The 72,089-nt window shown below is 44.8% G+C and overlaps 1 protein-coding gene across 2 annotated transcripts; it reads right to left on the bottom strand.

Annotated features, from left to right (window-relative positions):
• Positions 1-1,734: 1,734 nt before the first annotated feature.
• Positions 1,735-59,636, bottom strand: LOC120986007 (uncharacterized protein HI_0077-like). 2 transcript variants are annotated; one of them, XM_040414277.1, is made up of 12 exons: positions 59,517-59,636; positions 28,101-28,186; positions 27,887-28,005; positions 21,886-21,988; positions 20,967-21,067; positions 20,682-20,831; positions 7,265-7,432; positions 7,114-7,183; positions 6,667-6,745; positions 6,321-6,474; positions 4,731-4,835; positions 1,735-2,092 (listed from the first exon to the last, which is right to left on the bottom strand). In XM_040414277.1, the coding sequence occupies exons 2-12, from the start codon at positions 28,123-28,125 to the stop codon at positions 2,063-2,065; spliced, it is 1,104 nt and encodes a 367-aa protein (XP_040270211.1). In that variant the 5' UTR covers positions 28,126-28,186; positions 59,517-59,636; the 3' UTR covers positions 1,735-2,062. The 2 variants fall into 2 exon arrangements, with proteins under 2 accessions (XP_040270211.1, XP_040270210.1); XM_040414276.1 differs by having other exon boundaries at positions 59,434-59,627.
• Positions 59,637-72,089: the final 12,453 nt, after the last annotated feature.

Consider the following 72,089-nt stretch of genomic DNA (forward strand, 5'->3'; position numbering starts at 1 on the left):
CTGGCCGGACTGCTGCTTTTATAGCGAGTACTGGTATAGAAGAAAGCAGAGCCATTAAAAGATTTTACATATAAAGTCTACTGTGTGCCCTGTGGTGTAATGGGGGTCACTATTCGCACAGGGACAATATACTGTGACATATGATACTGTGACCAGCATAAGATCATCTTATGCTGGTCACAGTATCATATGTGTCACAGTATATTGTCCCTGTGTGAATAGTGACCCCCATTACATAAGATGTTATATATGATGCTACATCCCCCTCATAACAGTGCGTCATCCACAGATCCCCCCATAACAGTGTCATCCACAGGTCCCCCCATAACAGTGCGTAATCTACAGGTCCCTCCATAACAGTGCGTCATCCACAGACCACCATTAGTTCAAAACCCACCAAAAGCACACCTTTTGGTTCAATTTTTTATTATTTTTTTCCTCCTCAAAAATCTAGGTGCGTCTTATCATCAGGTGCGTCTTATAAAGCGAAAAATACGGTATATACACTCACCTAAAGAATTATTAGGAACAGCATACTAATACGCTGTTGGACCCCCTTTTGCCTTCAGAACTGCCTTAATTCTACGTGGCATTGATTCAACAAGGTGCTGATAGCATTCTTTAGAAATATTGGCCCATATTGATAGGATAGCATCTTGCAGTTGATGGAGATTTGAGGGATGCACATCCAGGGCACGAAGCTCCCGTTCCACCACATCCCAAAGATGCTCTATTGGGTTGAGATCTGGTGACTGTGGGGGCCATTTTAGTACAGTGAACTCATTGTCATGTTCAAGAAACCAATTTGAAATGATTCGAGCTTTGTGACATGGTGCATTATCCTGCTGGAAGTAGCCATCAGAGGATGGATACATGTTCTCATTCTGTTTACGCCAAATTCGGACTCTACCGTTTGAATGTCTCAACAGAAATCGAGATTCATCAGACCAGGCAACATTTTTCCAGTCTTCAACAGTCCAATTTTGGTGAGCTCGTACAAATTGTAGCCTCTTTTTCCTATTTGTAGTGGAGATGAGTGGTACCCGGTGGGGTCTTCTGCTGTTGTAGCCCATCCGCCTCAAGGTTGTGCGTGTTGTGGCTTCACAAATGCTTTGCTGCATACCTCGGTTGTAACGAGTTGTTATTTCAGTCAACGTTGCTCTTCTATCAGCTTGAATCAGTCGGCCCATTCTCCTCTGACCTCTAGCATCCACAAGGCATTTTTGCCCACAGGACTGCCGCATACTGGATGTTTTTCCCTTTTCACACCATTCTTTGTAAACCCTAGAAATGGTCGTGCGTGAAAATCCCAGTAACTGAGCAGATTGTGAAATACTCAGACCGGCACCAACAACCATGCCACGCTCAAAATTGCTTAAAAATCGCCTTTCTTTCCCATTCTGACATTCAGTTTGGAGTTCAGGAGATTGTCTTGACTAGGACCACACCCCTAAATGCATTGAAGCAACTGCCATGTGATTGGTTGACTAGATAATTGCATTAATGAGAAATAGAACAGGTGTTCCTAATAATTCTTTAGGTGAGTGTATATATTATACACACACATTTATGGAAAAAATAAATAATTACTTATACAATAGATCATTTTTTGATGACACATTTGCTTAAATAATCCAGCCTATACCATTATAGTAGGATTCCTTGTACTTTAACAATTCACATTTACAGAACCGTAAAAAGCTGCTTTATTTTATTTTTGTTGTAATAAGTTTCTTTTAAAAGAATTCAACGGCATCCCTCATATTTTATGCTGCTCCAGTGATATTCGATTTTAGCACCGCGTTAAACAGTAGTTTAACACAACCCTATATGAAGCATCATTGGGAGCCATATAATAGAACACAAACTGACTATTTTGGCATAAAACATAATATAAGAGAAGAAAGTAAATTTTAATTCTCCGCTACACATTGCCCAGCAATGAGTCCTCGTGTATGGAAATGGAGTGCCAGCCGCTGTGATGGAGCAGCAGGAGGAGACTGTGTGCTTTAAAATAAGCACAGATATCCAGGATTAGGTATGGCGGCTATGAGGAATTCTTTCAGGATGGTTTTACCAAGGGGAGATACCACTGTAAGAAAATAAATACCAGTTAATAGGTGTATGCAGAGTATCTAACCACAAATAATAAAAGCCGCCACCATCACTGTTGCTGTTGCTAAACCTACTGTTTCCTTACAGAGTAAGGACTTTTTCACACGAGCGGACTCCGTGCGGGTAATCCGCTGCGTGAAAGAGAGCCAAGTCCCATTCTGGACAGCAGAGACACGGAGCATTAACATGATTGATAATTCTCCATGCCTCCCTGTGACCTTTTTGCTACAAAATCACGGTGACAACTTTATCTCACTGGGATTTTGTAGTAAAAAGGTCACAGAGAGGCACGGAGCATTATCAATCATGTTAATGCTCCGTGTCTCTGCTGTCCAGAATGGGGCTTGGCTCTCTTTCACACAGCGGATTATCCGCACGTGTGAAAGAGCCCTAAGGGTCCTTTTACATGAGGAATGGATCAGAGACAAACATTTGCACAAATGCCCCATGTAAAAATGCTGCTGATGACCTTGTTTGTGGGCAGGGCACCAGCCTGTGTAAACAGGGATGTGCTGCTGAAAGCATTGAGTCTGTATGGGGATGAACAATCACAGAAGTAATCATTCATCAACAAATGGGATGATTTCTGCATACCATATGCACTATTTGGACAAAGACGTGGAAACGATCCCTCCCCCACCAGTAACAGCCGCAAACAGCAACTCTGGTGGAGATACCATGACTGGGTATTAGCATATGGTCTCCACTGAAGAGCAAATGTGGAGGCACCAGAAGAAAACTATTGTAAGAGTGGCTATTAGGGACTACTTTTTTCCAAATACCTTACATTAGTTATAATGGTTCGTTTTGTCTGGGGAGCAATCATTAGGAGAAATAAAATGTCCGCCATCCTATTAGTGCACACAAAACCTGTCCTAATCACACAGGAGGACAAGTTACTTCACAACATTGAGGTAAAGAGCTGCCTCATCCTCCCCTCTGCTCGTCAGGGATAATGATCCTGAATACAGTTTAACATGGTCATCAGCTGAATCTCTAGGAATGGGGTTCATGAGCAGATGTGGCTAATAAGCAGCAGCACTTATATGCAGTCTCCATTACCACAGCCCCACATCACCAGTCTGTCCTGTCCATCCTCTCTGCAGTTCATGTCTCCTTATGAACTCCATTCCTACAGAGATTCAGATGATCTGTATTCAGGATCATAATCCCTCACAAGTAGAGCAGAGAGGAGGATGAGGCAGCTCTTTAGCTGAGTGTTGTGAAGTAACTTGTCCCCCTCTGTGATTAGTACAGGTTTTGTGTGCACTAATAGGATGGCAGATATTTTATTTTCCCTGATGATCGCTCCCTAAATAAAACTAGCCATTAGAATGAATGAAAGCTTTTGGGGAATATATATAAAATGAAGTCATATTTAAGTATTTTCAGTAATTTTATTTTATGACTTCCTGGAGAACCCCTTTAACACCAGACACACATGAGCGAGTTCAATGTGAGGAACTCGCAGCGTGTGTCACTGATAACACCTCCCCCGTGTACAGCTATCAGTGACTGATAGCTATCTATGTATATACACTTAGGGCTATACACGTATGTGTTCCGTTCCGTGCATTGGGCACCGCAATTTGCGGTCCCCAATGCACGGAGATGTTCGTGCAGGCTCCAGGACGGATCCAGACCAATACAACTTGAACGGGTCCGCATCCTTCCGTTCCGCAAAAAGATAGAGCAAGTTCTAGCTTTTTGCAGAATGAAAGTACGGAAAGGAACCCCATGGAAGCACTCCGTAGTGCTTCTGTAGCATTCTATTCCGTGCTTCCGTTTCGCATCTCTGGATTTGTGGAGTGAATGGGTCCGCATCCGTGATGCATATGCGGTCCGCAATACGGCAACGGAACACATACGTTCGTGTGAACAAGCCGTTCAGTTTCCGTATTGTGGACCGCATAGGCGGATCCGCAATACATGGACACCGTTCAGTGTACATTCCGCATCACGGACGCGGACCCATTCACTTCATGGGGTTCCGTTCCGTACTTTCATTCTGCAAAAAGATAGAGCAAGTTCTATCTTTTTGCGGAATGGAAGGATGCGGACCCATTCAAATTGAATGGGTCTGGATCCGTCCCGGAGCCTGCACGAACGTTCTCCGTGCATTGGGGACCGCAAATTGCGGTGCCCAATGCACAGAACAAGCCCTTACACAGAATGCTATCCATCACTGATGACACCTCCCTGTGTACAGCTATCAGTGACTGACAGCTATCTATGTCTACATATACAGAGAATATGAATATTGAATATGTTGATATATATATATATATATATATATATACACACACACACATACACTGTATATACATATACACAAAAAACACGGATCCTGGTTGTATCCATGTCACCATTTCTTTCAAACTCCTGCAAAATGTTTTATCCAAGAACAGGACATGTTCTATCTTTTTTCGCAGGGCCACGGTATGGACATGCGGTTGCGGACAGCAAATGGTGGCCCCTATTGAAATAAATGGGTCCACATCCAATCCGCAAAAAATGCAGAACTGATGTGGACCGAAAATATGGTTCTGTGCATGAGGCCTAAAATTTAGGAGTACAAGGCAGACAGAAAGCTACATCAGGAAAGTTCACATTACCTCTTCAGACATCCCTGCCGATTGCCTGCCCTCCGTATTAAATGGAGGTTTTAGGTATCCTCTGAAATACAGTGGTACTAGCTCGTGGAAGGTTGTTAAGCAGTCCTAATGGAAGAAAGATAATCAATGCATTCAAATATTCTCTACACAGTCATTACAAAATGCACATTTTTAATGTTTCTTAGTAATGCCTTAGAGCAAATTGACTCATTTTCCTTTAACTGTGTACTTTTGGTAAGTAATAGCTCATGCACGTGGCAGCGCCACAAGAATAGGCCTCATACTGTGGCACACATTCAATGGGGTAGATTTAATAATCAAAATGCAGCAGAATTTCAGCTCAAATCGAGTCAGAATTTTGCTCACATAGCATGTGCCACATTTACTTATTGGACAATATTTTGGACACTTCCTTTATCACGTCTGACAAAGAGCATGGCTTCACAGAAATGAGTCATGGCAGAAGGCACACAAACATTTTGGCACAAAATTCTGGTGCAAAGTAAGGCAATAGATGGTATAAATTGATAGTTGATACGTGTGCCAGATTTAGTGTGGGTTTACATCTGTGTTCTGGATTCCGTTATGGCTTTCCGTTATAACGGAAAATAACGGAATCCATGAGACGGACGTCAAAAACCAGGACAGATCCGTTCTGCTGCCCATAAACTTGTATTAGGACGGAAGTCAAAACGGAAGCCTTTATAAGGCATTCTGTTTTGATCCGTCCTAATAGAAGTCTATGGGCAGCAGAACGGATCCATCCTGGTTTCCGTTATGCAGATCGGACAGAAAAGTCCTGTAGACAGGACTTTGTTTTCGGTCTTGCATAACGGGAACCAGACGGATCCGTTATGATTCCCATAGACTTCTATTAGGACAGATCAAAACGGAATGCCTCTTAAAGGCTTCCGTTTTGACGTGCGTCTCATGGATTCCGTTATTTTCCGTTATAACGGAAAGCCATAACGGAATCCAGAACGCAGATGTGAACCCACCCTTACTCTCCAGTATCAGCCACCTTGATTTTTAGAGTGTCTATTGTACATTTACACAGCTGGATGCTAGAAAGGATTAGTAAATCTGCCCCAATGTTTTCTCTTAGAAGCAATACTTCTAGGAAACAATACTTCCGCATACCATGACGTGATGAAGCATTCATACATTTGTAAACACCATCCACATCGAATTTCTGTAAATTGTTGCAGATTTTTAGTGCGGAAGGGATCCAACTGCTGAGACCCACAGTGATCTTAGTGCTGTCCCCCTTCCCATCAGGGCGGTGGTCTTGAACATGTAGTAACTCTCCCATACAGTAAAAAGTGAAAAATACTGATCCGTTTAGAATGCTCAATTGGTTGTTCTTGAATTTACCCTTGGTCTTGCAGCCTACCTCTGGGGATTGTGAGGGTTCCTGCAGTTGGACCCCTACCAATTAGCCATTAAAAAAAGTTTTAAAGCGCTAAGCACATATTGTCAACCATTGGCGGTATACAAAAGGACCCCACAAGCAACCAAATATCCAGGCATTTCATCTCCAGCAGGCACACCATAGGAGAACAGGCCATCCATTAGATCTGAGCCTCTTACCCGCTGCTCCTTGTCACATATGTACGTGAACCACTTCAGGCCTGCCGCCACATGGGTGATCTCGTCTGTATAAATGACTTCTAAAACCTGAGCTGAACTGTCATCTCCCTGTGCCAAAAATCTTTGCAGCGTCTGGGGGTGGACATCTAGACCTCTTTCAAAGATAAAGAACTACAGGGTTAATATAGGTTAGTGTACAGCACACTCAGTGACATCTCATGTGGCCTGTGCATCCCACAGACTGCACTAGTAAATGGAGGCAAAGCTAACAATCGTGGTGGAGCACCTGCTATAGGCGATTCCCGCTCTCTGGTGTTAGGATGGCTTCACATTTGCAGCTTATTACCTGGCTTCATGGACCATATGTACAATAGCCAACCGTCCAAGTAAGTCATGTGCTGTATCTGAAGCAGACTGCCACAAGCCTGCAAAGATATCCATGGTCATAGGAGTCTGTGCACAAAATACTGATAAGGCTCCATTCACACGTCCGCAAATGGGTCCGCATCCGTTCCGCAATTTTGCGGAACAGGTGCGGACCCATTCATTCTCTATGGGGACGGAATGGATGCGGACAGCACACAGTGTGCTGTCCGCATCCGCATTTGCGGAGCGCGGCCCCGATTTTCCGGTCCGCAGCTCCGCAAAAGATAGAACATGTCCTATTCTTGTCCGCAGCTTGCGGACAAGAATAGGCATTTCTATAGTGGTGCCGGGCGGGTGTGTTGAGGATCCGCAACACACCACGGACGTGTGAATGGAGCCTTACTGATCCACTGCTGCATGTTCTCACCATTGTGCACAGGTAGCTCTCCAAAATGACTGCCCAGGTCCGCAAGCCGCTTCTCCAGCAAGCAGTAATGCTAAGGAAGACAAGTCATCGTAAGATATTTGCATCACATGACAAAAGATTTCCAGCATTATGTATTACAAGAGTTACAAACCTTTGCTTCATCACCAGCAACTTTCACAAAATCTGAGAAGAATTCTTTTGGAAGCCTCTCACCGGTCTGCAGTTCAAAGGTAGCAAAGCGGGTAATGATGTCCCAGGACAAGTCTATTGCCCATTGCTCGATGTTTGCCAGGGAATGCAGCAATGCTACTCTACTGGCCTAGGAGCCAAACATACAGAACGATTGTTAGAAAAATGCCAGATTAGACTAAATTATGTGACTACTCTTCATTCTTTAGGGATCTTAAAACTCCCCCACATGCTGTCTTAGATAGGGAAGGGATTTGTCCTGATAATACAGAAAATTCCTTTAATATGGCACCCCATAATGCATCCTTCAGAGCGATTATCTGGCACAAACTGTCCTGATGCTGAATTAATCCGTTAGGGCTCGTTCACACGAACGTGTGCTGCCCGTTTCCGTATTGTGGATCCGCAATACACGGGCACCGTTCCGTGGCCATTCCGCATAACGGATGTGAACCCGTTCATTTCAATGGGTCCGCAAATCCGGAGATGCGGAACAGAAGAACGGAACACTATGGAGTGCTTTCTGGGGTTCCATTCCGTGCTTCCGCACTGCAAAAAGATAGAACTTGCTCTATCTTTTTGCGGAACAGAGGGAACGGAGAGATCGCGGACCCATTCAAATCCCCATGCACCTGCCCCACGGACAGTGCCCGTGCTTTCCGGACCGCAATTTGCGGTCCACAGCACGGGCACGGGCTTCACACGGTCGTGTGAATGAGCCCTTAACCGCCTAACGCAGGATCGCGTTCCGGAGGCGGCTCACTCAGGCAGAGTCACGCATCTACGCGTCATCTCGCGAGATTTCCTGTGAACGCGCGCACACAGGCGCGCGCGTTCACAGGAACTGCAGGTAAGCGAGTGGATCTACAGCCTGCCAGCGGCGATCGTTCGCTGGCAGGCTGTAGATGCGATTTTTTTTAACCCCTAACAGGTATATTAGACACTGTTTTGATAACAGCGTCTAATATACCTGCTACCTGGTCCTCTGGTGGTCCCTTTTGCTTGGATCGACCACCAGAGGACACAGTCAGCTCTGTAATAAGTAGCACCAAGCACCACACTACACTACACCCCCCCCTGTCACTTATTAACCCCTGATCACCCCATATAGACTCCCTGATCATCCCCCTGTCATTGATCACCCCCCTGTAAGGCTCCATTCAGACGTCCGTATGTGTTTTACGGATCCACGGATCGGATCCGCAAAACACATACGGACGTCTGAATGGAGCCTTACAGGGGGGTGATCAATGACAGGGGGGTGATCACCCCATATAGACTCCCTGATCACCCCCCTGTCATTGATCACCCCCCTGTAAGGCTCCACTCAGACGTCCGTATGTGTTTTACCGATCCACGGATCGGATCCGCAAAACACATACAGACGTCTGAATGGAGCCTTACAGGGGGGGTGATCACCCCATATAGACTCCCTGATCACCCCCCTGTGATTGATCACCCCCCTGTAAGGCTCCATTCAGACCAGGAATGGCCACGGAACGATGCCCGTGTATTTGCGGATCCGATCCATGGATCCATGGATCCGCAAAACACATACGGACCTCTGAATGGAGCCTTACAGGGGGGTGATCAATGACAGGGGGGTGATCAATGACAGTGGCGTGATCAGGGAGTCCATATGGGGTGATCACCCCCCCCGTCATTAATCACCCCCTTGTAAGGCTCCATTCAGAAGTCCGTATGCGTTTTGCGGATCCGCAAAACACGGACACCGCGGATCCGCAAAACACATACGGACGTCTGAATGGAGCCTTACAGGGGGGTGATCAATGACAGGGTGGTGATCACCCCATATAGACTCCCTGATCACCCCCCTGTCATTGATCACCCTCCTGTAAGGCTCCATTCAGACATTTTTTTGTCACAAGTTAGCGGAAATTGATTTTTTTTTTTTTCTTACAAAGTTTTATATTCCACTAACTTGTGACAAAAAATAAAATCTCACATGAACTCACCATACCCCTCACAGAATCCAAATGCGTAAATTTTTTTAGACATTTATATTCCAGACTTCTTCTCACGCTTTAGGGCCCCTAAAATGCCAGGGCAGTATAAATACCCCACATGTGACCCCATTTCGGAAAGAAGACACCCCAAGGTATTCGCTGAGGGGCATATTGAGTCCATGAAAGATTGAACTTTTTGTCCCAAGTTAGCGGAAAGGGAGACTTCGTGAGAAAAAAAAATAAAAATCAATTTCAGCTAACTTGTGCCAAAAAAATTAAATCTTTTATGAACTCGCCATGCCCCTCATTGAATACCTTGGGGTGTCTTCTTTCCAAAATGGGGTCACATGTGGGGTATTTATACTGCCCTAGCATTTTAGGGGCCCTAAAGCGCGAGAAGAAGTCTGGGATCCAAATGTCTAAAAATGCCCTCCTAAAAGGAATTTGGGCCCCTTTGTGCATCTAGGCTGCAAAAAAAGTGTCACACATGTGGTATCGCCGTACTCAGGAGAAGTTGGGCAATGTGTTTTGCGGTGTCATTTTACATATACCCATGCTGGGTGAGATAAATATCTCGGTCAAATGCCAACTTTGTATAAAAAAAATGGGAAAAGTTGTCTTTTAGAGAGATATTTCTCTCACCCAGCATGGGTATATGTAAAAAGACACCCCAAAACACATTGCCCTACTTCTCCTGAGTATGGTGATACCACATGTGTGACACTTTTTTGCAGCCTAGGTGGGCAAAGGGGCCAATGCCAGGGCAGTATAACTACCCCACAAGTGACCCCATTTTGGAAAGAAGACACCCCAAGGTATTTCGTAATGGGCATAGTGAGTTCATGGAAGTTTTTATTTTTTGTCACAAGTTAGTGGAATATGAGACTTTGTAAGAAAAAAAAAAAATCATAATTTTCCGCTAACTTGTGACAAAAAATAAAAAGTTCTATGAACTCACTATGCCCATCAGCGAATACCTTAGGGTGTCTACTTTCCGAAATGGGGTCATTTGTGGGGTGTTTTTACTGTCTGGGCTTTGTAGAACCTCAGGAAACATGACAGGTGCTCAGAAAGTCAGAGCTGCTTCAAAAAGCGGAAATTCACATTTTTGTACCATAGTTTGTAAACGCTATAACTTTTACCCAAACCATTTTTTTTTTACCCAAACATTTTTTTTTTATCGAAGACATGTAGAACAATAAATTTAGAGAAAAATTTATATAGAAATGTCGTTTAAAAAAAAAAATAATTACATCTGAAAGTGAAAAATTTCATTTTTTTGCAAAAATTTCGGTAAATTTCGATTAATAACAAAAAAAAGTAAAAATGTCAGCAGCAATGAAATACCACCAAATGAAAGCTCTATTAGTGAGAAGAAAAGGAGGTAAAATTCATTTGGGTGGTAAGTTGCATGACCGAGCAATAAACCGTGAAAGAAGTGTAGTGCAGAATTGTAAAAAGTGGTCTGGTCATTAAGGGTGTTTAAGCTAGGGGGGCTGAGGTGGTTAAAGGGGTGTTCCAGAGTGTATCCTTAAGGCCTCATGCACACGACCGTTGTGTGCATCCGCGTCCGTTCCGTCATTTTTCACAGTTTAGCGAAGGTCCCATTCATTTCTATGGAGCTGTGAAAAAAAACTGATAGTCCTCCTTTTTTTCTCCTCGTCCGTGATCCGTCAAAAAAAAGGAGATTTTTTGTGAAACTCACCTGTAAAATCTTTTTCTCGTCTTTTCCATTGGGGGACACAGACCATGGGTATAGCTTAAGCCACCACTAGGAGGAGACACTATGCAAATAAGAAAAAACAGCTCCTCCTCCACTGGCTATACCCGCATGCTCCAACAGGAGGACCTCAGTGCGTGCAAAAGCAGTAGGAGAAGGAGACAAAAACCAAATATTAATAAAGAAAACAGAACCGAGGAATACCGCCATCAGGCCGTAAACCATAAGGTCCCAATAGAATAGAAACAACCCCTCCTGTAACAGACAAGAATGGGTGGGAGCTGTGTCCCCCAATGGAAAAGACGAGAAAAAGATTTTACAGGTGAGTTTCACAATAAATCTCCTTTTCTCGCCCATTCCATTGGGGGACACAGACCATGGGACGCCCTAGAGCAGTCCATGGGGTGGGAAGACCAACACCTCTAGAGGGAAACGTCTAATGGTTAAACAGGAACCACAGCCTGCAATACCTTGCGCCCTATGGCAGCATCAGCCGACGCCAGAGAGTGCGGCTGGTAGAACTTGGTAAAGGTATGTAAGGACGACCAGGTGGCCGCCTTACAAAGTTGTGATGTAGAGGCTCGATTGCGCCTAGCCCAGGAGGCCCCCACTGTCCTGGTGGAGTGCGCGGTAACCCCCGCTAGGGGAAACCCTACCCCGGGACCGATAGGCCATGGTAATAGTCGACCGAATCCACCGAGCCACAGTGACCTTGGAGGCCGCCAGACCCTCACGAGGCCCCTCGGGAACCACAAAAAGGGAGTCCAGGCGGCGAAATGGGGCAGTAACCGACAGGTACACCGGCAAAGCAGGGACAACATCCATAGAATGGAGAGCACGCTCCTTGGGGTTCGCTGGAGCGGGGCAAAAAAAAGAAGGGACTGGGGGCAGTACCACCCTATCCTTATGGAAGACCAAAAAGGGTCCCAGCTCCGATACCCTCCAGAAGGAGGTGATGACCACCTTCCAGGTGAGAAGACTCAGGGAAATGTCCCTCAGGGGCTCAAAGGAGCCGCCTGTAGAGAAGACGGGACCAGGTTCAGATCCCAGGGGGGGAGGATAGAGGGACAAAGGGAAGGATCGAATGCACCACCACCAGTAGGAAGGTCCTCACCGGACCGAGCAGAGACAGAGACCACTGAAAGAAAATGGCCAGAGCAGAGACCTGACCCTTCAGAGAGCTCAGGGACATTCCCATCTCAAGACCTGACTGGAGAGAAGAGAGGATCACCTGAACGGAGAAAGGAAGTGAAAAAACACCTAACTTCTGGCATAAAGGCAAGAAAGGCCTTCCAGGTACGATAGTATATCCGGGAGGAAGCTGGTCTCCTGGCTCTTATCATGGACTTCAAGACAGAGTCTGAGAAGCTCCTCTACTTCAAGATGGAGGTCACAACAGCCACGCCGTTAAACGAAGCGGCTGTAAAATCCGGTGGAAGAGCGGTCCTTGAGACAGCCGGTCCTCCCTGAGAGGAAGAGGCCAGGGAATGTCTGCCAGCATCCGAGTGCCTTCCGAGAACCAGGCGCGGCGAGGCCAATCGGGGGCGATGATTATGGTCGGGATCCCTTCCGCCGTGACCCTGCGAAGAACCTTTGGGAGTGAGGCAGTGGTGGGAAGACATAGAGGAGCGCAAAGTCTCACCACGGGGACACCAGAGCGTCCACCCCGTATGCCTCAGGATCCCGAGCTCGGGCCAGGAACGTGGGAACCTCGTTGTTGAGCCTGGACGCCATCAGGTCCACGTCCAGGCGCCCCCAACGGCGACAGACGTCCTCGAATACGTCCTGATGCAGAGACCACTCTCCCGGATCCACCTTGTTGCGGCTGAGAAAGTCTGCCGTACAGTTTTCGACCCCTGGGATGTACACTGCAGACCATATTAGAACATGAGCTTCTGCTCACTGGAGGATTCTTTTCACCTCTTGCATCACCTGTCCGGCTGCGGGTTCCGCCCTGAAGATTGATGTAGGCCACAGCTGTGGCATTGTCCGACTGGACCCTTATCAGGAGACCCGCTAGGAAGGGGGTCCAATGAGACAGAGAGAGAAAAATTACTCTGAGCTCCAGTATGTTGATCGGAAGGCGGGCTTCCACTTCTGACCCACGCTCTGAACCGTCCGAGCCCAGAAAAAGCCACCCCAACCCCGGAGACTAGCATCGGAGATTGGGAGGAAGGATCTCCCTGAAGCCAGATTCTGAGGGGACAGCCACCACGGGAGTCCCATGCGAACCCGAGGCGGTAGGCGGATCTGAGAGTCCAGACCCCTCGATGTCCTGTCTTAGAAGGACAGGATCGCCTGTCGCAGAGGCCGAGTGTGAAACTGGGCAAAGGGAACAGCCTCGAAGGAAGCCACCATAAGCCCCAGAACCTGCATGCACTCCCTGATGGAGATACACGGAGAATGCAGAAGGCGAGACACCGACTCCCGTATCCGAGAGAACTTGTAATCCGGAAGGAATACCCGGGCTGCAGTGGTGTCCAGAATCATCCCCAGGAAGGTCACCCTCTGGGCAGGTTGGAGAGAGGACTTCGGGAAGCTGATCAGCCAGCCGAACTGCTGCAGGCCTTTATCAGTATGTCGTCCAGGTAGGGCACCAGAGATAATGACGGCCGCCAATAACGAAGCGCAGGAATCTGTGGTGAGATTCTGCGATAGGAACATGCAGATAGGCGTCCCGGGTGTCCACTGACGCGAGGAACTACCCTGGAAGAAGAGAAGCAATAACGGAGCGGAGGGATTCCATCCGGAACCTCTGCATCCGACGGGACTTGTTAAAGAGCTTCAGGCCTAGGACCAGACGTACAGATCCCTCCTTCTTTGGCACCACAAAGAGATTTGAGTAGAACCCTGTACCCTGTTCCTCCAGAGGAACTGGGGGAACTACTCCCCGGACCAGAAGCGAAGAGACCACTTGTAAAAGGGCCGAGGCTCGGGCCGGACACCCGGAACCCGAGAAGGGAAGAAACGTTCCGGAGGTCTGGAAGCGAATTCTCTCTTGCAACCAGAAGTTACAATTTTCAGGGTCCAAGCGTCTCGAACGTGAGCTCTCCAGACCTGCTGAAAGGAGAGCAGATGGCCCCCCCACCGCAGGTGGTGGGGGCGCCCCTTCAGGCGGAGAACTGCTTGGGAGCCGCGGGGCAGGCAGAACTCCCCTGAGTCCCGAGAGCCACCGGAGGAGGGGGCTGTCTCGAACGGACTGGTTTCTAGAGCCAAAGGGGCGAGCTCTGAAGGCGCGCTTGGATCTAGATTGGGGCAGGTGTGGGCTCTTGCCCCCCGTAGCGTCAGAGATAACTTCTTCCGGCGTAGCACCGAAGGGCCTGGAGCCCGCAAAGGAGAGGTTAGTGAGGGAGCGCTTGGAGGAAGCGTCGGCGTCCCAGACCTTCAACCAGACCTCCCTGCGCTGCGTGACCGAGAGGGCCGAAATCCGCGCAAAGAGAGTGCTAAAGTCCAATGAGGCCTCACAGAGAAATATTGTCGCTTGGGACATCTGGAGGGCAAAGCTCAGGGTGTCCGCAGAGGTATCCTGCTCTGCGAGATCCTGATGATGGCGCTGCAACCACACCGAAAGCGCCCTGGCTACCCAGGCCGAGGCGAACGCGGGCCGCAGACCAGTGCCTGCCAGAGTGAAGATGGCTTTGGAAAGAGAGTCCAAACGCCTATCAACGGAGTCCTGTACTGAGAACCCGTCCAGGACTGGTATTGCCGAATTCTTAGCCAATCTGGCCACCGGCGGGTCGACCATAGGAGGAGAAGACCACTGCTGCGCATTATCTGCCGGGAAAGGATACAGAGTATCCACGTGCCTTGTGGCAGAAAGAACGGTGATTAGGGCGCTCCCAAGCCTTAGAAAGGACCTTGGCGACTCCCATGAATGGGGAATGTCACTGCCTCTGGTGCGTCACCCCTTCTGGAGTGGAAAAGGGGGAATTCCTGGCTACTAGAAGAAGGAGGTTCCCCCTGTATGTCAAAGGTGTCACGGACCGCCGTGACCAAGTCTGCCCCCATGGTGGAGAGCTTAGGCGAGGGTTCCGGTTCCGTGTCAGTCCCCGCGAAGGGGAGAGGCTGAACACGCCTCCAGGCGAGGGGGAGAAGCAGAGTCATCCGAGGAGGGATGCTGCTGCGCACGCTGCCTCATAACGGTCGAGCTTCCTCTGTGGGGGGGCCCCGAGAGGTGGAGCGGTGCTAACCACAGGCATCACAGGCGGTGGATCCGAGGCCGCCATGCGTTCCATAAAAGGTCATGGCCGCGCGCGAGACTTGGAACAAGTCCGCGGCCGCCCTAGCTATGGCAGAGGCCCAGGAGGGCTCCGCGGGCTCCGAAGGGGCGGAGGAGGGACTGGGCTGGTTTGATGGAGGGGGGGAGGAGGAGGAGGATGATCCTGTCCTGAGGCAGGACAAGAGTCACAGGAGCCTGTAAACGATAGTGGCAAGCAGCATACCTTACAAGATCCCAGTGGGACCTGAGGTGTCGCTTTAGATTTTTGGGGCGCCCCCGGCCTGGCATGACGGCGGCAATCCCGGAGTCAGGGTCTCCTACAGTTTTGCGGAACACTATCTGTCCTACTGTGACCTGTGAGGAGCTGGAGTAGCAGCCAAGCGTGTAGAAGCGCTGAGGCAAAGTGGAAGAGCCTCAGTCGCGTCACAGACCGCGCCAAAAATTCGTGGTAAAAAAAATTGCGTGCGCGCGGGAAACATTAAGAAAGGCAGACCCCGGCTCCGAAAATGGCGCCCGCCGTCAGGATGCAGGGGGGAAATATTTTAGAGGCTGAAAGGAAGCCTGGACATGGGGCAACAGCATTACAACAGAGCTACCAGCTTGCCTTGTATAACGAGTCCGCCGAACAAAACGGGAAAAGGGCACAGCAGCATGGCGCTGTGAATAGCCACTGCCCCAAGAAGGAATCCCTCCTCCCTCTCAGCCAGCAGGCCCTCTCAGATCCACAGGTAAGCCCTGAAGAACCGTGTCACAGTGTGAGCACGGGGGGAGGGGGAGCTGCAGGAGAGCCGATGTTACTTATCTGAGTCCTGCAGTCTTCACCCTCTGTTCCGGGCCAGCATGGGGCACCTCTTCAGTCATCTGGCACAAGGGGTGGCAGTGCACTGGATAGAGGGCAGGACTAGGTGACCCCGGATCTGGTAGGCCACCGGAGCTGCAGGTCGAGCCCGGTTCCACTTATCTTCTGGGGGGGAAAGGTACCCGGGGACAGCCATTCGACCCAGACGCTCGCTCCGCTGAGGTACCAGGGACGCACCATGCGACCCTGCGTCCTCTGTTTAGAAAAAAAATAAATACAGGGACAACCCTGCATGAGCAGGAGTGTCACCTCCTTATCCGACACTAAGCTAAAACTGAGGTCCTCCTGTTGGAGCATGGGGGTATAGCCAGTGGAGGAGGAGCTGTTTTTTCTTATTTGCATAGTGTCTCCTCCTAGTGGTGGCGCTATACCCATGGTCTGTGTCCCCCAATAGAATGGGCGAGAAATATAACCTGTCCTATGCTTGTCAGTGGAAAACAGAGGACGGACCCATTCAAGTCAATGGGTCCATCAAAAAAAACGGATGCACAACTGGTATGTCATCCATGTCCGTTTTTTTCTACAAGACCATGGTGCAATAAAATTACACTTTTCATTAACCTTCCTTTTTTTCTTCCCCTGTCAGACAAAAAAAAAAGGAAGACACAAGGAAACACAACTGAAGCAAAATCGGACACGGACCACTGAAGCCAAATCACTGACAGTGAAAAAACACTGTTGTGTGCATGAGGCCTAAGCCTCATTCACACATCAGTGTTTTGGTCAGTGATTTCCATCAGTGATTCTGAGCCAAAACCAGGATTGGAGCCTCCACAGACATAAGGTATAGGAGAAAGATCTACTCCTGTTCTGTGTTTAGAGCCGGGCCTGGTTTTGGCTCGAAATTACTGATGGAAATCACTGACCGAATACTGATGTGTAAATGAGGCATTAGGATAGGATATCAATATCTAATCGGGGTGGATCCGACACCCGGCACCCCTGCTGATCAGCTGTTTCAGAGTAGCTCTGGAATTAAAAAAAAAACAAAAATTCACAACTCCATCTACTTCGTAGTAGATACGTTGGCAGCGCAACTCCCTTTACTGCAATGGAGGATCCAGCACCATTGACTTACATGACTTACAGATGTGAAAGTAGCCTAAAATGGCGTATCCAAGGGGACAGGTTTTCTTTAAAGGGTTTCCGCTAGTGTCTGCTCTAACAAACCATCCTAAAATAATAGAGGAATGGTCAAAAATCTGGCAACTAAAATTTAATGTTGATAAGTGTAAGATAATGCACCTGGGGCGTAAAAACCCAAGAGCAGAATATAAAATCTGTGATACAGTCCTAACCTCAATATCTGAGGAAAGGGATTTAGGGGTCATTATTTCAGAAGACTTAGAGGTAGGCAGACAATGTCCGAGCAGCAGGAAATGCTAGCAATGCTTGGGTTTATAGGGAGAGGCATTACCAGTAGAAAGAGGGAGGTGCTCATGCCGCTCTACAGAGCACTAGTGAGACCACATTTGGAGTATTGTGCTCAGTACTGGAGACCATATCTCCAGAAGGATATTGATACTTGGAGAGAGTTCAGAGAAGAGCTACTAAACTGGTACATGGATTGCAGGATAAAACTTACCAGGAAAGACTAAAGGACCTTAACATGTATAGCTTGGAAGAAAGACGAGACAGAGGGGATATGATAGAAACTTTTAAATACATAAAGGGAATTAACAAGGTAAGGGCTCTTTCACACCTGCGTTGTTGTGTTCCGGCATAGAGTTCCGTCGTCGGGGCTCTATGCCGGAAGAATCCTGATCAGGATTATCCTAATGCATTCTGAATGGAGAGAAATCCGTTCAGGATGCATCAGGATGTCTTCAGTTCCGGAACGGAACGTTTTTTGGCCGGAGAAAATACCGCAGCATGCTGCGCTTTTTGCTCCGGCCAAAAATCCGGAACACTTGCCGCAAGGCCGGATCCGGAATTAATGCCCATTGAAAGGCATTGATCCGGATCCGGCCTTAAGCTAAACGTCGTTTCGGCGCATTGCCGCATCCGACATTTAGCTTTTTCAGAGTGGTTACCATGGCTGCCGGGACGCTAAAGTCCTGGCAGCCATGGTAAAGTGTAGTGGGGAGCGGGGAGCAGTGTACTTACCGTCCGTGCGGCTCCCCGGGCGCTCCAGAGTGACATCAGGGCGCCCCAAGCTCATGGATCATGTGATCACATGGATCACGTCATCCATGCGCATGGGGCGCTCTGACGTCATTCTGGAGCGCCCGGGGAGCCGCACGGACTGTAAGTATACCGCTCCCCCGATCCCCACTACTACTATGGCAACCAGGACTTTAATAGCGTCCTGGGTGCCATAGTAACACTGAACGCATTTGGAAGACGGTTCCGTCTTCAAATGCTTTCAGTACACTTGCGTTTTTCCGGATCCGGAGTGTAATTCCGGCAAGTGGAGTACACGCCGGATCCGGACAACGCAAGTGTGAAAGAGGCCTAAAAGAGGAGAGAATATTTAAAAGAAGAAAAACGGCTACAAGAGGACATAGTTTTAAATTAGAGGGGCAAAGGTTTAAAAGTAATATCAGGAAGTATTACTTTACTGAGAGAGTAGTGGATGCATGGAATAGCCTTCCTGCAGAAGTGGTAGCTGCAAATACAGTGAAGGAGTTTAAGCATGCATGGGATAGGCATAAGGCCATCCTTCATATAAGATAGGGCCAGGGGCTATTAATAGGATTCAGATATATTGGGCAGACTAGATAGGCCAAATGGTTCTTATCTGCCGACACATTCTATGTTTCTATATGTGTAATTTTTTTGGTAAATAAATTCCATTAATCCATTCACAATGCCATGCTCTTCCAGAGGTTTTTGTAAGATCATTGGGCAGTTTCTCTGCCTACAAGATATTATCACAGATGCTTGGTTTACTTTTGCAGTTCTCAAAACTGAATTTGACTCAGCAGAGATCACATGCCTCTTCTTCACAGCAAAAATGTTATAACATGAACAGAGTTGAGAAAAATACCTTAATCCTAACTTCTACAAACCTATGAATGCAGAATCAACCTAATCAAACTAATATGAAAAGTTGTTATTCTAAAACCAGCAAGAATTAGTCTTTATGTAGAAAACTATGATTTAAATCAAATCCACCCTGGTACACAGTATTCCAACACATTACTTCCCGTCAGTATTGCACTGACAGGCAACCTATTAGCCCATGCCTCTAGCAGGGCCTAGGAAGGTTGATATGGATAGCAAACATGGAAGCGGAAGCTAATGGGCTAACATAAACCCTCTTTGGAAAACACCTTAGACTCCAGGGTCACTATTGACTGCAGCATCTGAGATGTGAAACAGTGATATCAGTGGTTCCTCTGATCTCCACCATTACAGCGAGGCTACACTGTGTATTACAGCCATTGCACAGCTCCTGATCACACGAGCACACATTTTTCCTGTGAGAATTGTAATGTCCCATTATGTTAGGGAGATATACTGTAGCTGCAACAGACAAAACTTTAGTGTAAAATCCCAAAAAGGTAATTTTCTTTATCTAAGACACTGATCCAGAAGATTTGTCTGAACCACGAGGTGGAATGCGTCTTATGAAAACAAATTCCGTGTTACCATGGGGACTAAAATACTTACCGTTCCACAGAAATTTTATAAGTGCTACATGAATCTCAGACAGTTCTTTGGATATTGTGGAAATGGAAATTAAAATGTCTAAAAAAAAATTTAAATGGATGTAATCTGCTTATCAAAAACCACTGACTACGAGAATGTATCTGGGCCTAGGCCCCACAAAATAAAAAAATAAATAAATACAGAGTATATAATTTTTACTAACTGCTTAAATCCATATTTCACCTATAGAAGGCACCATTACAGAACTTATTGCTACTGTGAACAATATAAAAAAATTAAAAAACAATATGGCTTTTTTGAACAAAAGATTCACTTCACCTTCTTCTCTTTTTAATTATCTATTTCTGTGAGCCATCTCTCATTTATTAAAAATTCACTGCTGGGATACGCAATACACATAGTTGCATTTATAACCAGTGTTCACATACTTGCAATGATTAGAATCCTCAAGTATATGGAATTCTACTCTGTGTACCATCTGAATAAAGCACAGCGCAATGCTGTCAGACCCTCACAGATATTAAACATTACCCACGGGATAAGTGAGAAATATCTGACTGTTAAGGGCCCCACCACTGGGACCGCCACCATCACTAGAACAGGCATTACATGCCCCCCATTAATCCGCACTCAGGAGGAGGTTGAATGACATGGTGGTCCAGTCCATAAGAAATCTATGGAAATGATGGAGCCAAATACAGCTCTTTCTGTCAGTCCCATAGACATTGCATGGAATGACATGGCTCAGGTTCGGCTGAAGCTCATTTCAACCCCTCACACTTACTGCAGAGGTGCAGTGAATAGGAAGAAGTGGCTTGGAACCCCTGTTCAAGTGATCAGTGGTGGTTCCAGTGGTGGGACCTTCAGTGATCAGACATTTATCACCTATCTGTTGTGAGAAAAACCCTTTAATACACTCCCTGTAAAACAAGGCATTGCTTATATAGCCAGGTTCTCAGAGGTGAATCAAAAAAAGCTCAAGAAATCAACATGTCTCACCAGTGTGCCTCCCTTGCCTCTCTTGATTCGGCCTGGCTGTACTATGGTGAGGTTCTCTTTGCGGCTCGGCTGGACAGGGGGTTCCGCGTGTCCAATTTCTGCAATTCTCCCTGAGTTCCACAACTCTTGTACTTGATGAGTCAGTTTAGCCTGGGGAGAACACCACACTTATGTACTGCCTCTACACAAAATAAAATATAAAAGTAATAGTAACAATCGCATTCTGCCACGCAGACTAGTGGACTCTTATGATAGACAGCACATTTTTCACATTTGTAGCCGCACCTTCTCTTCTGGATCTGGAGTGCAAAGGATTTTGTTGGCCCAGAAGGTCAAGGAACATTCATCACCTATGGCTTGTGTGCTTCCAGTAGCCTCAGTGTTACCTATAAAACATATTACCTGTATGTTAGTGCTGATACTACAACCTAGGTTTGAGGGACTTCTACTGCTGACTACTGAGCATGGTTCAAAGGGAAATCCACTCAAAATGCTTTTGTGATATCTCAGATACATTTGTTACGGTTACATAAGATTCATATGTGTTATTGGACTACCACTGATTTACAGAATGTAAGTACCTAATCCCTCTTTGGCCCCATTTAGAGATTTCTGTTACATGAAATCTGATGCAACATGATAAGTTAAGGCTCCATTCACACGTCCGCAAATGGGTCCGCATCCGTTCCACAAATTTGAGGAACGGGTGCGGACCCATTCATTCTCTATGGGGACGGAATGGATGCGGACAGCACACAGTGCATTGTCCGCATCCACATTTGCGGAGCGCGGCCCTGATCTTTGGGTCCGCAGCTCCGCAAAAGATAGAACATGTCCTATTCTTGTCCGCAGCTGCGGACAAGAATAGGAATTTCTATAGGGGTGCCAGGCGGGTGTGTTGCGGATCCGGACCACGGACGTGTGAATGGAGCCTAAGAATGATGCTGGCAGTACCAGTTTAAAGGGGTCATGGAGGCACAAAGGCACACTCTCCCACCAAATCTGACATGCATACTAAGGGGTGGGGGGCAGTTGTTAAGGCAAGCATTCGACACCCAGCAATTATTGTGCACATGACCTAGAATACTAACAGATCCACCCGGTGCACCATACTCATCCACCCATTGTGTGGTGCTGGCTTTGCCTGCACAACTCTTTTAGTTGCCATTACAGACAATATACAAGGTCATCAAAATGCTCATACCTGGCTGTTTAGGCTGAGTTTTCTTCCAAGGGTTTAGAGATAATGCATTCTGCGTCTGGATATAAACTTTCCCTTCACAAACTTTCACTTCATACACTTGGTTCTAAAATCAGAAAATTTAAAATAATAAGTAAAAGTAGGAAGCCGGCTGGCCTAACCACCATCACTGATCCACTATCGCTCCACAAATCTAGCAAATGTGATGTGAAGATTTAAAGGGGTTCTTTGGACTACAGATATTGATGACCTATCCTGTGGTGGGGAACCGACACCAGGCACCGATCAGCTGTTTTGGGCAGTCATGGTGCCGGAAACTAACAGTGTACAGAGGGGAAGCAGAGGGCTCCATGGACTGTGTACCAGCGTACTGAAACTCAGCTCCCATTCACTTGAATGGGGGCTGAACTGCAGTACCCGGACATGGCCACTACATGGTGTATGGAGCGGTCTACTTTCACCTGTATATTTTCTAGCACCATGAGACATCTGATCGGTAGGGGTGATAAGTGTCAGACGCCCAACTGATCTGATAAGTGACCAATATCTGTAGCTTGGAGAATCCATAAATCCATGTTTTTGTTTTTATTGCTAAATTCATACAAGTTCTATGTATTATAACTGTGATGCTGTCTTTTCTTATATTATGGGGTTCACTATCAAAGACACAATAAATTTTTTTATTTGAAAAATCCGCCTTACCCTTGGATTTCTGCCACAGATTTGCATTTGTAGACGTTGCAGATCTGCATGCGGATTTAGCCCTATTCAAAGAGGTTAATCCACATGCGGTCACTAGAAACCATGGCAAGAATAGACATGTCACCTTTTTTTCAGCTACACAAATTTCAAATTCACCAGTGGTAAGGTCCTTGTCATATGAACTTAAACAATGGGAAGCTTATATTAAAGAGGTTATCCAAAACCTATAATGCCCCCCCCCCCCCCCCCCCATATCCCCGGGACCCTCACAGAGGTTGTACTCGCTTCCTGGCACCTGCATTGCTTCTGATCCCGGCACAACCGCCGCTGCATCCCCCCGTTGCGCGGACAAAAACATCCAACGTTTGGGGGGAGCAGCCAATAGCAGGCAGCAACGAGCCTCCCTAGCGTCACTCACGAGGCTGACCAGGAACCCCCCCTCCCGCTCCGAATGTTTTCATCCGCGCGACAAGGAGATACAGCGGTGGCCGTGCCGGCATCAGAAGTGACTCGGGTGCCGGGGAGCGAGGCAAGTGCAATCTGTGTGAGGTGCCCAGGCATATGGGGGGCATTATAGGCCTTGGATAACCCCTTTAAAAAGTTTAATGAATGTATGCTCACCTGTTTTATCCTTTTCTTCTTCCTGCGCTCCAGTCCTCACCACTGCTATTTGTCTTTATGGCTGCAGTGGTAAGGTTTTGTGCACACAGGTCACTGCTGCAGCCAATAACTAACCACAGCAAAGATGTCCTGTGCACGGCTGAGGTCACCGCTGCAGCCAAGAAGATGACGTTGGCAGCAGGAGGACCGAAGCACAGCGCTCAAAGAAACAGATTTTAGGCCTGAGTTTTTATATAACTCCGATTACCCCTTTAACTGTGGAAAGCAGTGCTCCAGACAAAAAAAAAAAAATGACCAGGAGCCATTGGCTCCTAAACTAAAAAAATTAGGAGCCAAATTCCATTTTTTAGTCGCCAAATTTAAAATGCATATAATTAAAAAAAAAGGACTTTGAGAAGATGAGACGCAGGTCACAGTAGTGAGCCAGCACTACATATAGGAGAAAACAGCACCACATATCTCTCACATCCAGGGACATCTTCTGGGGGACAAGGTGACTAAAAATGGCGAATTGCGTGGTTTAGAGGTTTTTTTTTCTGTTACGGCCTTCACCGAGCGGAAATATTTTTTTATATTTTAATAGCTCACACTTTTTGGGACGTGGCGATATGTAATATGTTTATTCTTTATTGTTTTTTACATTTTTTATGTAAAACTGGGAAGGGGGCCATTTAAACTTTTAGAATTTTGGTGTTTTTTTAAACTTTTTATTTAATAACCATTTCTTCCCTTAGGGACTAAAACCTGGATCTTTTCATCCCTTGTGATATTCACCCTGATAGAGCTCTATGAGGGTGAATAGGATCTCACACATCTCCCTGCTGCCCTGTGCTCTGTGCACACAGCAGCAGGGAGCTGAACATGGCAGCCAGGGCTTCAGTAGTGTCCTGGCTGCCATGGTAACGATCTAAGACCCAGCAGTGTAATCTGCCACCACTGGAGGGAATGGGACCCTGTGGCCACCATATAACAATGGGGGGGCGACTTGTGGCCAGTGATAATGGGGGGGGGGGCTTTGGGGGGGGCGCACTGCACCACCAATGAATGTAATTAAAGAGGACCTTTCATGGGTCCAAAGAATATGAACTTAGTAGCAGGCTGCATAGAGCGGCGCCCAGGGATCTAAGTGCACTTACTATTATTCCTGGGCGCCGCTCCGTTCTCCTGCTGTGGCCCCCGGTATTTTCAACATTCAGAGCAAGGAGGAGGAGACGCCAGTGTCTCTCCTTCTCCATGACAGCAGCGCTGTCCAATCAGAGCTCAGAGCGAGGGAGTTTTTTTTTCTCCCTGGCTCTGAGCTCTGATTGGACAGCGCTGCTGTCATGGAGAAGGAGAGACACTGGCGTCTCCTCCTCCTTGCTCTGAATGTTGAAAATACCGGGGGCCACAGCAGGAGAACAGAGCGGCGCCCAGGAATAATAGTAAGTGCACTTAGATCCCTGGGCGCCGCTCTATGCAGCCTGCTACTAAGTTCATATTCTTTGGACCCATGAAAGGTCCTCTTTAACGCCTTTATACAATTGTCTGCAGCGGTATCACAGACCCGGCACCCGGCCTCAATAACAGGGCATGCGATCTGTGGCACCTGGGGGGTTAATTTCCGCGTATCGCATGCCCTGTTATTGAGGCCGGGTGCCGGGTCTGCGATACCGCTGCCGACACTTATGTTTTACATTCATTGGTGGCGCAGTGGCGACAGCACCTCCCCTGCTTTCTCCCCATTGGTGGTAGTGGCGGCCGCGTCACAGTGGAGAGGGAGGGACTCCTTCCTTCTCCACTGTGCTACTGAAGACAAGAGAACTTAGGCTGCGCAGGAGCGCGGCGGTACAGTCGCAAATGGCGACAAGACTAAAAAGTCTTGTCGCCACCTGCAAATTTTAAGTCGCATTGGTGACCATTTTGGTCGCCATCTGGAGCCCTGGAAAGCAAGCCATAATCCTCATCAACAATCCACTGTTGGAATATGACCTAAAGGACTGGATATACAGTTGCAAGAAAATGTATGTGAACCCTTTGGAATGATCTGGATTTCTGCACAAATTGGTCATAAAATGTGATCTGATCTTCATCTAAGTCACAACAATAGACAATCACAGTCTGCCTAAACTAATAACACACAAAGAATTAAATGCTACCATGTTTTTATTGAACACACTATGTGGAAAAAGTATGTGAACCCCTAGACTAATGACATCTCCTAGAGCTAATGAGAGTAAGGTGTCAGCCAACTGGAGTCCAATCACTGAGATGAGATTGGAGGTGTTGGTTACAGCTGTCCTGCCCTATAAAAAACACACACCAGTTCTGGGTTTGCTTTTCACAAGAAGCATTGCCTGATGTGAATGATGCCTCGCACAAAAGAGCTTGCAGAAGACCTACGATTAAGAATTGTTGACTTGCATAAAGATGGGAAGGGTTATAAAAGTATCTCCAAAAGCCTTGCTGTTCATCAGTCCACGGTAAGACAAATTGTCTATAAATGGAGAAAGTTCAGCACTGCTGCTACTCTCCCTAGGAGTGGCCGTCCTGTAAAGATGACTGCAAGAGCACAGCGCAGACTGCTCAATGAGGTGAAGAAGAATCCTAGAGTGTCAGCTAAAGACTTACAAAAGTCTCTGGCATATGCTAACATCCCTGTTAGCGAATCTACGATACGTAAAACACTAAACGAGAATGGATTTCATGGGAGGATACCACAGAGGAAGCCACTGCTGTCCAAAAAAACATTGCTGAACGTTTACAGTTTGCACAAGAGCACCTGGATGTTCCACAGCAGTACTGGCAAAATATTCTGTGGACAGATGAAACCAAAGTTGAGTTGTTTGGAAGAAACACACAACACTATGTGTGGAGAAAAAGAGGCACAGCACACCAACATCAAAACCTCCTCCCAACTGTGAAGTATGGTGGTGGGGGCATCATGGTTTGGGGCTGCTTTGCTGCGTCAGGGCGTAGACTGATTGCTATCATCGAAGTAAAAATGAATTCCCAAGTTTATTAATACTTTTGCAGGAGAACTTAAGGCCATCTGTCCACCAGCTGAAGCTCAACAGAAGATGGGTGTTGCAACAGAACAACGACCCAAAGCATAGAAGTGAATCAACAACAGAATGGCTTAAACAGAAGAAAATACACCTTCTGGAGTGGCCCAGTCAGAGTCTTGACCTCAACCCGATTGAGATGCTGTGGCATGACCTCAAGAAAGCGATTCACACCAGACATCCCAAGAATATAGGAAACGTTTGGTTGAAGTTATTGCTGCCAAAGAAGGTTCAACCAGTTATTAAATCCAAAGGTTCACATACTTTTTCCACCTGCACTGTGAATGTTTCCATGGTGTGTTCAATAAAAACATGGTAACATTTCATTCTTTGTGTGTTATTAGTTTAAGCAGACTGTGATTGTCTATTGTTGTGACTTAGATGAAGATCAGATCACATTTTATGACCAATTTGTGCAGAAATCCAGATCATTCCAAAGGGTTCACATACTTTTTCTTGCAACTGTAGTTACAATTATCGGAGTTGTGTCGGGTAAGGAGCAGTGCACTTCTGTGATCATCACGTGATGATGGAAGGTTTCTATCCACTGGAAATTAATGATAGAAAATGGCTATAAAAATGTCTCTTTAGACCCAAGTTGTAGTGAACATTTTGACCCCACAGGTGTTTTGAAAAAAAAAAATTTATTCACAGCAGATGAAAGTGAAAATTTGAATTTTTACACAGATATGCCATTTCAGTGCCCAATATGTTGTGCCCAGAGTGTGCCATTGTGAAAAGTAATCCTTCTTATTATTATGCCGTCCTTCCTGGTTTTATAAAACCCTACATGTGGCCCTAATCTTTTGCTTGGCCATACCATAGGGCTCAGGAATGAAAGATTTGCACATTTGAGGCCCAATATGGTGATTTACGCATCTTGTGCTGACAACTGTAGAGGCCCTGGGCTGAAATAGTAAATGGAACCACTGATAAGTGACCCCATTTCAGAAACTACACCCCCAAGGTGTGAGCATTTTGACTGCACAAGTGTTTGGCAGAAATGAATGAGCAGAGACTGTGCAAAATGAAAACTGCAAGTTTTTCACAGATTTCAGTGCCCAATATGCACACACCACACCATTTAAATTGTTAGGCGGTTTTTACTGGGTACGGAAATGCCATAAATGTGGATATAAACTGCCGTTTGGGTACATTGCAGGGAAGGGAAAGACCGCCTTTTGCGCAGACTTTGATGGATTGGTTTAAGGGCACCATGGTGCTTTTGCACAGCCTCTGGGGACCAGTACAGCCATCTTCTGAGAAACATACCTTTATTTTTCGGTCGATGGAGCTGTGTGAGGGCTTAATCATTGTTCCAAGTGAGACAACTCCTTTAACAAGGGTGACTCTGTACAGGGACTAATTTTTGGGTTATCATCCTTCTCATTCAGTTTTTGTCAAAATCCCCATTGGTTTCACCCTCCAGGGATCTCCTTTTGTCAGTTCTCATAGAAGGGGTTATTCTGCTGGGACTGGCAGATACAGCAGGGGCAGGGCTGTCATAGAAATTAATGGGTCCGCATCTGAAACACTAAAATCGGCGGAACGGTCGTGTGCATGAGGCCTAAGTCATTGATATTTTACTCCCTGAAAACCTCTTTAAAAGGTTCTATTTGTTCAATAGAAAATCATTGGACCTGTAATCCAGAGGTAGAGGAACCGTCATCCAAGCAGAATTCAAAGTAATGCCATGGACAGGTTAATGCCAGTCGCCCATCACAGAGCTCCTCTATGTCTCCTTGCTCCAATGGACCACCTAATGGAGGAGGACAAATACCATTCCATTACATAATAGATGACACCAATTACAGCTCCATGACAGCTGTTAAAAAACTAAATCTCATAGGGTACCTTCATGGGGACATGCTGAATCCATGGCATAAAATTTACCATTTGTATGAATAAGGACCAAGTGCTCTCCATCCTCTGAATATAACCTTTAAAAAAATAAAAATAAAAAAAGCAAATGTTATTTAAAGTATATATATATATATATATATATATATATATATATATATATATATATATATAAAAATCCACGGCACTCCTCTGTAAAACGTGAAAAAAAGTGTCTTATTCACATGTCACACAGCGACGTTTCGGTTCTCTCACAGAACCTTTCTCAAGCCAAGTGAATTACAAAGTGCAAAAATGTATACATCACATAATTAATTAATCACCACTTGAAGCATGTTTAAAGTACATGCCCCTCTGTCATTTCCAATCCCAGTGTTGTCTTGCAGCCTGTTCAGACTATGTCAGCCAGATCTCCATTACAACTTGTGGTATATCAGTGTCCATGATTGCATATAATCGCTACATACTTGTGCATCATTACGTGTACAATATTTCATGTGCTAACAAAGTGCTATTCATATTAGAAATTAAAAACGCTTGGCCACAACATATATAAAGACTCACAAGGGCATATCGCAGGCTGAACACTCCACAGAGGGCTGTAGAACGGGCACATACGTGGCGCGCACCAGCCAGACGAGCCAAAACCTGTGCGTCTTGCTAGTCGCAATGCGCATGCGCCGCCGTCCCATGTGTCCGCTTACAGCCAGCGCCATCTTAAATAAAGGCAAACTGATAGGCAAATGAACAAGAATGCACAATTAAAGGAGAACATCAGACTACATTTCCACAAATAGACTGAGTAGATCGGATACTGGTCATTACCTCCACTGCCATGGTGCACGTCACAGCATCCCCTAGGTTGGTGGGATCACAGCGCGCACACCACAGTGGACGGATCCAATTATACATTTAACCCCTCGCAGGCATCAGTTGCTATGCGAACTATGCAGTCAAATACGCCCCAATAATAATACAATATGTTCAGCCGTTGTATGTCCATGTAGTTCATCTTCTGTGACGGTTATCTTCACAACTACAAAACAGTAATCATGACGGATAAATATTCAATCATTACGGTTATTTACCTAATAGTAATAAAAATATCAGTATATAAAATATAGTTAATTCACTTGTCATAATAGCTGGAATATGTAAAAGGCAGGGTAATGGAATGGAACGCCCTAAGGCCTCTTTCACACGGGCGTCATGTTTTTGGCCCGGATAAGATGCGGGTGCGACGTGGGAAAATGTGCGATTTTTCCGCGCGAGTGCAAAACATTTTAATGCGTTTTGCACGCGCGTGAGAAAAATCGGCATGTTTGGTACCCAAACCCGAACTTCTTCACAGAAGTTCGGGTTTGGGTTAGATGTTGTGTAGATTGTATTATTTTCCCTTATAACATGGTTATAAGGGAAAATAATAGCATTCTTAAAATTAGGGATGGAGGGGTTAAAAAAATAAATAAAATAATAATTTAACTCACTCCACTTGTTCGCGCAGCCCGGCTTCTCTTCTTTCTTCAGGACCTGGGTAAAGAACCTTTGATGACATCACTGCACTCATCATATGGTCCATCACATGGTCCATCACAATGGTGATGGATCATGTGACAGGCCATGTGATGAGCGCAGTGACATCAACACAGGTCCTTTTCCTACTGCACAGCAAAGATGAAGAGACAGAAGAGATGCCGGCTGCACGAACAAGTGGATTAAGGCGAGTTAATGTTTTTTGTTTTTTTTTAACCCCTCCAGCCCTATTGTACTATGCATTCTGTATTCAGAATGCTATTATTTTCCCTTATAACCATGTTATAAGGGAAAATAATAATGATCGGGTCGCCATCCTGATCGTCTCCTAGCAACCGTGCGTGAAAATCGCACCGCATCCGCACTTGCTTGCGGATGCTTGCGATTTTCACGCAGACCCATTCACTTCTATGGGGCCTGCGTTGCGTGAAAACCGCAGAATATAGAGCATGCTGCAATTTTCACGCAACGCACAAGTGATGCGTGAAAATAACCGCTCATATGCACAGCCCCATAGAAATGAATGGGTCCGGATTCAGTGCGGGTGCAATGCATTCATCTCACGCATTGCACCCACGCGGAAAACTCGCCCGTGTGAAAGGGGCCTAAGTCATCATCCCCCCCCGGTCACTCTAAAGTCAACATTTAGACCTTTTGGTTTTAATGAGTCCAGGCGAAAAATCCACCTCAACTCCTTTTTCTTTACTAGAGATAATCTGTCTCCGCCTCTTTTTGATATGGTCCAAAATCATGAACCTCAATTCACCTTCCTTATGGTTTTTTCGGCAAAGTGTTTTGACACTGGTAAATCCCTTCTCTTGTTTCTAATGGTCTGTCTATGGTTATTCAATCTGGTTTTCATATCACAAGTGGTCTCTCCTACATACAACATTTTACAAGGACACCATAATACATAAATCACCCAGGATGAATCACATGTAAGATAATGTTTAATATCGAACCTCTCATTTGTTATAGGGTATATGAAGACAGAGCCCTTATTCATTAACTTACAATTTACACATCCTAGACATGTAAAACAACCTGTGCGTCTGGGTCTAAGAAATGTCCGTCTCATGCACCGCAGAACTCACTACCCTGTCCCAAGTGCTGCAAGATCTCTTATACGCCATCATTGGGGGATCTCTAAAAGCAGCTATTCATTAGCTGAAAGTACTAGCTTCAAGTACTACATTAAGTACTAGTAAAGAGATATTGCAGGAGATAGTCAGGAGGTAGGCTGGAAGGTGGAAACAATACAAAAAAAAAAAGGTAAGATTTGTTTGATTTAAAGTTACAAATTTATTTTTTTTATTTTTTTCTCCTCTTTAAAATGGCAGACTTGGTTCAGTGCAGGAATTGTTGTGCATTTATTTCATGTTCCACTCTTTGGAGATTCGGATGCTGTCAGATCTGTAGACAGTTCTCCTTACTGCAGCAGGAAATTGCATTTTTGAAAGCTGAAATATTTAAATTATCTGTTAAACAAACTCAAGCTAGGACTGCTGCAATGCCACTGCCACAGAGGACCCCCAGAAATGGCAGATGGGTTAATGTAGGTTCTGAAAGTCTTAGAGTGGTGGATAGAAGACATGTCCCACAGTCGGTGGTTCTCCATAATTCATTTGCAGCACTCTCAGAATGTAAGGACAACATGGATATGGACTCAAGCACAGAGGGTGAGAAACCATCGACTCCTATGTCTAATGTATGCAACAAAAAAGATAAAGTGAAGTCTCAAAGGATGCAGCTGTTGCTGGGTGATTCAATCATAAGAAGTGTGGAGCTTAAAGAAAATGGTTTTGTGAGATGTCTCCCTGGGGCTACTGCTAGAAGAGATAGAAGACGTATTATTAATATTGTTAAGCAAGCAAAGCAGGAAGGGGACGTGGATGTTCTTGTCCATCTAGGGACAAATGACCTGGCTTGCAATGAAGTGTCAGAGGTGAAAAAATCTTTTATCACACTTGGTAATGACGTACAGGATTTTGCATCCACCATTTCATTTTCTGAAGTTCTGCCTGTGCATAATGTTCAGAATGATAGGCAGAGGCGCATAAAGGAGTTCAACATATGGCTTGGTAAATGGTGTCAAGAGCAAGGATTTGGCTTTGTTTCTCATGATAGCTCTACTTGGAATAGAAAGGAACTGTACAAAAAAGATGGTTTGCATCTTTCTCTCAAAGGAACAAATGTACTTAGTGAACAACTCCAAGAATTTGCGAAAGAGTATTTAAACTAGGAAGGGGGGGCAAAAGAGTGAAAATAAAAGAGTCCAATTGCCCCCCGAAACAATGCCAGAACAGGCCAGAAGCACTGAGGTTAAGAAATGATAAGCTCAGAGTCCTGTCTACAAATGCTCGCAGTTTAGGTAAAAAAAATCAATGAACTTGGGTCAATAATGGCATCTGAGAATGTAGATTTAGTGGCTGTTACGGAGACATGGTTTAATGAAAGAAATGATTGGGACATAACCATACCAGGGTACTCTTTATACAGAAGAGACAGAGAAGGCAAGAAAGGAGGAGGAGTGGCCCTGTATGTGAAAGATAGCATTAAATCTAACCTAATACAAGTTGGTGAGGCCAACATAGAGTCAGTTTGGGTTACGTTGCAGTTTGCTAACCATGCAGTAACTCGTGTAGGTGTGATATATAGACCACCTGGTCAAGTTAAAGAACTAGATGATCTACTAGTTGAAGAAATAGCTAAAATGACAATGAAAGGAGAAGTTATCATTATGGGAGATTTCAATCTTCCAGATATAAACTGGAAAACCAAAATAGCAAGTTCTACCAGGAGTACAGATATTCTAAATTCCCTACTGGGGTTATCTCTACAACAAGTGGTTGAGGAGCCAACCCGGAGGGAGGCCATTTTGGATTTGGTATTCACAAACGGGGATTCGGTATATGATGTCATTGTAGGCGAAACCTTGGGATCTAGTGATCACCAGTCAGTGTGGTTTAATATAAGAACTGTGAAAGAGTCCCACCACACAAAAACAAAAGTTTTAGATTTTAGAAAAACAGACTTTTCAAAAATGAAATTAGTCATAAATGAGTCCTTATCAGACTGGAACGGATTACATGGAGTCCAGGAGAAATGGGACTACTTAAAAGGTGCATTATTGAAGGCAACAGAAAATTGCATTAGACTCGTCAGTAAAAGCAAAAAAAGGAGGAGACCAATGTGGTACTCAGCAGAAGTGGCCCAAATCATTAAAAATAAAAAGCTAGCATTTTGTAATTATAAAAAAACCCAGAGCAATGAAGATAAGGAAATCTACAAGATTAGGCAGAGAGAGGCCAAGCAAGTTATAAGAACTTCTAAAGCGCAGGCAGAAGAAAAACTAGCTCAGTCTATGAAAAAAGGGGATAAGACATTCTTCAGATATATAAATGAAAAAAGGAAATTAAAACAAGGAATAACTAAATTAAAAACAAAGGACGGAAGGTATGTAGAAGAGAATAAAGGGCTAGCCGACTGCCTTAATGAATACTTCTGTTCAGTTTTTACAAAAGAAAAAGGAGAAGGACCTCCACTAGAAAGAATGACTATTAAATCGTTTGATGCATGTATCTTTACAGAGGAAGATGTTCTAAGTTTGCTGTCTAAGGTGAAGACAGATAAGTCACAGGGGCCTGATGAGATACACCCAAAATTATTAAAAGAGCTTAGTGGTGAGCTGGCAAAACCGTTAACAGATTTATTTAACCAATCATTAGTAACAGGAGTCGTCCCGGAAGATTGGAAATTGGCAAATGTCGTGCCCATTCACAAGAAAGGTAGTAGGGAGGAATCGAGCAACTATAGACCAGTGAGTCTGACATCAATAGTAGGCAAATTAATGGAAACCCTATTAAAGGATAGGATTGTGGAACATCTAAAATCCCATGGATTGCAAGATGAAAAACAACATGGGTTTACTTCAGGGAGATCATGTCAAACAAATCTTATAGATTTTTTTGACTGGGTGAATAAAATAATAGACGGTGGAGGTGCAGTAGACATCGCATATCTAGATTTTAGTAAGGCTTTTGACACTGTCCCACATAGAAGACTTATCAATAAACTGCAGTCATTGAGCATGGACTCCCATATTGTTGAGTGGATTAGGCAGTGGCTGAGTGACAGACAACAGAGGGTTGTAGTCAATGGAGAACATTCAAAACAAGGTAATGTTACCAGTGGGGTTCCACAGGGATCTGTACTGGGACCGATTTTGTTTAATATCTTCATAAGTGATATTGCAAAAGGCCTCGCTGGTAAGGTTTGTCTTTTTGCTGATGACACAAAGATATGTAACAGGGTTGATGTTCCTGGAGGGAAACGCCAAATGGAAAAGGATTTAGGAAAACTAGAAGAATGGTCAGAACTCTGGAAACTGAAATTTAATGTGGATAAGTGCAAGATAATGCACCTGGGGCGTAAAAACCCAAGGGCAGAATATAGAATATTTGACACAGTCCTGACCTCAGTATCTGAGGAAAGGGATTTAGGAGTAATTATTTCAGAAGACTTAAAGGTGGGAAGACAATGTAATAGAGCAGCACGAAATGCCAGCAGAATGCTTGGATGTATAGGGAGAGGTATAAGCAGTAGAAAGAGTGAAGTGCTTATGCCGCTGTACAGAACACTGGTGAGACCTCACTTGGAGTATTGTGCGCAGTACTGGAGGCCATATCTCCAGAAGGATATAGATACTCTAGAGAGAGTTCAGAGAAGAGCTACTAAACTAGTACATGGATTGCAGGATAAAACTTACCAGGAAAGGTTAAAGGACCTTAATATGTATAGCTTAGAAGAAAGAAGAGACAGAGGGGATATGATAGAAACTTTTAAATACATAAAGGGAATCAACTCGGTAAAGGAAGAGAGCATATTTAAAAGAAGAAAAACTACCACAAGAGGACACAGTTTTAAATTAGAGGGGCAAAGGTTTAAAAGTAATATAAGGAAGTATTACTTTACTGAGAGAGTAGTGGATGCATGGAATAGCCTTCCTGCAGAAGTGGTAGCTGCAAATACAGTGAAGGGGTTTAAGCATGCATGGGATAGGCATAAGGCCATCCTTCATATAAGATAGGGCCGGGGGCTATCCATAGTATTCAGTATATTGGGCAGACTAGATGGGCCAAATGGTTCTTATCTGCCGACACATTCTATGTTTCTATGAAGGATAGCTATGCTTCAAGATACCCCAGTGCTTCCTTACTATGCGTTCAATAGAGGGACTTAACTCATTGTATGTGGATACCAATGGCAGCCTATCCTTTTTATGTTTTATATTTGGTTTTAAAAGTTCCTCCCTCAGTATTTCTTTGGCCCTCAGTGAAGGTCTATGCACTAGGTTCCTGGGATAACCTCTAGCCGTAAATTAATTTTCCATATTCTGTAATGCTCGATCTGCATGTTCTTCTACATCCACTATTCTCCTCACCCTTAATATTTGGCTGTATGGTAAAGAGTTCACCATTTTCCTAGGGTGACCACTAGGGATCGACCGATTATCGGTTTGGCCGATATTATCGGCCGATATTGAGGATTTTGAACGTTATCGGTATCGGCATCTATTTTGCCGATATACCGATAACGTATGGGGAACACAGAACGCGCTGCTCTCAGCGCGTTCTGTGTTCCCTCCGCAGCACAGGGGAGAAGGAAGCAGTGTCTCCTCCCCCCTGTGATGCTGCTGCTGCCGCCAATAGCAGGAGAGGAGACAAGAGGAGGGGAGGGGCTGTGGCCGCTGCGCCACCAATGAAGATAAGCCTTTCATTCATTCCTTTACAGGAGGCGGGAGCTGGCTGCAGAATCACATAGCCGGCTCCCGACCTCTATGAACGGCAGCTGCGGTCCGCGGTAGTTAACTCCTCAGGTGCCGCGGATCGCAGCCACCGCTCATAGAGGTCGGGAGCCGGCTATGTGATTCTGCAGCCAGCTCCCGCCTCCTGTATATGAATGAATGAAAGACTCCTCTTCATTGGTGGCGCAGTGCGCCCCCCCCGAGCCCCCCAGTATTAATCATTGGTGGCGCAGTGCGCCCCCCACCCCAATGCCGGCCAATAGTAAAAACATTGGTGGCGCAGTGCGCCCCTCCCCCCCACCCAGTATTACTCATTGGTGGCAGTGGCCACAGGATCCCCTCTCCCCTGCTCCTCCGATCGGAGCCCCAGCAGTGTAAGCCTGGGGCTCCGATCGGTTACCATGGCAGCCAGGACGCTATTGAAGCCCTGGCTGCCATGATAAGCTCCATGCTGCTGTGTGCACAAAGCACAGAGCAGCAGGGACAGTGTGAGCTCCTATTCACTCTGATAGAGATCTATCAGGGGGAATAGGACAAGGGTTCTAGTCCCTAAGGGGGCTAAAAGTTAGTAAAAAAAAAAAAAAATACAAAAATATTAAGTATAAATGAAAAAGATTTATAAAAAAAAAAAATACACATTAACAATAAACCAAAATACACATTAACAATAAACATATTAATTTTCAGCAGATTTGTGTATGAATTTTTTTTTTTTCTCAAAAATGAAAATTCCCAGAATATCGGTATAAATTATCGGCTATCGGCCTGAAAGTTCACAAATTATCGGTATCGGTATCGGCCCTAAAAAATCAATATCGGTCGATCCCTAGTGACCACTATAGTAGTGTAGCAATGTATTCCTGTCTGCAACTGGTCCTGGTCAATATACACCTGAGTATCTAAGAATTGTACTCTTTCTCTAGAGACTGTCACTGTTAATCGGATCTGATCATCAATGGAATTCAGGTACTGATGGAATTCCATTAATGTCTCCATAGATCCAGTCCAAATGAGGAAAATGTCGTCTATGTACCTCCACCACGACAAAACTTGGTTGAAGTGGGGAGATACATAGATAAAACGTTCTTCCAGTGAACGTACACAGCATTTGAGCCCATTGTAGAGCCCACCTTCTGCAAATAGAACTTGCCTTGAAATGAAAAGTAATTACCCGTTAAAGACATTTCTAAAAGATCCAAAATAAATGTCCTTGTTTCATTTGTATAGACAGAATTGTCCAGTACTCTCTCAACTGCTGGCAAGCCCCTAGCATGACTGATGGAAGTATATAGTGATACAATGTCGAATGAGGCCAATATCGCCCCCTCGGGAATCCGTATAGCGTTCAGTTTGTTTCTAAAATCACCAGCGTCTCTGATATATGACCTTGCCCCAACCGCTATATTCTCTCAACACTTTATCCCCAAAAAATAGTAATATTTAAAAAAATTTAATTCCGGCCAGATATAATTGGACGCCCTGGAGGGTCCTCCAGCCTCTTATGAATCTTGGGCAGTGCATATATCACAGGGGTCACTGGAGATGGTATGGTTAAAAATTCTTTAAGCTCTTTATCTATAATATTACATTCCTCAGCTTTTGTCAATAATCCCTCAATTTCTCTAGCGATATCGAATCTAGGATCACTATTCAATTGTTCATAAGTACCTGGTTCATTCAACTGTACATTTCTTGTATATATTTAGAGGTGTCCATAACCACGATCCCACCACCCTTGTCATCGGGTTTAATGGTGAGATCGGGGTTATTGGACAAACCCTCCAAAGCCATCATTTCTCTAGAAGTAATATTGGGTTTAGACAATACACCTTGTTGTTCATGTTGTCTCAAGACTGTTATATCATTCTTAACTGCTCCAATAGAAGCTTCCATAGCATGTGAATTTACCATAGGAACAAAATCACTTTTCATATGCAGATCGAACTGTTTCAATGTCAATTGGGCACGCTGGGCGAAAGCAGAATTGCCCCACTCTGTTTCAGTGGAGTTGGAGTCGAACCACAACCCTCAGTTTAAGGCTCCTGAAGAAGCGGCTCAAGTCCAACTCCAACTGAAACCAGTCCATCCTGTCTTGTGGACAGAAGGAAAGGCCCTTATTCAACACTTTTACTTCATATTCATCTAATACATAAGAGGAAATATTTACCACCACATTAGTATCTATTTTTTTCTTGGTAACATTCATCATTTTGGGGGTGTTGGATCTCGAAATTTTCTGGGATCTGTTTTTTCCTGGATCTTCCATGCCAGCTGCCCCCTCTCCTTGTGGTCGTTTTGTGTAAAGTTCTGTTTAAAAAGTTTAGAAGTGGATGCACTGTTGTCAGTTATCTCCTTATCTTTCATAGCTCTGCATACATGGCCCGATGTATAATCGTATTGATCTCTGTGCCATTTTATCCTCTTTGTTTCTTCCACATCCTTCCACATTTTATCCAGAAATATGTGTTGCCTTTCCAGAAAAACATCCACGTCATTAGTAGACCTAACAAATTTTAAAACAGATTCCGTTTTGTGCATTTTACATTTTAAAGCTGCCATTTCTTTTTGTGAGAATTCGATGTTTAGCAGAATAATATCTAAGGCATATTTGTTGGAAATAGCTTCAAATCGTGCTCTTGGTACGCGGCTACGTTTATAGCATCGATTGAAGGCTCCGCACCCATCTCTTAAAAAATGCAAGGTATTGAAGTTCAACCATAGAACAATGCTGCACATGTCTTTTCTTCTAATAGTAGGGATGTGGAGAGGATAATGGGTAATTTGGAGGGGGAGGCTGTTTTTCTCAGTGTCCCCTCTGTTACCAATATTAAAAGGGACTATGACAATATTACTGAAAAAACACTGTCCTTGGAACTGCATTCATTGACACTGGCACAATATCACAAATGTAACCGCAAACCAAGAGAAATGAGGTCACGGTTGAAACCAAATACGTTTTCCCAGGATGCAGATTTTAGAGCACGATTTGAAGCTATTTCCAACAAATATGCCTTAGATATTATTCTGCTAAACATCGAATTCTCACAAAAAGAAATGGCAGCTTTAAAATGTAAAATGCACAAAACGGAATCTCTTTTAAAATTTGTTAGGTCTACTAATGACGTGGATGTTTTTCTGGAAAGGCAACGCATGTTTCTGGATAAAATGTGGAAGGATGTGGAAGAAACAAAGAGGATAAAATGGCACAGAGATCAATACGATTATACACCTGGTCATGCACTGAGGGCCAAAGCAATACCGAGGGGGGAACCTTTGAAACGAAATATAAAACATAAAAAAGGATAGGTTGCCATTGGTATCCACATACAATGAGTTAAGTCCCTCTATTGAACGCATAGTAAGGAAGCACTGCGGTATCTTGAAGCATAGCTATCCTTCAATAGCTGCTTTTAGAGATCCCCCAATGATGGCGTATAAGAGATCTTGCAGCACTTGGGACAGGGTAGTGAGTTCTGCGGTGCCTGAGACGGACATTTCTTAGACCCAGACGCACAGGTTGTTTTACATGTCTAGGATGTGTAAATTGTAAGTTAATGAATAAGGGCTCTGTCTTCATACACCCTATAACAAATGAGAGGTTCGATATTAAACATTATCTTACATGTGATTCATCCTGGGTGATTTATGTATTATGGTGTCCTTGTAAAATGTTATATGTAGGAGAGACCACTTGTGATATGAAAACCAGATTGAATAACCATAGACAGACCATTAGAAACAAGAGAAGGGATTTACCAGTGTCAAAACTAGGGTGGATAAAAATCTATGATTTAAAAAAAATATAATAATCTGATTTTTTTGATTTAAATCAGATTTTTTTTAATATAAAATGCTTTTTGAGGAAAATATATTACCATCCAAAAGGTTATTCCATCATGAAATAAAGATTAGTTTTTTAATTATGTAGAATAAGGCTGTACGTGGACTCCTATATTGTTGAATGGATTATTCAGACCATGGTCTTGTTACCAGTGGGGTACCTCAGGGATCTGTTCTGGAACCCATATGGTTTAATATCTTTACCAGCGAAATTGCAGAAGGCCTCGATGGTAAGGTGTCTTTTTGCTGATGACACAAAGATTTGTAACAGGTTTGATGTTCCTGGAGGGATACACCAAATGGAAAAGGATTTAGGAAAACTAGAGGAATGGTCAAAAATCTGGCAACTAAAATTTAATGTTGATAAGTGCAAGATAATGCACCTGGGGCGTAAAAACCCAAGAGCAGAATATAAAATCAGTGATACAGTCCTAACCTCAGTATCTGAGGAAAGGGATTTAGGGGTCATTATTTCAGAAGACTTAAAGGTAGTCAGACAATGTCATAGAGCAGCAGGAAATGCTAGCAGAATGCTTGGGTGTATAGGGAGAGGCATTACCAGTAGAAAGAGGGAGGTGCTCATGCCGCTCTACAGAGCACTAGTGAGACCTCATTTGGAGTATCGTGCTCAGTACTGGAGACCATATCTCCAGAAGGATATTGATACTTTGGAGAGAGTTCAGAGAAGAGCTACTGAACTAGTACATGGATTGCAGGATAAAACTTACCAGGAAAGATTAAAGGACCTTAACATGTATAGCTTGGAAGAAAGACAAGACAGAGGGGATATGATAGAAACTTTTAAATACATAAAAGGGAATCAACAAGGTAAAAGAGGAGAGAATATTTAAAAGAAAAAAACTGCTACAAGAGGACATAGTTTTAAATTAGAGGGGCAAAGGTTTAAAAGTAATATCAGGAAGTATTACTTTACTGAGAGAGTAGTGGATGCCTGGAATAGCCTTCCTGCAGAAGTGGTAGCTGCAAATACAGTGAAGGAGTTTAAGCATGCATGGGATAGGCATAAGGCCATCCTTCATATAAGATAGGGCCAGGGACTATTCATAGTATTCAGTATATTGGGCAGACTAGATGGGCCGAATGGTTCTTATCTGCCGACACATTCTATGTTTCTATATGTGTAATTTTTTTGGTAAATAAATTCCAATAATCCATTCACAATGTCATGCTCTTCCAGAGGTTTTTGTAAGATCATTGGGCAGTTTCTCTGCCTACAAGATATTATCACAGATGCTTGGTTTACTTTTGCAGTTCTTAAAACTGAATTCGACTCAGCAGAGATCACATGCCTCTTCTTCACAGCAAAAATGTTATAACATGAACAGAGTTGAGAAAAATACCTTAATCCTAACTTCTACAAACCTATGAATGCAGAATCAACCTAATCAAACTAATATGAAAAGTTGTTATTCTAAAAATCTTCATCTACTTGCATATTATAAGTTATACCAGCAAGAATTAGTCTTTATGTAGAAAACTATGATTTAAATCAAGTCTTACTGACAAGTGATTTAAATCGTGATTTAAAATCATTTTGATTTAAATCAAATCCACCCTGTTCAAAACACTTTGCAGAAAAACCATAAGGAAAGTGAATTGAGGTTCATGATTTTGGACCATATCAAAATATCAAAAAGAGGCGGACACAGATTATCTCTAGTAAAGAAAAAGGAGTTGAGGTGGATTTTTCGCCTGGACTCATTAAAACCAAAAGGTCTAAATGTTGACTTTAGAGTGACCGGGGTGATGATGAGTTAGGGCGTTCCATTCCATTACCCTGCCTGTTACATATTCCTGCTATTATGACAGGTGAATTAACTATATTTTATATACTGATATTTATATTACTATTAGGTAAATAACCGTAATGATTGAATATTTATCCGTCATGATTATTGTTTTGTAGTTGTGAAGATAACCGTCACAGAAGATGAACTACATGGACATACAACGACTGAACATATTGAATTATTGTTGGGGCGTATTTGACTGAATAGTTCGCATAGAAACTGATTCCCGCGAGGGGTTAAATGTATAATTGGATCCGTCCACTGCGGTGTGCGTGCTGTGATCCCACCAACCTAGGGGGTGCTGCAACGTGCACCATGGCAGTGGAGGTAATGACCAGTATCCGATCTACTCAGTCTATTTGTGGTAGTGGATTCTGATGTTCTCCTTTAATTGTGCATTCTTGTTCATTTGCCCATCAGTTTGCCTTTATTTAAGATGGCGCTGGCTGTGAGCGGACACATGGGACGGCGGCGCATGCGCATTGCGAGTAGGAAGACGCACAGGTTTTGGCGCGTCTGGCTAGTGCGCGCCGCGTATGTGCCCGTTCTACAGCCCTTGGTGGAGTGTTCAGCCTGCGATATGCCCTTGTGAGTCTTTATATACACTGCTCAAAAAAATAAAGGGAACACTTAAACAACACAATGTAACTCCAAGTCAATCACACTTCTGTGAAATCAAACTGTCCACTTAGGAAGCAACACTGAGTGACAATCAATTTCACATGCTGTTGTGCAAATGGGATAGACAACAGGTGGAAATTATAGGCAATTAGCAAGACACCCCCCAATAAAGGAGTGGTTCTGCAGGTGGTGACCACAGACCACTTCTCAGTTCCTATGCTTCCTGGCTGATGTTTTGGTCACTTTTGAATGCTGGCGGTGCTTTCACTCTAGTGGTAGCATGAGACGAAGTCTACAACCCACACAAGTGGCTCAGGTAGTGCAGCTTATCCAGGATGGCACATCAATGCGAGCTGTGGCAAGAAGGTTTGCTGTGTCTGTCAGCATAGTGTCCAGAGCATGGAGGCGCTACCAGGAGACAGGCCAGTACATCAGGAGACGTGGAGGAGGCCGTAGGAGGCCAACAACCCAGCAGCAGGACCGCTACCTCTGCCTTTGTGCAAGGAGGAACAGGAGGAGCACTGCCAGAGCCCTGCAAAATGACCTCCAGCAGGCCACAAATGTGCATGTGTCTGCTCAAACGGTCAGAAACAGACTCCATGAGAGTGATATGAGGGCCCAACGTCCACAGGTGGGGGTTGTGCTTACAGCCCAACACCGTGCAGGACGGTTGGCATTTGCCAGAGAACACCAAGATTGGCAAATTCGCCACTGGCGCCCTGTGCTCTTCACAGATGAAAGCAGGTTCACACTGAGCACATGTGACAGACGTGACAGAGTCTGGAGACGCCGTGGAGAACGCTCTGCTGCCTGCAACATCCTCCAGCATGACAGGTTTGGCATTGGGTCAGTAATGGTGTGGGGTGGCATTTCTTTGGAGGGCCGCACAGCCCTCCATGTACTCGCCAGAGGTAGCCTGACTGCCATTAGGTACCGAGATGAGATCCTCAGACCCCTTGTGAGACCATATGCTGGTGCGGTTGGCCCTGGGTTCCTCCTAATGCAAGACAATGCTAGACCTCATGTGGCTGGAGTGTGTCAGCAGTTCCTGCAAGACGAAGGCATTGATGCTATGGACTGGCCTGCCCGTTCCCCAGACCTGAATCCAATTGAGCACATCTGGGACATCATGTCTCGCTCTATCCACCAACGTCACGTTGCACCACAGACTGTCCAGGAGTTGGCAGATGCTTTAGTCCAGGTCTGGGAGGAGATCCCTCAGGAGACCGTCCGCCACCTCATCAGGAGCATGCACAGGCGTTGTAGGGAGGTCATACAGGCACGTGGAGGCCACACACACTACTGAGCCTCATTTTGACTTGTTTTAAGGACATTACATCAAAGTTGGATCAGCCTGTAGTGTGTTTTTCCACTTTAATTTTGAGTGTGACTCCAAATCCAGACCTCCATGGGTTGAAAAATTTGATTTCCATTTTTTAATTTTTGTGTGATTTTGTTGTCAGCACATTCAACTATGTAAAGAAGAATATTTAATTAATTCAGATCTAGGGTGTGTTATTTTTGTGTTCCCTTTATTTTTTTGAGCAGTGTATGTTGTGGCCAAGTATGTATAGAACTTTGTTAGCACATGAAATATTGTACACGTAATGATGCACAAGTATGTAACTAATATATGCAATCATGGACACTGATATACCACAAGTTGTAATGGAGATCTGGCTGACATGGACTTAGGGTCTAGTCTGAACAGGCTGCAAGACAACACTGGGATTGGAAATGACAGAGGGGCATGTACTTTAAACATGCTTCAAGTGGTGATTAATTAATTATGTGATGTATACATTTTTGCACTTTGTAATTCACTTGGCTTGAGAAAGGTTCTGTGAGAGAACCGAAACGTCGCTGTGTGACGTGTGAATAAAAGACACATTTTTTTCACGTTCAACAATGCCGTGGATTTCTTCTACTTATATCTACACCCGTGATCAAGGGTTTAACACAGGCACCCGCCGCAACATAGAAGGAGTGCTGCCCCATTTCCACACATATATATATATATATATATACACACATACACAGTTGCAAGAAAAAGTATGTGACAGTGAACCCTTTGGAACGATATGGATTTCTGCACAAATTGGTCCTAAAATGTGATCTGATCTTCATCTAAGTCACAACAATAGACAATCACAGTCTACTTAACCACCTCCGGACCGCTGTATGCACAGACGCGTCCTGGAGGTGGTTGTTTCATTCCGAGTGGACGCGCCGGCGCGTCCTCTCGCGAGACGCGAGATTTCGGTCACAGCCGGCCCGCGCATGCGCATCGCGGGCCGGCAAAAGTTCGAGAATTGCATCAGCAACCTGCCAGCCAATGATCGTCGCTGGCAGGTTGCTGATTTTTAAAAAATCGAATCACAAGCCATCTAACACCTTATATTAGTAAATATGATCTGTTATATGGCTTCTCTGCTCCTGTGCTGGTCCTTTTCGTCGGTTGGATCCAGCACAGGAGCAGACTGAACTGTGAGTAGCATCAACACTACACCTTAGCCCCAGATCACCCCCCTGCACCCCAATTAACCCTTTAATCACCCCTTTGATCGCCCCTGTCAATCACTAGTGAAAGACAAAAAGTGATCAGTGTAAACTGTCACTTTTTTTTTTCACTAGTATTGGCTGTTAGGTTTTAGGGATAGTTTAGGCCCCTTGGTTAGGTAGTTAGCGTCAGTTAGCGCCCACCCCATCGCACCGCAGTCACTTTTATTCGCTGATTAGCGTATCGCTAATCAGCATTTGTACTTTTATAGTATCTGTAAGTGATCAAAACTGATCACAGTCAGATCTATAATAGTATTAGTGTCACCTTAGCTCGCCCTCCATCCAAAACGCAGTGTTTGCCCGATCAGGCCTGATCGGTCGCCCACACGTGCGTTCACCCACGCCCGCCCCACCGCAGTGACAAAAAAAATATATTTTTTGATCACTGCACATTCATTTTACACGCACTGCGGCGATAAAAAAAATCTGTTTTGATATTTTTTATCAACCGCAGCGGCCTCCGGTACTTCGCTAGCCTCCCCTTTGTAAGACAGGCTTGCTTTTTTTCTTGGGTAGTCTCAGGGAATACCCCAAAATTTAGTAGTCCAAAATGTCAAACAGGGGGTATTCTTCTGAAGAGGCCTACAGGATTCTGACCCAGTCGGATGAGGAATGGGAACCCTCATCTGACGAATCTAGCGGGTCAGAATATGAACCTGTAGAAAGCAGTGGCTCTCTGACCCAAAGTTCGGACGAGGAGGTTGAGGTCCCTGGCAGCACCAGGCGTACCCGGCCCCGTGTCGCTAGACCACAGGTTACGCAGGATCCGCTTCAAGAGCAGCAGAGTGGGGCTGTCGCTGCCGGATCACGTGGTGAGGCATACACCAGCAGCGCAGCCCTTCCTGGACCTAGTACCAGCACTGCCGTACAACCTGGTGAAGTAGCGAGCACCAGAAGGGCAGTTGAAGCTGGTACAGTGGCACGTGCAGTAGTTACCCCGTCGCAGCCACCGCGCAGACAGGCCCGTAGAGCCCCTAGAATCCCTGAGGTGCTGGCAAACCCTGATTGGCAGTCACCAACTTCAGCCGCACCTGTAGTTCCCCCTTTCACCGCCCAGTCTGGAGTTCGGGTTGAGACGGCTCAAATCGGTTCGGCCCTGGGATTTTTTGAGCTGTTCTTGACTGCGGAGCTCTTGGACTTAGTCGTGGCAGAGGCAAACCGGTATGCCACACAATTTATAACCGCAAACCCGGGAAGCTATTATGCCCAGCCTTTCCGGTGGAAACCAGTCCAAGTTTCCGAACTTAAAATTTTTCTGGGCCTTCTCCTCAACATGGGCCTGACAAAAAAGCATGAATTGCGGTCATATTGGTCCACGAACCCGATTCATCACATGCCCATGTTCTCTGCTGCTATGTCCAGGACACGATTTGAGGCCATCCTGCGTTTTCTGCATTTTAGCGACAACACCACCTCCCGTCCCAGAGGCCACCCAGCTTTTGACCGGCTCCACAAAATTCGGCCCCTCATAGACCATTTCAACCAGAAATTTGCAGATTTGTATACCCCTGAGCAAAACATCTGCGTAGACGAGTCCCTAATACATTTTACTGGGCGCCTTGGCTTCAAACAATACATCCCAAGCAAGCGTGCCCGGTATGGGGTCAAATTGTATAAGCTCTATGAAAGGGCCACAGGCTATACCCACAAATTTCAGATCTATGAGGGAAAAGATCAGACCCTGGAGCCGGTCGGTTGCCCTGACTACCTGGGGAGCAGTGGGAAGACAGTCTGGGACTTGGTGTCACCCTTATTCGGCAAGGGGTACCATCTTTATGTGGACAATTTTTACACAAGTGTGGCCCTCTTTAGGCATTTGTTTCCAGAACGGATTTGCGCCTGTGGCACCGCGCGAACTAGTCGCGTGGGCTTCCCCCAACGGCTTGTAACCACCCGTCTTGCAAGGGGGGAGAGGGCTGCCTTGTGTAACGAAGAACTGCTCGCGGTGAAATGGAGAGACAAGCGTGACGTTTACATGCTCTCCTCCATTCACGCAGACACGACAATCCAAATTGAAAGGGCAACCCGTGTCATTGAAAAGCCCCTCTCAGTCCACGACTATAATGCGCTCATTGGAGGGGTGGACTTCAATGACCAGATGTTGGCTCCCTATTTAGTTTCCCGCAGAACCAGACGCTGGTATAAGAAGGTGTCTGTATATTTAAATTCAATTGGCGCTGTATAATAGTTTTGTTCTCTACAGTAAGGCTGGGAGAACAGGATCCTTCCTCAAATTCCAGGAAGAGATCATCGAGAACCTCCTTTACCCAGGAGGTTCCGTGGCCCCATCCACCAGTGTAGTTAGCCGTCTACACGAGCGACATTTCCCCAGTGTCGTTGCTGGTACCTCAACCCAACCGCCACCCCGAAAAAAATGTCGTGTCTGTAGCAGGAGTGGAATAAGGCGTGACGTAGGGTTGGGCGATATACCGGTATCACGATATACCACGGTATTAAAAAAACGGCGATATGGCGATATCGCTGTTTCCAAAATACCGCGGTATTTTGTGACGTCATCAAAGCGGTCAGCTCACATTGTGCGCTGACCGCTTCTAAACGTGCGCCCGCCCGCCGCTGCACCTTGCATAGCGCTGCCGCTGAGTAACATTACTTCCTCTCGCTCCTGGCCTGGCTCCTTCTTGCTCCGCCTCCCTTAGTCAAGTCTCCACCCACCATCTGACATCATCACCGTCGTCACCCACCGGCTCTATTGTATATGTGGCGATGGCGAATCGATCCCCTGTGTGAGTACTGGTGTCTCTGGAGAGACTTTTCCTGCAGCTGCCTCACTAGTGTGTGCTCTGGTGACGAAATTATAAACTTACTACTTCCCGCAGCGGCCGCCCCCGGCTCTCTCTCCTCCTTGCTCCCATATTCAAATCTCTGCCCACCGGCATCTGATGTCAGAATCAGAGCACACAAGCGAGGCAGCCGCGGGAAAGGTATATCGCAAAGTATTACTGCATGTATGGTGGCCTGTGGCCACAAGACCTTATTATAACACCTCCTTGTGGCCCCCCATACAGTGTAACGCCTTATTGTGGCCCCCCATACAGTGTAACGCCTCCTTGTGGCCCCCCATACAGTGTAACGCCTCATTGTGGCCCCCCATACAGGGTAACGCCTCCTTGTGGCCCCCCATACAGTGTAACGCCTCCTTGTGGCCCCCATACAGTGTAACGCCTCCTTGTGGCCCCCCATACAGTGTAACGCCTCCTTGTGGCCCCCCATACAGTGTAACGCCTCCTTGTGGCCCCCATACAGTGTAACGCCTCCTTGTGGCCCCCCCCATACAGTGTAACGCCTCCTTGTGGCTGTCCCCATACAGTGTAACGCCTCCTTGTGGCTGTCCCCATACAGTGTAACGTCTCCTTGTGGCTGCCCCCATACAGTGTAACGTCTCCTTGTGGCTGCCCCCATACAGTATAACGTCTACTAGTGGCCCCCCATACAGTATAACGTCTACTTGTGGCCCCCCATACAGTATAACGTCTCCTTGTGGCTGCCCCCATACAGTATAATGTCTCCTTGTGGCCCCCCCATACAGTATAGACTCCCAGAGCAGACCCTGCACATCCAAGCCACAGATCCCTTGAAAAAGGTCGACACCGACCGAAACGTTGGGGTTGTATTGCTTTACTAAAAAATAGTGCGTATATAATTGCTCTGGATGGAACATTGAATTGATGTACAAAACAACTATGAATTAAAAATGAATAACTAATGAAAACGTAATTGGTGTGCCGTGGATTTTTCAAGTGAATCCATTGACGTCTGTCCTCTACGAGCACCCACCGTCTAGGGTGTGCAGATCTCAAATATTTCTTGGCCCCCATACAGTATAACGTCTCCTTGTGGCTGCCCCCATACAGTATAACGTCTCCTTGTGGCTGCCCCCATACAGTATAACGTCTCCTTGTGGCCCCCCATACAGTATAACGTCTCCTTGTGGCCCCCCATACAGTATAACGTCTCTGTTTTTTCTTTTAAACGGGTATTTATCGCGATATATATAGTTATCGCGATAACTTTTTTAATATCGTTATCGTCTGAATATTTTTGATATCGTCCAACCCTAGCGTGACACCCGCTATTTCTGTCCTGACAGCCCTGACCACCCTGCCCTATGCTTAGGAGAGTGTTTCCGGAAGTACCACACACAGGTAGACCTAGCATAGGGATTGCATCTCACAGGACAGGCACACAGGGCTATTAGGGCCCTTTTACTCACAGCTGCTGCAAACCTCTCCTTTCACCTGGGATAAAGTGCATAACGTACTTTGCCACATCTTTGGGCGCTTTGCGCTTTGCACATTGTCCCATGGGGAAGGAGAGGTTTGTTCTATAAAAGGTAAAAAAAACTAAACAATAAAAAAAAATTACCGGTAAGTAAAAAAGTTAAAAAAGTTAAAAAAAAGTTAATATGTTCTGTTCTAAAGTTAATAAAGTTATTGCGTTGCGGCCTGGTTTTTTCTTTTTTGTTTTGTTTTTTTTACCTTTCAGGTGGACCAACCGATCGACTAGCTGCAGCACTGATGTGCATTCGGACAGAAGCATTGCGCTGCTGTCAGATTACACGCAAGTCGGTATATGCGGCGCTGCAAGACGAGATTTCTCCTCTGCAGTAAAAGATACGTTTGCCGAGGCATATGAGCTGAGGAGGTGGCGGTGTTCATATACTTTGGCAAACACTTTGTATATATTAAAAAAAAAATCCCCGCGATGATTTATTTATCCACATCGATTGATGTGAATGGAGAAATCGGGTTTGCCAGGGCATACGAGCTAAGTGGGTATGGATGTTGGGCGGAGCTCCTATGTCCTGGCAGACGCCTTTCCCCTCCTTTTTCTTTTTTTGGCAGAGATTTTTTCATCCACATTGATCGATGCGAATGAAGAAATCTGTGCCGTTCATTTTTTTCTTTCAGCCCAGCGGCTGAACGGAAAAAAAAAATCTCATTACCTGTATGCTCAATATAAGGAGAATAGCAGAAACTCCTAATGCTGGGCATACATGTAATGATTGCGGAGACCCTCAAATGCCAGGGCAGTACAAACACCCCACAAATAACACCCTTTTGGAAAGAAGACACCCCAAGGTATTCGCTGAGGGGCATATTGAGTCCATGAAAGATTTAAATTTGTCCCAAGTTAGCGGAAAGGGAGACTTTGTGAGAACAAAATCAAAAAAATCAATTTCCGCTAACTTGTGCCCAAAAATTTTTTTTATATATGAACTCGCCATGCCCCTCATTGAATACCTTGGGGTGTCTTCTTTCCAAAATGGGGTCACATGTGGGGTATTTATACTGCCCTGGCATTTTAGGGGCCCCAAAGCGTGAGAAGAAGTCTGGTATCCAAATGTCTAAAAATGCCCTCCTAAAAGGAATTTGGGCACCTTTGCCCACCTAGGCTGCAAAAAAGTGTCACACATGTGGTATCTCCGTATTCAGGAGAAGTTGGGGAATATGTTTTGGGGTGTCATTTTACATATACCCATGCTGGGTGAGATAAATATCTTGGTCAAATGCCAACTTTGTATAAAAAAAGGGGAAAAGTTGTCTTTTGCCAAGATATTTCTCTAACCCAGCATGGGTATATGTAAAATGACACCACAAAACACATTCCCCAACTTCTCCTGAATACGGCGATACCACATGTGTGACACTTTTTTGCAGCCTAGGTGGGCAAAGGGGCCCACATTCCAAAGAGCACCTTTCGGATTTCACAGGTCATTTACCTACTTACCACACATTAGGGCCCCTGGAAAATGCCAGGGCAGTATAACTACCCCACAAGTGACCCCATTTTGGAAAGAAGACACCCCAAGGTATTCCGTAAGGGGCATGGCGAGTTCCTAGAATTTTTTATTTTTTGTCACAAGTTAGTGGAAAATGATGATTTTTTTTTAATTTATTTTTTTCATACAAAGTCTCATATTCCACTAACTTGTGACAAAAAATAAAAACTTCCATGAACTCACTATGCCCATCAGCGAATACCTTGGGGTCTCTTCTTTCCAAAATGGGGTCACTTGTGGGGTAGTTATACTGCCCTGGCATTCTAGGGGCCCAAATGTGTGGTAAGGAGTTTGAAATCAAATTCTGTAAAAACTGACCAGTGAAATCCGAAAGGTGCTCTTTGGAATATGGGCCCCTTTGCCCACCTAGGCTGCAAAAAAGTGTCACACATCTGGTATCTCCGTACTCAGGAGAAGTTGGGGAATGTGTTTTGGGGTGTCATTTTACATATACCCATGCTGGGTGAGAGAAATATCTTGGCAAAAGACAACTTTTCCCATTTTTTTTATACAAAGTTGGCATTTGACCAAGATATTTATCTCACCCAGCATGGGTATATGTAAAAAGACACCCCAAAACACATTCCTCAACTTCTACTGAATACAGAGATACCAGATGTGTGACACTTTTTTGCAGCCTAGGTGGGCAAAGGGGCCCATATTCCAAAGAGCACCTTTCGGATTTCACAGGTCATTTTTTACTGAATTTGATTTCAAACTCCTTACCACACATTTGGGCCCCTAGAATGCCAGGGCAGTATAACTACCCCACAAGTGACCCCATTTTGGAAAGAAGAGACCCCAAGGTATTTCGTGATGGGCATAGTGAGTTCATAGAACTTTTTATTTTTTGTCACAAGTTAGTGGAATATGAGACTTTGTAAGAAAAAAAAAAAAAGAAGAAAAAAAATCATCATTTTCCGCTAACTTGTGACAAAAAATAAAAAAGTTCTATTAACTCACTATGCCCATCAGCGAATACCTTAGGGTGTGTACTTTCCGAAATGGGGTCATTTGTGGGGTGTTTGTACTGTCTGGGCATTGTAGAACCTCAGGAAACATGACAGGTGCTCAGAAAGTCAGAGCTGCTTCAAAAAGCGGAAATTCACATTTTTGTACCATAGTTTGTAAACGCTATAACTTTTACCCAAACCATTTTTTTTTTACCCAAACATTTTTTTTTTATCAAAGACATGTAGAACAATAAATTTAGAGCAAAATTTATATATGGATCTCGTTTTTTTTGCAAAATTTTACAACTGAAAGTGAAAAATGTCATTTTTTTGCAAAAAAATCGTTAAATTTCGATTAATAACAAAAAAAAAGTAAAAATGTCAGCAGCAATGAAATACCACCAAATGAAAGCTCTATTAGTGAGAAGAAAAGGAGGTAAAATTCATTTGGGTGGTAAGTTGCATGACCGAGCAATAAATGGTGAAAGTAGTGTAGGTCAGAAGTGTAAAAAGTGGCCTGGTCTTTCAGGGTGTTTAAGCACTGGGGGCTGAGGTGGTTAAACTAATAACACACAAAGAATTAAATGTTACCATGTTTTTATTGAACACACCATGTAAACATTCACAGTGCAGGTGGAAAAAGTATGTGAACCCCTAGACTAATGACATCTCCAAGAGCTAATTGGAGTGAGGTGTCAGCCAACTGGAGTCCAATCAATGATATGAGATTGGAGGTGTTGGTTACAGCTGCCCTGCCCTATAAAAAACACACACCAGTTCTGGGTTTGCTTTTCACAAGAAGCATTGCCTGATGTGAATGATGCCTTGCACAAAAGAGCTCTCAAAAGACCTACATTTAAGAATTGTTGACTTGCATAAAGCTGGAAAGGGTTATAAAAGTATCTCCAAAAGCCTTGCTGTTCATCAGTCCACGGTAAGACAAATTGTCTATAAATGGAGAAAGTTCAGCACTGCTGCTACTCTCCCTAGGAGTGGCCGTCCTGTAAAGATGACTGCAAGAGCACAGTGCAGACTGCTCAATGAGGTGAAGAAGAATCGTAGAGTGTCAGCTAAAGACTTACAAAAGTCTCTGGCATATGCTAACATCCCTGTTAGCGAATCTACGGTACATAAAACACTAAACAAGAATGGATTTCATGGGAGGATACCACAGAGGAAGCCACTGCTGTCCAAATAAAACATTGCTGCACGTTTACAGTTTGCACAAGAGCACCTGGATGTTCCACAGCAGTATTGGCAAAACATTCTGTGGACAGATGAAACCAAAGTTGAGTTGTTTGGAAGAAACACACAACACTATGGGCCAGATTTATCATTACTCTGACAGCTCACTCCACTTTCACATATGGCTAAAGTCAGTTTTAGCCAAGTCAGATTTATGATCGGCCCTTTAAGACTGTAATAAATGTGGTTTGACGGTAGCAGTTTATCCGTCAGTAAGCAGCTTTACAAAAGTCGCACATCTTTATGAAAAAGTCGCACGTCTTTACAAAAAAGTCGCATGTTCTATTAAAAAGTCTCATAAGATAAGCATGGTCCTCACTGGAGTGAAATTGCGCATTTTTTTGCGACTTTTTAAATAGTCCCAATAGTAAATCTGTCTAGAGATTCATTTACATAAGAAAACACGCCCACTTTCAGAAAACTGGCGAGCATAGTGCAGAGCAGGAAAAAGTCGCAAATTTGTGCACAGTTTTAGCGTTTGCGCATTTTTTTGCGACTTTTTCACTCCATTATTCTGACTTGAGCTAATGATAAATCTGGCCCTATGTGTGGAGAAAAAGAGGCACAGCACACCAACGTCAAAACCTCATCCCAACTGTGAAGTATGGTGGTGGGGGCATCATGATTTGGGGCTGCTTTGCTGCGTCAGGGCCTGGACAGATTGCTATCATCGAAGGAAAAATTAATTCCCAAGTTTATTAAGACATTTTGCAGGAGAACTTAAGGCCATCTGTCCACCAGCTGAAGCTCAACAGAAGATGGGTGTTGCAACAGGACAACGACCCAAAGCATAGAAGTAAATCAACAACAGAATGGCTTAAACAGAAGAAAATACGCCTTCTGGAGTGGCCCAATCAGAGTCCTGACCTCAACCCGATTGAGATGCTGTGGCATGACCTCAAGAGAGGGATTCACACCAGACATCTCAAGAATATTGCTGAACTGAAACAGTTCTGTAAAGAGGAATGGTCAAGAATTACTCCTGACCGTTGTGCACGTCTGATCTGCAACTACAGGAAACGTTTGGTTGAAGTTATTGCTGCCAAAGGAGGTTCAACCAGTTATTAACCCCTTAAGGACTCAGCCCTATTTCACCTTAAGGACTTGGCCATTTTTTGCAAATCTGACCAGTGTCACTTTAAGTGGTGATAACTTTAAAACGCTTTGACTTATCCAGGCCATTCTGAGATTGTTTTTTCGTCACATATTGTACTTCATGACACTGGTAAAATGAAGTCAAAAAAATTATTTTTTTTGCATAAAAAAATACCACATTTACCAAAAATTTGGAAAAATTTGCAAATTTCAAAGTTTCAGTTTCTCTACTTCTGTAATACATAGTAATACCCACAAAAATTGTGATGACTTTACATTCCCCATATGTCTACTTCATGTTTGAATTATTTTGGGAATGATATTTTATTTTTTGGGGATGTTACAAGGCTTAGAAGTTTAGAAGCAAATCTTGAAATTTTTCAGAAATTTACAAAAACCCAATTTTTAGGGACCACTACAGCTCTGAAGTCACTTTGCGAGGCTTACATAATAGAAACCACCCAATTCTATAAACTACACCCCTCAAGGTATTCAAAACTGATTTTACAAACTTCGTTAACCCTTTAGGTGTTGCACAAGAGTTATTGGCAAATGGGGGTGAAATTTGAGAATTTAATTTTTTTGCCTAATTTTCCATTTTAACCCATTTTTTCCACTAACAAAGCAAGGGTTAACAGCCAAACAAGACTGTATCTTTATTGCCCTGACTCTGCCGTTTACAGAAACACCCCATATGTGGCCGTAAACTACTGTACGGCCACACAGCGGGGCGCAGAGTGAAAGGTGCGCCGTTTGGTTTTTGGAGGGCTGATTTTGCTGGACTGGTTTATTTACACCATGTCCCATTTGAAGCCCCCCTGATGCACCCCTAGAGTAGAAACTCCATGAAAGTGACCCCATCTAAGAAACTACACCCCTCAAGGTATTCAAAGCTGATTTTACAAACTTTGTTAACCCTTTAGGTGTTGCACAAGATTTAATGGAAAATAGAGATACAATTTTAAAATTTCACTTTTTTGGCAGATTTTCCATTTTAATTTTTTTTTTTCAAGTAACAAAGCAAGGGTTAACAGCCAAACAAAACTCAATATTTATTGCCCGGATTCTGTAGTTTACAGAACACCCCATATGTGGTCGTAAACTGCTGTACGGGCACACGGCAGGGCGCAGAAGGAAAGGAATGCCATATGGTTTTTGGAAGGCAGATTTTGCTGGGCTGGTTTTTTTGACACCATGTCCCATTTGAAGCCCCCCTGATGCACCCCTAGAGTAGAAACTCCAAAAAAGTGACCCCATTTTAGAAACTACGGGATAGGGTGGCAGTTTTGTTGGTACTAGTTTAGGGTACATATGATTTTTGGTTGCTCTATATTACACTTTTTGTGCGGCAAGGTAACAAGAAATAGCTTTTCTTGGCACCGTTTTTTTTTTGCTATTTACAACATTCATCTGACAGGTTAGATCATGTGGTAATTTTATAGAGCAGGTTGTCACGGACGCGGCGATACCTAATATGTATACAATTTTTTTTATTTATGTAAGTTTTACACAATGATTTCATTTTTAAAACAAAAAAAGTGTCTCCATAGCCTAAGAGCCATAGTTTTTTCAGTTGTTGGGCGCTTATCTTAAGTAGGGTCTTATTTTTTGCGGGATGAGATGACTGTTTTATTGGCACTATTTTGGGGTATATATGACTTTTTGATTGCTTGCTATTACACTTTTTGTGACGTAAGATGACAAAAAATGGCTTTTTTTACACCGTTTTTATTTATATTTTTTTACGGTGGTCACCTGAGGGGTTAACTCATGTGATATTTTTATAGAGCCGGTCGATACGGACGCGGCGATACCCAATATGTATACTTTTTTTTTGTTTATGTAAGTTTTACACAATGATTTCATTTTTGAAACAAAAAAAAATCATGTTTTAGTGTCTCCATAGTCTGAGAGCCATAGTTTTTTGGCGATTATCTTGGGTAGGGTATGATTTTTGCGGGATGAGATGACGGTTTGATTGTTACAATTTTGGCGTACATGCGACTTTTTTGATCACTTTTATTACCTTTTTTAGGAAGTAAGGTGGGCAAAATTTAAATTTCATCATAGTTTTTTATTTTTATGGCGTTCACCGTTCGGGTAAAGTAACATGACCGTTTTATAGATCAGGTCGTTACGGACCAAACATGTGTAGGGAATTTTCTTTTTTTCATTTTTAATCAGTGATAAATGTGTTTTTTTTTTACTTTTTTTTTCACTTTCTTTCACTTTTTTTTTTACCCAGACCCACTTGGTTCTTGAAGATCCAGTGGGTCTGATGTCTGTATAATACAGTACAATATATATTGTACTGTACTGTATTTTACTTACACTTTGTCTGAACAGATCTCTGCCTTTAGCACAGATCTGTTCAGCACCATGTACAGCAGGATGCCTGAGACGGAGTCCTGTTGCCATGGGAACCTTCCCCGTCTGCTCAGTAGTTGTCAGAACTTCGCAGACGGGGAAGGGTAAGGACGGGGCTCTCTGGAGGCTCTCTCCCTCTCCATCGGGGGGCTGCAAAGGCACAGCAGCCCCCCGATGGGAGAGGGAGGGAGCTCCCTCTTACTGTTAACTTTTTCCATACAGCGGTCCGTACGGCGGACATCGCATCGCCGATGTCAGCCGTTTATACCAGGGTGTCAGCGATGTGCTGACACCCTGGTATACCACTGTACACCAACGATTATTCAAGGGGAGGCGGGCGGGGGATCGCGATCCCGCCTGCCGCACCGCCCGCCTCCCGCAACACCCCCCCTGCACCACCCGCCGCCATAAAACCATTCAGGGGTGCAGGGGGGGTGGAAAAAAATGTATATGCAGCATTTTGAAGTTTGAATTGACCTGCGGTTTGCTGCGATCGCAGATACGGGGGGTTCATATGACCCCCCCGGCGTTGTGTCAGGATGCCGGCTGAATGATTTCAGCCGGCATCCTGTGCGGATTAACCCCAGCAGCGCCGCAATCTCATTTTAAACTCATGACGTACCGGTACGTCATGGGTCCGTACCGGTACGTCCTAAGTCCTTAAGGGGTTAAATCCAAGGGTTCACATACTTTTTCCACCTGCACTGTGAACGTTTACATGGTGTGTTCAATAAAAACATGGTAACATTTAATTCTTTGTGTGTTCTTAGTTTAGCCTGACACCCGGGGCAGTGGCTAGCAGGGCTCAAGAGGCAGCTGCCTTGGGCCCCCCAGGAGCAACTGGGCCCGGGGCATCTGCCCCTTTTGCCCCTTGTTAAAGACGGCCCTGAAGAGGCCTACAGCAACATTAAAGGAGCTGCAGGAATATCTGGCAAGTACTGGCTGTGTGGTACATGTGACAACAATCTCCCGTATTCTTCATATGTCTGGGCTATGGGGTAGAGTGGCAAGACGAAAGCCTTTTCTGATGAAGAAAAACATCCAAGCCAGGCTACATTTTGGAAAAACACATCTGAAGTCTCCCAAAAGCATGTGGGAAAAGGTGTTATGGTCTGATGAAACCAAGGTTGAACTTTTTGGCCATAATTCCAAAAGATATGTTTGGCGCAAAAACAACACTGCACATCACCAAAAGAACACCATACCCACAGTGAAGCATGGTGGTGGCAGCATCATGCCAAGGGGCTGTTTTTCTTCAGCTGGAACTGGGGCCTTAGTTAAGCTGAAGGGAATTATGAACAGTTCCAAATACCAGTCAACATTGGCACAAAACCTTCAGGCTTCTGCTAGAAAGCTGAACATGAAGAGGAACTTCATCTTTCAGCATGACAACGACCCAAAGCATACACCCAAATCAACAAAGGAATGGCTTCACCAGAAGAAGATTAAAGTTTTGGAATGGCCCAGCCAGAGCCCAGACCTGAATCCGATTGACAATCTGTGGGGTGATCTGAAGAGGGCTGTGCACAGGAGATTTCAGTTTGTTTTTCAATGGAGTGGTACAGTTTATAGGTCACATTAAAGGTGGAAAAAGTTCTGAAATGATTTATCTTTGTCAAATTTTTTTACATCACAAAAACCTGACATTTTAACAGGGGTGGTTAGAGCCTACAATAACCCAAAAACCGAACCTCACTCCCCAACTTACTGCAACTTGTACAAAAAAAGAGCATGGATTTAACAAGGTAAAAAAATCTCATTTTATTAATTATAAATCACATGAACATTATAATGTTCATGTGATTTATAATTAATAAAATGAGATTTTTTTTACCTTGTTAAATCCATGCTCTTTTTTTGTACAATTTTAACAGGGGTGTGTAGGCTTTTTATATCCACTGTATATATGAGTGTCTGCATATATATATATATATATATATATATATATATATATATATATATATATATATATAGACACACACTCTTTCTACCGTTCTCATCTTTTCCCCCCAGGGTTTCGATACATAATCAGGTTCCCGCTATAGGGGGCACATAAGCGGATCAGGGATGACACAAGTGCAGTTCTATTTAGTTTTAATATTTTCCCAAATGATTCCATGTAGTGGAGCTCTGCCTCTTCTGTCCCATCATGGCACTTAGGGCTCCAGTCTCGCCCGGTGCTGTAAAGAGTTTTCTCTAGAAGCATGTATACTACCGCCACACGTACAGCACCCACGGGCACAATCTGCAGATCTACAATCAGAGGCATCAGTTCAGTAAAGGTCCTACCACAGCTCCGTACAGAATGGGTCAGGTTCACTGAATGCAGTTTCTGAAGCCAAAATCAGTTGTGGATCATAAAAGGAGAGAGAGCACCACATATTACTACACAGGTAGAGTGGCATGTAGTGCAGCAGTCACATATTACTCCACGCGGTGCAGCAGTCACATATTACTACACGTGGTGCAGCGGTCACATATTACTACACGCGGTGCAGCAGTCACATATTACTACACGCGGTGCAGCGGTCACATATTACTCCACGCGGTGCAGCGGTCACATATTACTACACGTGGTGCAGCGGTCACATATTACTACACGTGGTGCAGCGGTCACATATTACTACACGCGGTGCAGCAGTCACATATTACTACACGTGGTGCAGCGGTCACATATTACTACACGCGGTGCAGCGGTCACATATTACTCCACGCGGTGCAGCGGTCACATATTACTACACGCGGTGCAGCTGTCACATATTACTACACGCGGTGCAGCGGTCACATATTACTTCACGCGGTGCAGCGGTCACATATTACTACACGCGGTGCAGCGGTCACATATTACTACATGTGATGCAGCGGTCACATATTACTACACGCGGTGCAGCGGTCACATATTACTACACGCGGTGCAGCGGTCACATATTACTACACGCGGTGCAGCGGTCACATATTACTACACGCGGTGCAGCGGTCACATATTACTACACGCGGTGCAGCGGTCACATATTACTACACGCGGTGCAGCGGTCACATATTACTACACGCGGTGCAGCGGTCACATATTACTACACGCGGTGCAGCGGTCACATATTACTACACGCGGTGCAGCGGTCACATATTACTACACGTGGTGCAGCAGTCACACATTACTACATGTGGTGCAGCGGTCACATATTACTACATGCGGTGCAGCGGTCACATATTACTACACGCGGTGCAGCGGTCACATATTACTACACGCGGTGCAGCGGTCACATATTACTACACGCGGTGCAGCGGTCACATATTACTACACGCGGTGCAGCGGTCACATATTACTACACGCGGTGCAGCGGTCACATATTACTACACGCGGTGCAGCGGTCACATATTACTACACGCGGTGCAGCGGTCACATATTACTACACGCGGTGCAGCGGTCACATATTACTACACGCGGTGCAGCGGTCACATATTACTACATGTGGTGCAGCAGTCACACATTACTACATGTGGTGCAGCGGTCACATATTACTACACGCGGTGCAGCGGTCACATATTACTACACGCGGTGCAGCGGTCACATATTACTACACGCGGTGCAGCGGTCACATATTACTACATGTGGTGCAGCAGTCACACATTACTACATGTGGTGCAGGTCGCATATACTGTACAGTGCTCTACTTTACCACCTGCAGGCTCTTACTTAGTACAGGGGGATTTAAACCTCTCCTTGTCCCCGACACACTGCCAGTTACTGTGGCCGACCACCTCCTTCAGGGCGCTAACCAGCTCCTCTGAGAAGCCCTCCATCTCGGGCGGCGCACGGCTCAGGGTAGCCGCCAATGAGCTCACCCAGCCGGCAGGATGTAGAACTACGAGCCGGGGATTCGGCCTCACTACTGGGAGCCTCCTGAGGGGCGGGGCGAATGACGCACTTCAGGGTCCTCCTCCTGTTGTAATGGCAACATGGATTCCGTCTTAGAAGCATCTTGTTCGTTACCATGGTTACAGAGATCACGTGCTGCTCCTTGCGTTTTTGTAGGGACGACAGCACATTGCCTATAGAAGCCTGACTGTCTATTATGGAGGGTAGAGCAGCGCAGAGCACCAACTTCAGTGCCCCCATAATAACGCCGGAGAGTAGAGGTGGTGACCCCAAACAAAGCCACAGCCTCAGAACATGAAGAGTAATGACCCCGTTCACACATCACAGCTAAAAATACCTAATAGATTCACTGCCTTAAAACCATGATAAAATATACTGTATTTCCCACACAGCAGGTGTCATTTTCACTGACCCCCATCCCCCATGTTCAGGGAACTATATCCTAGGGAAGCCACCTTTCCCAACAAAAAATGCTGCTCAGGTTAAGCTGCCATGTCATAATATGGCTCCCAGTATTAATAGTGCCCCCATTAGGGCCCCACCTGTAATATTAATGCCTTCATTAGTGCCTCCCAGAATGGATATTGCCCCCCAGAATTGATAATGCCCCCATTAGTGCCTCCAATAATAGTAATGCCCCTATAGTGTTTCCCAGAATTAATAATACTCCTATTAGTGCCCCCAGTAATAGTAATGACTCCATTAGTGCACCCCAGAATGAATAATGTCCCTATTAGTGCCCCCAGTAATAATAATGCCACCATTAGTGCCACCCAGAATTAATAATGCTCTCATTAGTGCCCCTAGTAATAGTAATGCCTCCATTAGTGCCCCCCGGAATCAATAATGCCCCCATTAGTGTCCCCATTAATAATAATGCCTCCTTAAGTGCCCTCCAGAATGAATAATGACCCCAATATTGCCCTCCAGAATTAATAATGCTCCTATTAGTGCCCCCAGTAATAGTAATGCCTCCATCAGTGCCCCCAGAATTACTAATGCCCCCATTAGTGTCCCCATTAATTATAATGCCTCCTTTAGTGCCCTCCAGAATGAATAATGCCCCCATTATTGCCCCAGAATTAATAATGCTCCTATTAGTGCCCCCAGTAATAGTAATGCCTCCATTAGTGCCCCCAGAATTAATAATGCTCCCATTAGTGCCCCCAGTAATAGTAATGCCTCCATTAATGCCCCGAGAATTAATAATGCCTCCATTAGTGCCCCCAGAATTAATAATGCTCTCTTTAGTGCCCCCCGGAATCAATAATGCCCCCATTAGTGTCCCCATTAATAATAATGCCTCCTTTTGTGCCCTTCAGAATGAATAATGCCCCCATTATTGCCCCCCAGAATTAATAATGCTCCTATTAGTGCCCCCAGTAATAGTAATGCCTCCATCAGTGCCCCCAGAATTACTAATGCCCCCATTATTGCCCACTAGAATTAATAATGCCCCCATAGTGCCCCAGTGATAGTAATGCCTCCATTAGTACACCCCAGAAATAATAATTCCCCCATTTGTGCTTACCAGAACTTATAATGCTCCCAATAATAGTAATGCTCCCATTAGTGCCCCCCCCCCCCAGTAATAGTAATGTCCCCTTTCCTTCTCACCTCCTCCATTTGCTCGCACTGCGGTGAACACTTCCTGCTCATTGGAAGCTCAGGACAGGACCTGCGCTCCAGCGTCATGACATCTCGCTGGTCCTGTCAGCAGTGAGTGTTCACCGCGGCTCAAGCAAATGGAGGAAGTGAGTACTTTTTTTTTTTCTTCTTAACACAAAAGGGAGGGATGGGGAGTGGGAGTTAAAAGGGTTCTCTCACTTCAGTAAGTGGCATTTAACATGTAGAGAAAGTTAGTATAAGGCACTTACTAATGTATTGTGACTGTCCATATTGCCTCCTCTGCTGGCTGGATTAATTTTTCCATCACATTATACACTGCTCGTTTCCATGGTTACAGACCACCTTGCAATGCATCAGCGGTGGACGTGCTTGTACAATATAGGAAAAAGCACCAGCCTATGTGAGCTCCCATGGTCCCGGCCACCAGAGGGGCTGGTGCTTTTTCCTATAGTGTGCAAGGATGACCACCACTGATGAATTGAAGGGTGGTCGTAACCATGGAAACGAGCAATGTATAATGAATCCAGCCAGCAAAGGAAGTAATACGGACAATCACAGTACATTAGTAAGTGTCTTGTAGTAGCTTTCTCTACATGTTAAATGCCACTTGCTGAAGTGAGACAACCCCTTTTAATTACTGCCATCGGCAGGGCCCCTAAAATACCGGCCATGTGGCAACCCTACCTCGTCCCCAAAAGGGCCAGGTTACACTTAGTTTTTTGGAGCGTTTCTGCCTCAAAATCAGCCCAAAAACACTCCTCAAACAACCTCCCATTAATTTCAATGGGAAGCAGCACTTGCTTTTTTTTTTTTTTTTTTTTACACGTGGAAAAAAGAAGCATGGCACCCTATAATGGGGCAGGATCATCGCTGAATCTCCCATTGAAATGAATAGGAAGCTGAAAAAAACAGCTCCATGTAAATGCATCGTTTGTGCATTTTTATGCACAGATCAGCTTTGTATTGAAGCGAACACTCATTTGTTAAAAAGAAAGATGCATCAAAAACCACACCAAAAACGTGTGTTTTTTGTGCTAAAAAAAACACAGATTCTGCGCTGATTTTTTAAACTTGTTCTTTAAAATCAGTTGTGTGAACTGGCCTGACACATTTGAATACTTTACCCACATAAAAGCAGCACCAGTCCCGCTGCAATGAACCTAGATGTGTCAGATCAGAGCTCATGTTGATTTGGCGCAGATTCTGCACCCACATCTGCTTGAAATCCATATACCAGACGTGTAAAGGGAGTTTGACACAATTCTGGAAATCCATGTTGTGTTGGGTGGAAACGCAGACGATTAGCCCTATTGAATGACAAGGGTTGCGTTCCTGCAGAAAATCCAAGGGTTCGATCCCAGAAATACATGTCTCATCTGTTATATTTCCAGATCAACCAAAAAGTGGTTATTTGGTTTGATTTAAGATGTTATTTACATGAATTATCTATCTCTAACCGACCCCCTGATGAACCCTAGTGGGGAAACGCGTCAGGGTTAAAAAAATACCATTGACATCATATTCAACATATAGGGTTCTAAAGGGCTAGACAGGGCAGGTACAGGAACAGGGAGATCCCACCATAAGGGATTATCCCTGGGCAAAGACGTATCTAGGGTGGCACAGGGAGAGAGCTACCCCCAGCACCTATTCAAGTGCCCCAGCCTTCCCCTAACCTATATCTATTACCAATCTCATAAGTGCCCGTGTGGAATCTGTGCTATCTATACGGCATCAAACTCACCTATTCACGGTGGTAGCTGGGCGGCATCTTGTCCTCACTTTCCTAAGGTCACCCAGATATCACAGGGTGATTTATTATCTTTTAGATAGAATTAATAAAAGCTATATTTTAAAAAGGGTCCAATACTCTAAGATAATACTAAATCAGATACACTCCTCAACACTAAAATTGAAACACCAAGAGGGACAAGCCTTAAAGTTATGGAAATCGAGGAAGTAGCAGGAGTTGCTAAGATTGGCAAATTAAAGATTTTTATAGCACCTAGCTCCAATCTATGACATGTAGGGGAAGGGCATAAAAGCCAGATTTAGAGCAAAGTTTTTTTTAGCCCCATGAAACCTCAAAAGTCATGTGAGATGATTGTGCGTTGTCTCCTGTTCGTTGACATGCCAGTTAGGGACAGAATCTTTTGAACTGAGAGACTTTGGTTTATCACTCTGGCAGATCACTACACACCTAGACTGTTCAACGTTGTGTGTCCTGTGGTTGGGCGAATAACTATGAACTGGAATGACAGCAAGAGGTGCACAGAGGTGATCTGCTTCACGGACGGATTGTATTAAAAAAAAAGGCATGTAGTGATCCATTCTGTAATGCCAGTGCAATTAGACATCACAGCCCAAGCCTAGGGTGGCAAACAGTGTCTGCACAAACCATCAGAAGACGTTTGCACGACATTGGGCTTGGAGCCAGACGTCCAGCTACAGGTGTTCCATCTTGCTACGCTCTCAAATGCTAGCATGGTGCACAAGAAGATGGCAATGGAGGCTGGAATGGAGGTCTATCCTCTTCATTAATGAGTCCCACTTTTGTCTTGGAGGCAACAACAGCCTCTGGAAACCATGTGGACAATGCCATGAAGAGGCCTTCACAAGGGAAAATCACACCAGTCCCACTGGTGATAATGATGTGGGGTGGCATAATGTATGGTAGCGGAACCCTCTAGTCTTCATTTCGGATACACCAACAGCTCAGCGTCACATAGATCTGGGTGTAGAACCAGTGGTGCGGCCATTTCTCCAAAGTGCCCCATGGGCTGTTTTTTGACAGGACAACACCAGGCCAAATGTTGCTCGTGTAGCAAATTTTCAGAGAGGATCCCAGCAAATTCTGGGTGGGATTTATGTAATCCACACCCAGAAGTAGCCATTCTGGACCTTGTTTGGGCTGTGTCTGTGCATAATGCCCCAAATCAAAACAAATGTTGGTAAGAATGCTTTACTCAGCAATTTTTATCAAAGTGTTACTATAAAAAGTTCCTGCATCACTACAGTGTGTTCTAGATACTGGCTCTGATATTTACTCTCCATGTTTTGTAGAAGAATTGATGGTTTTATCTTCTCTTCCACTGTGTTCTTGTATCTCCATTATGAAGAGAGACAATTCTGTATAAATGTGACCTGGTTACTAACATCCTAGGTACATTATAAGGTGAATGTGAATGTGGCCCCTTCTGTGATCTGTAATAGTGATTATATTCATTCTTTACAGAAATCCTCAAATCCTACAGGTTTTAAGTTTTTATCTTCTATACTGATGTCCTCAGTTAAAAAATTGCTGAATACAGATGAATATTGGATATTAACCACCTAACAGTTTTGCCTGAGCTCACTTCGGGCCTTGGAAAATGCACTTGAAGGGGTTGTCCAGCCATTATTATTGATGACTTATCATCAGGATAGGTCATCAATATCTGATCTGCACCCCCGCCCATCAGCTGTTAGAAGAGCAGGCGGCGCTCCATGTGAGTGCTGCTTCCTCTTCATTACACTGCACTTTGTCCAGTGTAATACAAGTACCCACTTCATTCAAGTGCTTATAATTACACTGCGCCACTGCTACAGGGGAAACAAGACATAGTGTGATGACGAGGATTGGCGGGGGAGCCCAGTTTCGGACCCCGCCGATCAGATATTGATGACCTATCCTGAAGATAGGTCATCAATATTAACTGCTGGACAGCAACTTTAAATATTCTGCCCCAGCACAGCTTGAGCAAAACGAGAAAGAGGAGGGAGTACTTCTTTAACTGCTGATATCTTTGGATTGTTAGCAGCTGGGCTTGGTATTGTTTGAAAGCTGGCATTCAAGACTAGAATAACAACATCAGCAGGAGATGACGCTGTTAGAAATACAGCCAAAAATAAACTCAGTAAAACGTGCTTTTACTTTCACTTTCAGAGGCATTCACCGAATCCTGATTTCTAACAGCGATATCTTCCCATGTAGTAAAGAAAATGCAGTGGTTCTGGTATTTTTTGAAAGTTGAGAATGCCAACTTTCAAACAATACAAATATCTCTAGCTGCTACCAAATCAGAAAAATGAGCAGCTAAAGCATTCTGGAGGAGGAGGGGGCAGTTGGGGAGCTGATAGCCTGCAGTAGTAAATTTTTTTAATAAAAATATATAGAAATTTGGCATTATTATAATTTTACTGAATTAAATAATAAAATTAACCCCTTAGTGACCAGCCTGTTTTGGGACTTATTGACCAAGTGTTTTTCTTCCTTTTTTCATTGTTGCGTTCCAAGAGCTATAACTTTTTTTATATTTTCGTCTATATAGCTTTATGAGGGCTTTTGCAGGACAAGTTGTAGTTTTTAATGGCGCCATTTTTGGGTACACATAACCTTCTGATTAACTTTTATTAACTCTTTCTGGGAGGGAGAAAAACAGCAATACTGCCACTGGGTTTTTACATTATAAATTTTACGGCATTCATTTTTTGGTATAAATAACATAATATCTTTATTCTCTGGGTCAGTACAATTACAGTGATACCAAATACAAATAGTTTTTTTTTACATTTTACTACTTTCCCACAAAAAAAAAAAATATGTTTTTGCATTGCCGCTTCCCAAGAGAGTTGTGTGAGGACTTGATTTTTGCGGACAACTTGTATTTTTCACTGATATAATTTTGGAGTAAATGGCGCTTTTTGATCACTTGTTATTAAGTTTTTTCGGTGGCAACTAAGAATAAATAAGCATTTCTGTCATTTTTTTTTCTTTTACGGCGTTCACCGTAGGGGATAATTTACATGATATTTATGTAGTCCGGGTAGTTACGGACGCGGCAATACCAAACATATGGGGAATTTTTTTTTTGCAATTTTCTTCATTGAAAAGCGTATTTTCAATAGAAAAAAAAGCGTAATTTTTTTAATGGGATTTTTTAAGTTGAATAAATGATTTTTTTAAACTTTTTTTTACCACTTAATAGTCCCACAAGGGGACTATAACAGACAGCTTCTTGATTGCTTTTAAAATACAATGCACTATCCCTATAGTGCATTGCATTTTAATGGCAATGCTATTCTAACATTGACCAGCAGGCTGCGCCAGAGAGGCGCAGCCTTCTGGAAATTACTAAAGGCTGGTCTGGGGTCTACATCAGACCCCAGGCAGCCTTCACACATATTGGCACCCCGCGGTCGCATTTGCGGGGTGCCAATAGGAGACAGAGGGAGTTTGCTCCCTCTGACAGCACTTTACATGCGGCGGGGGCCATTACCCGCGGCATGTAAAGTGTTAAACAGCCCGAATCTGCACTCCTGCTGGTCCGGGCTGTTAGAGCAGGGCTGCAGCTTTCATGTGCAGCGTTCACCCGTGCAGCGCTTAGACTGGGCCGCCGTAAAAAAAAAAGCGGCGGCCCAGCCTAAGGCCCCGTAGTTACCGCCGTAAAAACATGTATGGGTGGTCACTAAAGGGTTAAAAGTTATGACTTCTGGAACACAAAGGGGAAAATGTTACTGGTCCTTAAGATTAAATTAATTATGTCACTAAGGGACGAAAAATGCAATTGTGTTCCAACAGGATTTACTTCAGACACATAATAAAAATCTAAAATAAAAAAGTTACATTTTTAGGAGGGTTTTTCCAATTTTAATGTGACTGTTAGGAGGTTAATCTTCTTTACCATGAACTCGTATGTTCTCTTTTTACTTACAGAAAGTAGAGCAGAAACTTAATATGTAATCATATGAGGAGACCAGTGAAATACAGCCCTGAGCAGCACATGGCTCGTCAGTGGAAATAAAACCAGGCACACAACAACATAGGGGGGAATAGAGAATTTTATTTCATTTATAATTTTATTAATGATGGGACAGATGATTTGGTGTAAATACCAAATCAAAGTCAAGGATATGTTAGATCCATTGATTTTTATTGATTCAGGGGAAGGCGAAAAAACCCCCTGTAGGGGGAAAAATTCCTTCCCGACTCCGCTTAGGGCAGTCAGACTATTTCCCTGGATCAGATATTATTAATCCAGAGGAAGGCGAAAAAACCTCACTGAGCCTCAGCCATCAGCTTCACATGAGGGAAAATTCCTTCCCGACTCCACGCATGGCAGTCAGATTAGTCCCTGAATCAATTACTAAATAATCTGTCCACAAAAGGTGGTCCGAATTGTACTTTTGATTAGGGGAATGGCTGAATTGGGGGAAGGGCAACTGTGTTGATCCACAGGAAGGTGAGAAAAAACCCCTTTATGACATTTGCCAATCTGTCCTGATCTAAGGGGAAAAACACTCCTTCCTGACTGCAAATATGGCAGTGGGAATATAGTCCCTGGATCAAATGCCCGTATACTTACTCACAGTCATCCAGCGTTGATCTGTGAGATCCAGGACCAGTGTCCTCTCTCATCAAGTGTCTTCCAGATGTTATTTTTCTTCAGCCCAGTGCCAATCGCAGGTCCTGTTGTCATAGTTCTTCATGGTCTTCACACTGTAGGATATATGACAGGATGAATCAATACAGATACCACAAGATGTGGTATAATATATAAAGACTGAGAGCTCATGTGAAGATGAGGGATTTTACACAATCATTTAAGGCACCAGGCACATGATTATATTTTTGGTCCACATCTGAATGTATTTTTTGCAGATCACAGGCGGATCCAATCCTTATGGGGCCACAAAAAATGCAGACAGCACATGGATGTCATCCGTCTGTCCGCATCCATGCAGCCGTATGTAACCCTGCAAAAAATACAATAGAACATATCCTATTCTTCTCCGATTTGTGGATAAGAATAGTAATTTTTACAATATGGCGGGACGTACGGAACGGGAAAATGCCTGATGCATATGGCTGGTATCCATGTTTTGTGGACTGAAAAACACATTCGGTACATGAAGCCTAATGGTCAGAAAACTGAAGCTACACATTTGGGGCAACATAAATCTTGAATCATTAGGAATTTCATACAGCTGTATAGGAACACCACTTATTTCCAGCTATATACCTGGGTCTGTTCTTCTGTCCGTCTCCAGGAGCTCAGGAGGACATATTGCTCTGATGACATTAGAGCGGGTGGAGGGTTTACCGGGTGACAAATGAAAACCCTCTGAAAATGGCCTGATGTTTAGATGGTAAAGGTCCCTTCTTGGCCGCTGCTGCCTCCATTATGCCCAGGTTTAATCGCCTGGCACAGCGTTGAGGTGTAGATGGCTATAAGAAAAAAATAGATGAAAATGAGGATATGATCATCACAAGTCGTCACAGACCTGATATGAAGCTTCTGCTGGTAGTATTATCACATGTATTATGATCACCTTATGTACCCATCCTCCATCATAATAAGATATAGTCTTTCTGGAGGAGTATAAAGCATCTTACTTACCATCTTACTCATTCAACAACTATCGATGCGGGCGTGGTTTATCGGTTTGGGGGCGTGGTGAGCAGGCACGGACTGGCTCACCGGGAAGCCGGTGAAATGCCCGGTGGGCCCCTTGCCTGTCTGCTTATACTGCAGCCAGAGCCACCAGCAGGGGCAGGGCAGTTACTATTCTTTCAGGCGCCTGGCTGTTATCAGCTGCTGGACTGCAGCACAGGCACACATATCATTTTACTTTGGTGAAAGGGACAGCACAGTACCTTGCAGGGCTTGTTCCTTTCTCCAAAGTAAACTTCACCGACCCTACATGAGCAGACAGCCCCCCCCCCCCTCCTCTCTGCAGTGTGATATTCCTTCATGTGTGAGGAGGGGGCGGAGCCAGAGGAGCCGAGGCAGCAGCAGGAGATAATGGAGGCCCTGCTCTCTCTGACCTCCTGTGTCACTGTGCCTCCCTCCAGTATAAAGTTCTCTTCTCTCACTGGTCCCACTACTCCACACAGCAGAACTGGGGTAAGTTACTGTGGGAGGGAAGTGGGAAGTTAGGAGAGTCCTGAAGCTGCTGCCCCTGCACATCTTGTGTCCCTGTTCCAGCCCCTCACAGACCTTTCCCACCAACTATCTCACCTATGCTTTATACAGAGCAAGAAGTTCTGTCTCCCAGTGTCCCCCTCTTCCCTCTCATCAGCATTTCACACTTCCCCAGCCCCTCACCCCCACATAATATGTAATGTCTCTGGAGCAGTGACGTGCACACAATCCATGGGGCCCCGGTGCAAAACTGAACCATGGGGGCAGCAGCAGAGTTAGGCTACTTTCACACCTACGTTAGGTGCGGATCCGTCTGGTATCTGCACAGACGGATCCGCACCTATAATGCAAACGCTTGTATCCGTTCAGAACGGATCCGTTTGCATTACCATGAACAAAAAAAACAAGATAATACAAACGGATCCGTTTTGACTTACACTAAACGTCAATGGGAGACGGATCCGTTTTCAATTGCACCATATTGTGTCAGTGAAAACGGACCCGTCCTCATTGACTTAGATTGTAAGACAGGACGGATCCGTTTGGCTCCGCACCGCCAGGCGGACACCAAAACGGATCTGCACAGACGGATCGGCACCTATAATGCAAATGCTTGTATCCGTTCAGAACAGATCCGTTTGGCTGCAAGCAGCGTTTTGGTGTCCGCCTCTGGAGCGGAATGGAGGCTGAACGGAGGCAAACGGATGCATTCTGAGCGGATCCTTATCCATTCAGAATGCATTGGGGCTAAACTGATCCGTTTGGGGACGCTTGTGAGATCCCTGAAACAGATCTCACAAGCGGACCCAGAAACGCAGGTGTGAAAGTAGCCTAACTCTGCTATATTTCTGTAGCCTGCAACCAGGGCCGCCATCAGGGGGGTACAGCCGATACCCCAGTAAGGGGCCCGGACCCCGGGGGGGCCCGGCCAGTTCCAATAAAAAAAAAAAAATTCTCCTTCCATTTGTCAGCAGGGGGGCAATTGATTATTCCTTGCCCCGTTGCCCGACCCCCCCGGGCCCCCGCTCCGCTGATTCCTGTATCATTTATACCAACCAACAACCTAACTTGCGGATGGTATCCGTCTCCGGCTGCATTCCCCTTTAAAAGGCTCTGAGCCACTGCGCAGAGGAACGTAGCTGCGCAGCGGCAGGTGACGTCAGAAGCTGTCGCTGCCTGCTGCTGCCTCACGCCGTGACGCCGCCGTCCTTCAGATTAGCGCGGCAGGAGCTTCTCTTCTGGCCTCTGGCTGGGAGTGGGGGACGGACTGCCTGGACCTGGAATCAAATCTGGAAAGAATTGTGGAGGTTGTGGAAGCCTGCCCAGCTGCCCTAGTGCCCTCGCCCCTCCATCACACACATGTTGTTGGACTTGGACTTGGATGGACCCACCTAATGATTCATTAAGGTCCATTAGGTTAGGTTATTACGTGACTTGTTTTCATAAGGGGCTGGGTGGGCTGGCAAGGGAGGGGTTAATAACAATAAGTGATGGATCATGGAGGATCATCATGGCCCTGGATAATGTTGCTCGGTCTTTGCTGGTCTTTGCTCGGGGGTAAAATGCAAAGCTGTTTTCTGAATTATCCCACAGGGCCATGATCCTCCATCACTTATTGTTATTAACCCCTCCCTTGCCAGCCTACCCAGCCCCATTTAGCTGTGTGTTCTGCTTTGAAAAAAAAGTTTAGACCATGAAGGGGTTAATTAAGTGTTGGAGGGGGTGTTATATATGTGCATATTGTGTTTGGGATCCATTTAAAGGGGTTGTCCGGGTTCAGAGCTGAACCCGGACATACCCTTATTTTCACCCAGACAGCCCCCCTCAGGCTAGCATCGGAGCGTCTCATGCTCCGATGCGCTCCCGTGCCCTGCGCAATTTAGCTCTTTTGTTTTCAATAACACACTGCCGGGCGGTAACTTCCGCCCGGCCGTGTGTTCGGTGACGTCACCAGCTCTGAGGGGAGGGCTTTAGCTCTGCCCTAGCCGTTTTACTGGCTAAGGCAGAGCTAAATCCCGCCTATCAGTGCCGGTTACGTCACCGGGGTTCCTGTCAGCCCCATGGAGAGCCCCGGTACGTCACCGAAACTCCTAAAAATGCCTTTGCCCTGCGCAATTTAGCGCAGGGCAAAGGAGAGCATCGGAGCATGAACTGCTCCAATGCTCATGTCAAGGGGGCTGCCGGGGTGAAAATGGAGATATGTCCGGGTTCAGCTCTGAACCCGGACAACCCCTTTAACAAGTTTGACCAGTTGGGTTTGAGAGTGGTTGAGTGTCATCCACCGATCCCCCATAAAAATGTGTCATCCACAGATCCCCCATAAAAATGTGTCATCCAAAGATCCCCCATAAAAATGTGTCATCCACAGATTCCCCATAACAGTGTGTCATCCACAGATTCCCCCCATAACAGTGCTTCATCCACAGATCCCCCTCCCCCCATAACACTGTAACAGTAAACCTTGTGCTTTTCAGGTGTTTTTTCTTAAATGTGCCAGGGGAAGATTGCTAGGGCAGATTAGAACAGGTAGTGTAGTTAGTGTTAGTGTAGGGTCCTGCTTAAAGGGAAACTGTCACCAGTTTTATGGTGTCCTAACTAAGGGCAACATAAATAAGTGATTGATTCTCTTAGCACAATGTTGGGTCACTTTCTTTAATTGACCCAGTCAATCTGCCAACATCTTGTATTGAAAAGCTCCAGCTGATAATGATGAGTCCTGAATATTCATGAGCTCCTGACTCTCCCCGCCTACCTGCTGCTGATTGACAGTTTTTTTTCCATATGAACCAGCAGCTGGTGGGCAGGGGAGTGGCTATAGCTCTGAATTAAATATACGCTGGACTCACTGACATCACGCCGGACTCCAATCAGATCATTAGCATGCGGCATTCGGCATCTTTGTGTGTATATTATGAGGTAACCATCTGTCACACCAGTAAG

Source organism: Bufo bufo, chromosome 1 (genome assembly GCF_905171765.1).
Source record: "Bufo bufo chromosome 1, aBufBuf1.1, whole genome shotgun sequence".
Taxonomy (NCBI): Eukaryota; Metazoa; Chordata; class Amphibia; order Anura; family Bufonidae; genus Bufo; species Bufo bufo.

Bases quoted from the DNA above. Each gene is read 5' to 3' on its own strand.
- LOC120986007 (XM_040414276.1), bottom strand. From the start codon at position 59,540: ATGGAGGGCTTCTCAGAGGAGCTGGTTAGCGCCCTGAAGGAGGTGGTC. The intron at 21,068-21,885 runs GTATGAGCATTT...TATGTTTTATAG, and splicing joins AACTCAGCCTAAACAGCCAG to GTAACACTGAGGCTACTGGA. The intron at 20,832-20,966 runs GTGCGGCTACAA...TGTTCTCCCCAG, and splicing joins CTCCAGATCCAGAAGAGAAG to GCTAAACTGACTCATCAAGT.